The following is a 58,111-nucleotide window of genomic DNA, read 5'->3' on the forward strand; positions in this document are numbered from 1 at the left end:
AGCCTGCAAAGACCCAGGCAAACCGAGATCAGTTGGTCACTGTACTTACTACAAGAATAACCCATAGAAATCTGACCACGTATTCCATAGTATCTCTGAAAATATAGGCAATAATTCATTTGGGTTGTTTTGTTTGTTTGTTTGTTGTGCCGGGAGCCTCATTCAATATATTTAGATTCCCCAGTACATATCCATCAGATTTTTGGCTCACATGCCAATGTTCATCTTCATGCTTACGTAAGAGAGCTACCGGTTCCAGAACTATGACTATGCCAATAGTGCATGTGGAATGCGGTAGTAAGATCTTTATCTGTAGGCCAATTACTGTTTTTAATCCCCTAAAAAGACCTGTGCGCTAAAGACTAATCTTTTCTAACCCCTGTCGGTTTTTAAGGTGAAATGTGAAAATATATTCACTTAATCCTTTATATATGAAAAAGTAATCTCTTGTGTCATTCTCTCTTGTATCATGATAAGCATTGCAAAGTGGTCTTCTTGGATGGTATACGACGGAGATGTGGAAATGTTCTGAATGGCTTGTGAGCACTTGAAATGTGGCTAGTGAGAATAGGGAGTGAATTTTTTTCTTTTTAAAGGTTTCATGGGTATGAATTTAAAATAATACTGAAATAGCCACATGCGTCTATTGGCTACCATGTTGGACAGTGAAGTTACATAAGAACCATTTCATACACTTTTAGTTGGGCTGGAAATATTTTTCAAACATTGATAAATCTGAATCCCAGTTGCTGTAGGCTTCAAATTAGAGCATACTTACTAGTATGACCACAGTTCATTTATGAAAATAAATGTTTAGGGCTGCCTAAAGGAAGCCAAGTAAAGAATTATTTCTGTCTTCGCTAACGTAACCTATCTGTGGTTAGCTTTAAAAGACCCTTCTGAAGCAGTTAAGAAATACACATTTTATTTCCAACTCCAGTTGAAAATAAGACTTCATGATTTAGTCAAATACACAGTATTCATTGATAAAATAATGAATTTTAAGTTTATTGTTTTCAGCTTCATGGTAATGAATCAAGTCAGAGGGCTATGGTCAGAGATGGTTATTTCTTAAGTGTTAATTTAGTCTTTTTTAAACGTTCTGATTTTCCCTGCATCTAAAACTCTTTCTTTTTTTGGTCTCTCAAATCTGCTTTATCCTCACACTTCTTTTGCCTTTTGCCTCACTATTTAAAATTATCAAGTTATTCCTACTTATAATTTTCAGAAATATGTTATGAATTTCGTGAGATAAACACTAGAGAGCACAGGTTTTTTGTTTTTCTTTTCTTTCTTTTCCTCTCGACTGCTCTCCTCTCTTCTTTCTTTTCTCTTCTCTTCCTTTCTTTTCTTTTCTTTTCTTTTCTTAATCAGTAGCTTTTGAATAGTTTACTTTTGTATTTACAGAACAAAAGCTTCCAGGACTATCTCCTTCCATTAAATGGACCAGAGTAATAAATCAAGAATATTATATAATCTAAAACAGCAGTCTAAGGTAATTTAAAGTTTTTTTTTAATGTCAGAATGAGATGGTCTATTTCAGCCTTTATTCCATCCACCCACCTTTCTCTTCTCTCTTCTATAATACCTTCTCTATGGAATTTTAACATAATGTCGTTTTAATCACGCAGTGGTATTGCTTTTTTAGTAAGAGAAACACTATCCTGGAGAAATACCAAAATTTTCACATCATTGTTTCTCAGATATGTTCATATATGGTGAGCACTATTGCTACATTATTATGACATGATGATATATTTAATTCCATCATTCAAACTAATAATTTTTTCCAGTGTATGACAATATTATATGCTTCTAACACAAAGCACGACCACTAACCCTTATTTTCAAAACAAGTAAAAAGTCTCTAAATTAAGCTGTACTTAAAAATCCCCAGTTTTCCATTGTACTTGCCCTATTTATTTGTTCAAATGAGATATGGTAAAGCAAAAATTTAATAAAAATTATTATAGCGAGGTTAAGATTAAGAAGATTCTGTCCATTAGCTTACTTTTTCTTTAAAAATGGTGAAGAAATTATTCCATTTTAATAACAAAATATCTAAATCTACCATGAAAAACACTAGTGTTCTGCCTGAGCATGATTTGAAACTACTGGTTCAGACTATTCTAAGTTAAACTACATTTTCAACTTCTAATTCGACACTGTATCCAGGTGGATGTTCGCTCAGTTCCTGGCTGTGTTAGAGGCTGTTTTGAACAATAAAGCATAAATTGGGAAAACGGGATCAAGGGAGGGAGGGAATCAAAACAATAATACAAAGTCTAGCCCAGATTCAACATAATTGAATGGTAGATATTTTAATTCTCTTTTCCATTCATTAGCTCGGAAATACCATGACTGTCTGACCAGTCGAAATGCCAGAAATATAATCCTCCTTTTGGAAAGTGCCTGGCCAAGTGAGGAAAAGACCCAGTTTTCTTAGAATGAACAATTACTGTATCCAGTTTTCCAAACCTGTATCCAGAAAAACAAATAAAATTATGGATCAAATTTTAAATAGCAATCATCTGATTGCTGATTTCCCTCCTACCAGAACATATTTTAACATGCAGTATGAAAGAGCAGCTCTCCCATTAATTATGCACCACTTTTCTCCTAACTTCAGTATGTCCCCATCCACTTGCCTATTTGCAGTTCCTCAAATAAATTATGCTTTTTTTTTTTCCTTGCCCCAGAGTTTTCACACATATAGTCCCTCTCCTGGATGGTTCCTCTCCTCACTTTTTGTCTGGGTTTAAATACCATCTCTTCAGGGAGGCCCTCATTTTACATCTCATTCTACTATCCTATACTTTTTCCTCATAGCGCTTAACCATAATTTATAATTATGCCTACACAAATATATACATACAGTCTCTTTCCAGACTGTAATCAAAAGCCCTCTGTTTGTTTTATCCAACATCTAGAACAATGCCTGGCACAGTTGGCCCTAACACTCACCTTTTTAAAAATATTTGCATAAATACATAAGTATTTTGTAAATTTGACTTATGTGAACAGGCAAGAAACAACGAGATTCCATAGGACTTTATCATTTTGTGCCAAGCCACTCTATCTCCCTTCTCCCTATTGCAGCTTAACACCCACTTAAATCCTGAGGAATCATTGTGGTATTCCTACAGATGCAAGAATCATTATTCAGTTGAATGACTCATCATGACTCCATCAGGATTCCAGCTTCTACAAAATTTTCAGCTTCCAGCTATGTTTCCTATGGCAGCCTTAGATGTCCCTCCAGAGCACCCAGAATATTCTTTAAAATCACAGATAACTTGTTCAGATAAATTGCAATCATCGTGATATTTTCAGTATTTTTAAACAGTAGGAGGCTACTATCATCCAGAAGCTCACACAAAAACGATGACCTCATTATTTTAGTCACGTGAGACTTGTTTAAAAAAATGGTTTTAACATTTATTTATTTATTTGAAAGACAGGGAGAGACAGAGTGTGAGCAAGGGAGGGGGAGAGAAAGAGGGAGACACAGAATCTGAAGCAGGCTCCAGGCCCTGAGCTGTCAGCACAGAGGCCGATGCGGGACCCGAACCCACAAACCGTGAGATCACGACCTGAGCTGAAGTCGGACGCTTAACCAGCTAAGCCACCCAGGCGTCCCTGTATCATACCATCTTTAAGCATGTCCTGCCTTGCAGTATTGCTGGCAGACTGAGGTTCTCCTTTTGGCTACAGCAGATTTTAAATGAAATAGATATGAGTAGGAAGGGAAAAAATAACGAAACTACCATTTATTGAGCACATATGTGCCAAATATTGTCCAAATATATATATTCTCATTCAGTCCTCACAACAACCCTGTGAGGTAGGTATTATCCCCATTTACACGTGAGGAATCAGTGTTCTGGCAATGTAGATTATCTCTTGAATTTTTCTGTTGACATTAATTTCCATTTATTTACTTTCATGCTCCCTATTATAGAGATTTTGGCAGCTATATACTAGAAAATCCTATTTTTACCCAATAAATATTAATTTAATGAAGTTTCACAGTACATCAGTGAATGATTGAAAATCAGAAACTACCATCCTTCTGTCTCAGATGACATCGTTTTCTAACCCTTTTAAAGACCTTCTGGACTACTAAGCATTCACATTTCCTACTTATTAAATACATAGTACAGGTGACCCTTGAACAACACAGGGATTAAGTGCGCCGACACCTGCACAGTCAAAAATCTGTATATAACTTTGGACTCCAAAACTTAACTAGTAATAGCCTACAGTTGACCAGAAGCCTTACCAAAAACATAAATGGTCAATCAACACATATTTCATATGTTCTATGTATTATACACTGTAATCTTACAATAAATAAACTAGAAAAAAAGAAAATGTTAAAATCATAAGGAAGAGAAAATACATTTACAGTATTGCACTGCATTTATCAAGAAAAAAAATCCATGTATAAGGGAACCCACACATTTCAAACCTATATTGTTCAAGGGTCAACTGTATATTCATTGTCAGCCTAATGGACTCTCTAGGCTCAGTTTCCCTAGTCTTACGGGGACCAGGAAGCTAGTCTGATGAACAATAGATGTTGAATGTGCTTAATCATGAAAGGACCCCTCCAGCTTCTAGTTAAAAGTATTTCCAGCAGAGTTCACTTGTCTCATAAGTAGATAAAAGGAGACCATCTTTCTCCTATCTGTACCCAAAGGGAAGCTCAGAAGTTTTCCTTCCTGGTCCTCCTCCAGTCCTGCAAGGATGGACCAGGATTGAAGAACTTTATCTCCTTCCTCCACCACCTCTTTGAAGGATGACCTTGGTCCACATCTATACTCCTTTTAATTCTCTTTCTCATCAGCTTCTTTGTCAGCTTTCTATTCCCTCAGCTGACTGCAACTTCTCTGGGCCCTGTAATAAGTTAGGTAGAGGCATGCTTCAAGAGGAAACCAGCCTGTGGTGGGAGGGCCAGCTTATGAGTGCAATGCCAGACAAACACTGGAGATTTCCAAGCCCTTCTTTGCAATGCTACTATCCACCACCGTCTACCCTGGATCTTCAGGACTGAGACAACAGAGATGAAACTGTTCTCCTCAGTCTCCATGGTAGACGGTGTGGAGAGCCTCATCTCGCATCACTTCAGGTATCCAGGGAAATGTGTAGGGGAAGGTCCTATTTCTCCCTTTATGCCCCGCTAGAAAGCTGTTTTCTGTCCTTGGAGGAGTTCTTTCCAATAGGCTGTGATCACCCGTCAATGTTTCGTGCCCGAGGATCTTCAAAGGATGCTGTAGCTGTAGGAGAGGCTCTCCAGGCTGATACCTGCGACAGCTGCATACAGCTCAGGCACCACCAGCTCGGGCACTTGCAACACAGCCTTGTCATTGGCAGATCGAGCGGCAGTTTCGAGGCGTGAGTGTAGCTCTTTGAGTGAAGGGCGGCTCTCCTCACTCCAGCGCCAGCAAGACTTCATAAGATTGTACCTGAAAGGGGAGCAAGAGAAACCGACTTCCTTGACAAGGCAAATATTTGAGGAACACATCTCTTCCAGTAAAACTTAACAACAACAACAACCACCCCGCGATTCTTTAATCTACTTCTCATTGTCCTCTCATATTCTTCCCAGGGAATAATATTCCTTTCTTTTCCTAGTACTAAATCTCTTAACATCATCTTCTCATCAGGGCCCTTTTTATAATAGGAATGACTGCGGGCATCTGGGGGGCTCAGTCGGTTAAGCGTCTGACTCTTGGGTTTCCGCTCAGGTGATGATCTTGCAGTTCGTGGGTTGGAGCCCTGCATGGAACGCTGACCATGGGAGCCTGCTTGGGATTCTCTCTCTCTCTCCCTCTCTCTCTGCCCCTCCCCTGCTTGCTCTGTCTCTCAAAATAAATAAGTAAACTCCAAAAAAAAAAAAATTATAGTAGGAATGACTGAGGATTTCTCAAACTAGAATCGGTATGACAAAGCAGTTGTTTTCATTCTATTACCATAAACTCTCACAAGTTAAGTGTTTCTCATCTTTAGATGTTACTAACTTGTAGCATGACAGGCCATGGCTATAGGGTGTCTCCCAGTAAAAGCTACACTAAGCCAGGAAAATAAGAAATAGAAGAAGAAGAATACAATAAGAAGAATAATATGATTCATATTATTTTGAGTAATCTAGTTAATTAAATATTTCCTTTCATTAACCCAGGCCATTTCCCTCTTTTATTATTTAGCTTCTCCAGGAAATTGCCTTAATATAGATAAAAGTACTTACCACCTTAAGCTGTCTTCTCTTCAGCCCAGTTTACAAAGAATGAATAATGTCTGTTATCAGACACTTTTTTCATGTCTCATCCCTCTCAAGAACCTACAGTGGCTTCCATATAAAGCCGACATCCTCCCTGCTAGCTTCTCTGCCTCCGAGACCTTGCCTAACTGAACCCTCTCCTCCAGCTAAGTCAGTGTCTTGCAATGCCTTAGATGTGGTTTTTAACACCCGACTCTGTCTTTGCTGGTGCTATGCCCAATTCCTCAAATACCCTCTATGGTCATCATTTCCTGCAGGTTTGTTTTAGGTCTCAATTCTTCTGTGCAACCTTCCCGTAAAAACCTCAGCCCACACTGCGTCTCCCACACTCCCCACTGTCGTACAGTGTAAAAGATGCCAATTTAATAACACTGATGACATTTAGCAAGAACTTATTTATTTTATAAGGCATGGTAGTGGAACTTAACATGCATTGTTTTATTTTAGCCTCACAATAACATTGAGGTAGGATTATCATTATACCTATTTCAAGAAAAGTCAACAATGTCCAGTAAAGTAGCAGGACTAGGAGTGAACATGTGTCTTTTTGACTCTATGACCTGAGTCTGAACTTTTCATCATTCTTTTATATGGCCTCCCATTTTATGTTGATTTTCATATTGCTTTTAGATATCTCCTCATCCAAATACTAAATTCTTGAAGATCAGATACTTTATTGGTTCAGTGTCTCCCCCCGCCCAATATAAAGGACAGCTTTTTACACATTAAAAAAGCCAACAAGAAAGCTTTCAACAATCATTCCAGTGTATCCAAGCAGTATTATTATACTATATATATGCATGTGTGTGAGTGTGTGTGTGTGTATAGTTATGATATTTAACACTTATAATCTGCTTGATACAGTCACTGTTCATTGATGTGAAACTCAGGTGATGGAAATTTACCCTTTCAACGCTGAAAAATTTATAAATACCAATAATTTTATAAGAAATGTATATTAATATATTCTCCCCTGACTTCTTATAAATATTTTAACCTTTCCTTATATTCTTTAACAAGCCCTTTTTGTACGTCATTGGTTTTGAAACTCTGTGTGTAATTTTTAATTTTTCCATTTTCTGCCTCTGCGTTGGCTCACCAGCTGTCCCTTTCTGCTGACATTATTGGCTATTCCTCCCATCTTTCTAATTTCTTCCTACCCTCCTTCTTCTGGTTGACTTCTAATTTGATCAGAATTGGAAAAAAATAGATAGTCCATAGTTTTTAAAAGTTAAATGGTAATGAGAGCCAGTGAGTAACTCTAGGGGAATGGATTTTATGGCAGCCATATTAGAACTGAGGCTGGTAGTCTCTGACTGATACATTTAGACAGACAAAACACTACTATATTTGTGTTGGATTTGGTCCCCTCCTTACCTATTTTAGAAGGTTCTGAAAGAGCTGAACTTTATCTGCTTAGAACCCTCATATAGTTCTCAGTAGTTGCTTCAACATTGTGTGTGTGTGTACACAGATACACACACACATATACACATATGTAAATATATATGATATATGAGCAGATGTATTTTACCGCATAGGTATGTCTAAGGCTGTATATTAGCACATAAAGGACAGATAGGGATCATCTGAGCCACTTTAGAAGGGCAAGATCGGGGGCGCCTGGGTGGCGCAGTCGGTTAAGCGTCCGACTTCAGCCAGGTCACGATCTCGCGGTCCGGGAGTTCGAGCCCCGCGTCGGGCTCTGGGCTGACGGCTCAGAGCCTGGAGCCTGTTTCTGATTCTGTGTCTCCCTCTCTCTCTGCCCCTCCCCCGTTCATGCTCTGTCTCTCTCTGTCCCAAAAATAAATAAACGTTGAAAAAAAAATTAAAAAAAAAAAAAGAAGGGCAAGATCGATGGGGATCAAAAAGGCATTGTAATGAGAGGAGAGTAGGTCCTAAAAGCCACTTACATGGTATGCGTGCAACTACTTGGTTTCTTCATAATTTTCCTTCTTTGGAGATGCTGCAGGATGCTGGTTGGAGGAACTTCAGGATATGGCGGTGCCCCTGTTGGCATGGAAAAAAAGGAGAGCAGCAAGGGGACCTTAGGTCCTCTAGAATACCAACTATAACATGACTCTTCATGCACCGGGGCTAATTGCCTGCAAAAGGTGGAGCCAAGGGGAAAATACTAGAGACAATATAAGTGTTCCCTGGTGATCAAGTCAGGACATAGCTTAGAGAGTCTGGGGGGTAGAAAAGGTGTTTGGGAGGAAAAAAACCTGAAAATTTAGGATAATGTTGAGCCTTTACAAAAGTAACAAAGCAAAGTGAGAAATGAGACGTGCCCTCTACTCCCCAAGCACGGGAAAATACTGCATTTTCTCAATCAAATGGATTAATACATCTCAGGACAATACATTTATGTTTATACAAAATCACCCTTGGAATTATTCTTTGGACTTTAAAATGTGCTTTGGAATTGGTAAAGTGTTAAGGAAAAGAAAGCAAAAAAAAAAAAAAAACTAAAAGGATGAGGGGGATTTCATGTCAGCCCAGTTCAAACCTGAGATTGTAGGGAAACCTCTCCTCATAGAATATGTCACCCCCCACTCAAATAAACATACTTGGATATTTGCATCCAGGTATATACTACTTTAGGGACCCTCCTTACCTAGAGTCACCATCTCATAAAGCAGGATCCCAAAGGACCAGCTGTGAAAGAAACAAAGCCATTTACTTAGTTTCTATTTCTGCCTTTCCTAAAGAGAGCTCATTTCAACTCTCAGAGGTCTTCAAATAAGAACCCTATAAAGAAGACAATGAAGGGGAAATTAAGGGCGTCTGATAACATAAGCAAAGTAATTAGAAAGCACTGCTGCTCAATCCCCTTCAAGTCTAATCTCTTTGTGGACTGCCTTTATGTCTCCTTTCTTCTACATTTCACATTAATGGATGTTTATTATTATTTGCTACACTGTGTGTGTATTTATGGAAACACACAAACACATCTACGCAAACAAAAAGAAATGACCCTGTGCATCCTTTCATCCTTTCCATTTCTTCCTGCTGAAATTCTAACCTTGATTCTTAGCACAAATCCCAGTGAGGCTTTAATCATTTATCTACTATTTCCTCAATAGCTCTAACTGCCCAAACCTAGGAAACACATTAACAGAGCAAGCGTTACACATGATGGGAATAGATATTTGCCAGAGCAAAATGATTTGAGAGATGTATATTTCACTATTCTATAACATCACCATTAAACAAGCAATATTTCCCAGTTAAACTTATTACTCCCAGACCCCTATTGAAAAGCAGATGTGAGTGAAGCAGCAGTGGAAGTCTTTTGATTGACTCACCATATTAACTGAGGCTCTACATTTTTTCTGCTGCTCACCACATTCAGGCTAGTAAGATATTCTATATTACCTCTCTGTGCTTCTCCAAGCTGCTGAATTATCTGGTTACCAAAAACCAATCATGATTCTTTACAATACTGTTTATGCCATCATATGTATCAATGTAATTATGTAATCAATTAAATATCAATGCAAAAAAAATGCATTAGCTCCTGAAAACTAGGTTGGATGCTTTGAAAGTATTCTATAAAAATAAGCTGCTAAAAAGAAAGTGTTGTCCAATTGTGTGGGAGAGCCAACAGTAGAAAATTGGAAAAAATAATAATCAGTGTCTGCAGTCAAATTGCTTCACAATTTTTTTCAAGTTTCTCACTCAGAGTCATCTCACGCAAAAACTCAAGAACAATGTATTATGCATGTTTTTACACAAGAAATACAATGTATAACTTCATTTAGGAGGTCCATCCTCATAGAAAAAGCCTTGGCCCTCCCCTAAAAGACCAATCAATACACACATATTTATATGTTTTAAGCCAAAATAAATTATTTGAAGTATGTATATATCTTTTTATTTTAATAATTACTAGTTTAACAGATTTTGATTAAGCGGACCTACCACCTTCAGATAAAGGGGACTCTACTAGATTAAATCCTTGGATATTGGTATGAATAATCTTTTCATTTTTCTTTTCTCTTTCCTAATTATGGCTGCTAATCTAATACAGGAGTCATACTTTAAAAGACACTAAAAAGGACTGTAGCCAGATGCCCAATATGAGCTCTGTCACAAAACACACATTTCCCCTTGAGAGTCTGTCTGACTTCTAAATAGAGATTTCACATGTAGACATAACTGACAATAGACACAGTCATGGTCAGGGACTGGAGGACACCTAGGTCAAGAAGGGAAGAAGTCTGGGACACCTGGGTGGCTCTGACTTGATTTCAGCTCCGGTCATGATCTCACGGTTAGAGAGATCAAGCCCTGCATCAGGCTCTGCACTGACAGCAGGGAGACCGCTTGGGATTCTCTCTCCCTCTCTCTCTGCCCCTCACCCCATCACGCTCAATCTCTCTCTCTCTCTATCTCCCCAAAATAAATAGAGAAAAAAGAAGGGAAGAAGTCCAAAGGGCAGGAACAAACCGTACACATCTCCTCTGATGCCAGCTGGTCTCAGCAGAAGCCGTTCTGGGGCGAGCCACTTGAGAGGTATGGGGTAAGTAGCTGGGATGGCCCCTCGGGCATGGACTTCGTAAGCCAGGCCCAATCCACAGAGCTTAGCAGTAAGATCACATTGGATCAGGATATTCCTGGCTGCCACATCCCCATGGAACAGATGCTTATCCTGGAGAAATTCCTGTCAGCATAAGATAAAGACGGATCAGCTGTCTGAGGTCATGGCTCGAGTCACAGACAAGGAGAAACAGTCCTAGGAATCCTCAAAAAGACAAGGACATTTTCAACTCTGAACAAGCCTCACTGATAACGACATATCACTTCCAAGGCACTCTAATGAATCGCACATTTTTGCACTGTGTTTAGGATTACCAAACTGAACAAATAATCCGGATAGCTTTAATAAGGTTTGGAAAGTATGATCACCCGCTCTGAGTCAAGCTCTAACTCCTGCCTGATTTTACATTCCTCTCAGATAGGACCCAGCTAGCTATCAGAAAAGGAAGCCGGTTTCAAGTTTCTAGCAGCAATCACCCAAACAAGGTAATATATACACAGTGAAATTGAGTGCCATAGTAATGAATTTACACAGAGCTTTATATCATCTCATTTTGTCCCTAAAATAACTAAGGTGAGTTAGGGAAATATCTTTGCGATAAATCTAAATGATTACGTAAAGCCACACCGTTTTGAGTGGTAGTAACCAGAACGAGGTATTCTAATTCATACGAAGTACCACAAATTCTACTAATAATTCTCAAGCCAGGCTGCAGATAAGAATTAATTGCCTAAGAGCTTTTGAAAAACATACACTTTCCACACCAGCTGTACTTAACCAAAATCTAGGAAGAGGAACCTGGTAATCTTTATTTTTATGAAGTGTCACAATGATTCTAGCACAGCCAACAAAGCATTTAAAAACCATTGCATCTGGATGATGCTGATTTGCTGCAATCCTTACCCCCCAACATCAGGCTATTCAAGGGATAAGAAGCTGAAAATCTATACATGACCAAAGAGCTAGAGATTGAGGTCTATGACTGCTAAACAAGAATGACATAAAAAAAAAAAAAAAAAGTGAGAGGGTAAGATGGTCATTTCCAGTCCTTGATGATGGAGGAACCAGTGACTGGCAGTTTTCTGTCCCCGTGAGGCGAAGTTTTAAAGCAAAGAAATTATTAAAGAATTAACGAAATGTCGTGACTTTGTGGTTGTTAAAATTAAGAAAAAAGATAGTATGATATTGCCTTGTAACTGGTAATCTTGAACCTGGTAACCTGGTCAACGCATCCCTGTGGGGCACCACCACAGTTGTGGCTCAGAATACAAGGTAGGCTGTATTCTGACACCCAGACTTTATCAAGGGGACATACCAATTAGGCCTTCCAAACGCTGTAGACAATATTCATTTATACATATATACTACTGCTCTTTTGCACCTCACTCCTTCTTTTCTAAGCTTTCCCAGATTCCATTTATATCCCTGGTACATTTCACATCTCAAGGAGGCAAGATATACCAAACACTTAAACTAGTAGCCTCACAGACCCTGATTTTCTATACCAAATGCTAATGTTAAACACTATTATCTAAATAACTTCATAGAAATTGTCATCTAAATTTCCTGGTTAATCCTGACAAAGGTACATTTTTTTTTCTCTTTAATCTTGCTTTATTTCTCTTACCTCTTTATCTAAGTTGGTTTAAAATGAAGGAATGATCTCACTGTTGCCCCTTCTGATATCTTCTCTCCCACTATTCCTTGTTCTTTTTGAAGTTTATATATTTCCTATCACATTTGGTATCAAAACAAGTCTCCAACCAAACGTGTCCTGAACTAGTCTTTCTTGTTTTTCAGGTACAAAATTGTACACTTCCTTGTGGCTCTGCAGCCTTTCACCCATTTGGTTTCTCCTCCTGTGTCTCCTCCCAACTTGCTCATTATTTGCCATTTTATATCTCTTCATGTTAGTATATATGAGAAAGTAAGAGTATAAAGCATCTAACTCTTGGCCCTGAGTTTTGAGCTTTAAGATTGAGAAACCCTATTTTATTTTTGAGACACAGAGACAGAGCATGAGCGGGGGAGGGGCAGAGAGAGAGACACACACACAGAATCCCAAGCAGTCTCCAGGCTCTGAGCTGTCAGCACAGAACCCGATGCGGGGCTCAGACCCACCAACCGCGAGATCACGACCCGAGCCAAAGTAGGACGTTCAACCAACTGAGCTACCCAGGTGCCCCAAGACTGAGAAACCTTTTATTTTTTATTTTATTTTTTTATGAAATTTATTGACAAATTGGTTTCTATACAACACCCAGTGCTCATCCCAAAAGGTGCCCTCCTCAATACCCATCACCCACCCTCCCCTCCCTCCCACCCCCCATCAACCCTCAGTTTGTTCTCAGTTTTTAACAGTCTCTTATGCTTTGGCTCTCTCCCACTCTAACCTCTTTTTTTTTTTTTCCTTCCCCTCCCCCATGGGTTCCTGTTAAGTTTCTCAGGATCCACATAAGAGTGAAACCATATGGTATCTGTCTTTCTCTGTATGGCTTATTTCACTTAGCATTACACTCTCCAGTTCCATCCACGTTGCTACAAAGGGCCATATTTCATTTTTTCTCATTGCCACATAGTATTCCATTGTGTATATAAACCACAATTTCTTATCCATTCATCAGTTGATGGACATTTAGGCTCTTTCCATAATTTGGCTATTGTTGAGAGTGCTGCTATGAACATTGGGGTACAAGTGCCCCTATGCATCAGTACTCCTGTATCCCTTGGATAAATTCCTAGCAGTGCTATTGCTGGGTCATAGGGTAGGTCTATTTTTAATTTTCTGAGGAACCTCCACACTGCTTTCCAGAGCGGCTGCACCAATTTGCATTCCCACCAACAGTGCAAGAGGGTTCCCGTTTCTCCACATCCTCTCCAGCATCTATAGTCTCCTGATTTGTTCATTTTGGCCACTCTGACTGGCGTGAGGTGATACCTGAGTGTGGTTTTGATTTGTATTTCCCTGATAAGGAGCGACGCTGAACATCTTTTCATGTGCCTGTTGGCCATCTGGATGTCTTCTTTAGAGAAGTGTCTATTCATGTTTTCTGCCCATTTCTTCACTGGGTTATTTGTTTTTCAGGTGTGGAGTTTGGTGAGCTCTTTGTAGATTTTAGATACTAGCCCTTTGTCCGATATGTCATTTGCAAATATCTTTTCCCATTCCGTTGGTTGCCTTTTAGTTTTGTTGGTTGTTTCCTTTGCTGTGCAGAAGCTTTTTATCTTCATAAGGTCCCAGTAATTCACTTTTGCTTTTAATTCCCTTGCCTTTGGGGATGTGTCGAGTAAGAGATTGCTACGGCTGAGGTCAGAGAGGTCTTTTCCTGCTTTCTCCTCTAAGGTTTTGATGGTTTCCTGTCTCACATTTAGGTCCTTTATCCATTTTGAGTTTATTTTTGTAAATGGTGTGAGAAAGTGGTCTAGTTTCAACCTTCTGCATGTTGCTGTCCAGTTCTCCCAGCACCATTTGTTAAAGAGGCTGTCTTTTTTCCATTGGATGTTCTTTCCTGCTTTGTCAAAGATGAGTTGGCCATACGTTTGTGGGTCTAGTTCTGGGGTTTCTATTCTATTCCATTGGTCTGTGTGTCTGTTTTTGTGCCAATACCATGCTGTCTTGATGATGACAGCTTTGTAGTAGAGGCTAAAGTCTGGGATTGTGATGCCTCCTGCTTTGGTCTTCTTCTTCAAAATTCCTTTGGCTATTCGGGGCCTTTTGTGGTTCCATATGAATTTTAGGATTGCTTGTTCTAATTTCGAGAAGAATGCTGGTGCAATTTTGATTGGGATTGCATTGAATGTGTAGATAGCTTTGGGTAGTATTGACATTTTGACAATATTTATTTTTCCAATCCATGAGCAGGGAATGTCTTTCCATTTCTTTAAGTCTTCTTCAATTACCTTCATAAGCTTTCTATAGTTTTCAGCATACAGATCCTTTACATCTTTGGTTAGATTTATTCCTAGGTATTTTATGCTTCTTGGTGCAATTGTGAATGGGATCAGTTGCTTTATTTGTCTTTCTGTGGCTTCATTGTTAGTGTATAAGAATGCAACTGATTTCTGGACATTGATTTTGTATCCTGCAACTTTGCTGAATTCATGTATCAGTTCTAGCAGACTTTTGGTGGAGTCTATCGGATTTTCCATGTATAATATCATGTCATCTGCAAAAAGCGAAAGCTTGACTTCATCTTTGCCAATTTTGATGCCTTTGATTTCCTTTTGTTGTCTGATTGCTGATGCTAGAACTTCCAGCACTATGTTAAACAACAGCGGTGAGAGTGGGCATCCCTGTCGTGTTCCTGATCTCAGGGAAAAAGCTCTCAGTTTTTCCCCGTTGAGGATGATGTTAGCTGTGGGCTTTTCATAAATGGCTTTTATGATCTTTAAGTATGTTCCTTCTATCCCGACTTTCTCAAGGGTTTTTATTAAGAAAGGGTGCTGGATTTTGTCAAAGGCCTTTTCTGCATCGATTGACAGGATCATATGGTTCTTCTCTTTTTTTTTGTTAATGTGATGTATCACGTTGATTGATTTGCGAATGTTGAACCAGCCCTGCATCCCAGGAATGAATCCCACTTGATCATGGTGAATAATTCTTTTTATATGTTGTTGAATTCGATTTGCTAGTATCTTATTGAGAATTTTTGCATCCATATTCATCAGGGATATTGGCCTGTAGTTCTCTTTTTTTACTGGGTCTCTTTCTGGTTTAGGAATCAAAGTAATACTGGCCTCATAGAATGAGTCTGGAAGTTTTCCTTCCCTTTCTATTTCTTGGAATAGCTTGAGAAGGATAGGTATTATCTCTGCTTTAAACGTCTGGTAGAACTCCCCTGGGAAGCCATCTGGTCCTGGACTCTTATTTGTTGGGAGATTTTTGATAACCGATTCAATTTCTTCGCTGGTTATGGGTCTGTTCAAGCTTTCTATTTCCTCCTGATTGAGTTTTGGAAGAGTGTGGGTGTTCAGGAATTGTCCATTTCTTCCAGGTTGTCCAATTTGTTGGCATATAATTTTTCATAGTATTCCCTGATAATTGTTTGTATCTCTGAGGGATTGGTTGTAATAATTCCATTTTCATTCATGATTTTATCTATTTGGGTCATTTCCCTTTTCTTTTTGAGAAGCCTGGCTAGAGGTTTGTCAATTTTGTTTATTTTTTCAAAAAACCAACTCTTGGTTTCGTTGATCTGCTCTACAGTTTTTTAGATTCTATATTGTTTATTTCTGCTCTGATCTTTATTATTTCTCTTCTTCTGCTGGGTTTAGGCTGCCTTTGCTGTTCTGCTTCTATTTCCTTTAGGTGTGCTGTTAGATTTTGTATTTGGGATTTTTCTTGTTTCTTGAAATAGGCCTGGATTGCAATGTATTTCCCTCTCAGGACTGCCTTCGCTGCATCCCAAAGCGTTTGGATTGTTGTATTTTCATTTCGTTTGTTTCCATATATTTTTTGATTTCTTCTCTAATTGCCTGGTTGACCCACTCATTCGTTAGTAGGGTGTTCTTTAACCTCCACGCTTTTGGAGGTTTTCCAGACTTTTTCCTGTGGTTGATTTCAAGCTTCATAGCATTGTGGTCTGAAAGTATGCATGGTATAATTTCAATTCTTGTAAACTTATGAAGGGCTGTTTTGTGACCCAGTATATGATCTATCTTGGAGAATGTTCCATGTGCACTCGAGAAGAAAGTATATTCTGTTGCTTTGGGATGCAGAGTTCTAAATATATCTGTCAAGTCCATCTGATCCAATGTCTCATTCAGGGCCCTTGTTTCTTTATTGACTGTGTGTCTAGATGATCTATCCATTTCTGTAAGTGGGGTGTTAAAGTCCCCTGCAATTACCACATTCTTATCAATAAGGTTGCTTCTGTTTATGAGTAATTGTTTTATATACTTGGGGGCTCCGGTATTCGGCGCATAGACATTTATAATTGTTAGCTCTTCCTGATGGATAGACCCTGTAACTATTATATAATGTCCTTCTTCATCTCTTGTTACAGCCTTTAATTTAAAGTCTAGTTTGTCTGATATAAGTATGGCTACTCCAGCTTTCTTTTGGCTTCCAGTAGCATGATAAATAGTTTTCCATCCCCTCACTCTGAATCTAAAGGTGTCCTCAGGTCTAAAATGAGTCTCTTGTAGACAGCAAATAGATGGGTCTTGTTTTTTTATCCATTCTGATACCCTATGTCTTTTGGTTGGCGCATTTAATCCGTTTACATTCAGTGTTATTATAGAAAGATACGGGTTTAGAGTCATTGTGATGTCTGTAGGTTTCATGCTTGTAGCGATGTTTCTGGTACTTTGTCTCACAGGGTCCCCCTTAGGATCTCTTGTAGGGCTGGTTTAGTGGTGACAAATTCCTTCAGTTTTTGTTTGTTTGGGAAGACCTTTATCTCTCCTTCTATTCTAAATGACAGACTTGCTGGATAAAGGATTCTCGGCTGCATATTTTTGCTGTCTAGCACCCTGAAAATCTCGTGCCAATTCTTTCTGGCCTGCCAAGTTTCAAAAGAGAGATCAGTCACGAGTCTTATAGGTCTCCCTTTATATGTGAGGGCACGTTTACCCCTTGCTGCTTTCAGAATTTTCTCTTTATCCTTGTATTTTGCCAGTTTCACTATGATATGTCGTGCAGAAGATCGATTCAAGTTACGTCTGAAGGGAGTTCTCTGTGCCTCTTGGATTTCAATGCCTTTTTCCTTCCCCAGTTCAGGGAAGTTCTCAGCTATTATTTCTTCAAGTACCCCTTCAGCACCTTTCCCTCTCTCTTCCTCCTCTGGAATACCAATTATGCGTATATTATTTCTTTTTAGTGTATCACTTAGTTCTCTAATTTTCCCCTCATACTCCTGGATTTTTTTATCTCTCTTTTTCTCAGCTTCCTCTTTTTCCATAACTTTATCTTCTAGTTCACCTATTCTCTCCTCTGCCTCTTCCATCCGAGCTGTGGTGGTTTGCATTTTGTTTTGCATTTCATTTAAAGCGTTTTTCAGCTCCTCGTGACTGTTCCTTAGTCCCTTGATCTCTGTAGCAAGAGATTCTCTGCTGTCCTGTATACTGTTTTCCAGCCCAGCGATTAATTTTATGACTATTATTCTAAATTCACTTTCTGTTATATTATTTAAATCCTTTTTGATCAGCTCATTAGCTGTTGTTATTTCCTGGAGATTCTTCTGAGGGGAATTCTTCTGCTTGGTCATTTGGATAGTCCCTGGTGTGGTGAGGACCTGCAGGGCACTTCCTCTGTGCTGTGGTGTATAACTGGAGTTGGTGGGCGGGGCCGCAGTCAGTCCTGATGTCTGCCCCCAGCCCACCGCTGGGGCCACAGTCAGACTGGTGTGTGCCTTCTCTTCCCCTCTCCTAGGGGCGGGATTCACTGTGGGGTGGCGTGGCCCGTCTGGGCTACTTGCACACTGCCAGGCTTGTGATGCTGGGGATCTGGCGTATTAGCTGGGGTGGGAAGGCAAGGTGCACGGCGGGAGGGGGGGCAGGCTTAGCTCGCTTCTCCTTAGGTGATCCACTTCAGGAGGGGCCCTGTGGCAGCCGGAGGGAGTCAGATCCGCTGCCGGAGGTTTGGCTCCGCAGAAGCACAGAGTTGGGTGTTTGCGCGGAGCGAGCAATTTCCCTGGCCGGAACCGGTTCCCTTTGGGATTTTGGCTGGGGGATGGGCGGGGGAGATGGCGCTGGCGAGCGCCTTTGTTCCCCGCCAAACTGAGCTCTGTCGTCCGGGGGCTCCGCAGCTCACCCTCCCTTTGTCCTCCAGCCTTCCCGCTTTCCGAGCAGAGCTGTTAACTTATGACCTCCCAGACGCTAAGTCGCGCTTGCTGTCGGAACACAGTCCGTCAGGCCCCTCCGCTTTTGCAAGCCGGACTCGGGGGCTCTGCTTGGCCGGCGAGCCGCCCCTCCGCCCTGGCTCCCTCCCGCCAGTCCGTGGAGCGCGCACCGCCTCGCCGCCCTTCCTACCCTCTTCCGTGGGCCTCTCGTCTGCACTTGGGTCCGGTGACTCCGTTCTGCTAATCCTCTGGCGGTTTTCTGGGTTATTTAGGCAGGTGTAGGTGGAATCTAAGTGATCAGCAGGACGCGCGGTGAGCCCAGCGTCCTCCTACGCCGCCATCTTCCTGCGCCTGAGAAACCTTTTAAAACCTGTCCTGTTCCTTCTACAAACCCTAAGTTGACTACTTTCTTCCCAGAATTACCATCTTGTAGTATATTATCTAAATAATTTCATAAAGAAAGAAGCGAAAACAATTTATCAGTGCTTAGGTTTCTGCCCCCTAACTTCCATTTGATTTTCTCTATAATGTATACCCCATTTGGAAATATAAATATTAGAAATATGATTTCAAATACCAGGCTAACAAGAAACATCCATACTATCTGTGGTCATTTTGCCCAGCCTTACCAAAGCCTGGAGGACCTGCCTTCCGATGTGATATACTTGTTTTTCTGTGAGATCATAGAGAAGGCCATCCATGGTCATCACATCCTAAACAGACAAAGATAAAAGCATTATATCAGAATGACGTGAACAGATTTGGAAAAAAAAAAAAAAAGAGAGAGGCAGAGATATTCTCTTTTTTTAAGTTTTTATTTAAAGTCTAGTTGGTTAACACATAGGGCAATATTGGTTTCAGGTCAGAATTCAGTGATTCATCACCCACATATTACACCAGTGCTCATCACAAGTGCCCTCCTTAATACCCATCAAGCCCATCGTGCCCCCCCACCGCCCACTGCAGCAACCCTCAGTTTGTTCTCTATAGTTAAGAAGCTTTTATGGTTTGCTTCCCTCTCTTTTTTCCCCCTTCCCCTATGTTCATCTGTTTTGTTTCTTAAATTCCACATATGAGTGAAATCATATGGTATTTGTCTTTCTCTGACTGACTTATTTCATTTAGCATAATATGCTCAAGCTCCATCCACATCATTGCAAGTGGCAAGATTTCATTCCTTTTGATGACTGAGTAATATTTCTTTGTACACACCACATCTTCTTTATCCATTCACCAGTCAATGGACATTTGGCCTCTCTCCGTAGTTTGGCTATTGTTGATAGTGCTACTCTAAACATTGGGGTGCATATGCCCCTTTGAATCAGTATTTTTGTATCCTTTGGGTAAATACCTAGTAGTGCAATGGCTGGATTGTAGGGTAGTTCTAGTTTTAACTTTTTGAGGAACCTCCACACTGTTTTCCAGAGTGGCTGCATTAGTTTGCATTCCCACCAACAGTGTAAGAGAGTTCCCCTTTCTCCACATCCTTGCCAACATCTGTTGTTTCCTGTGTTGTTAATTTTAGTCACTCTGACAGGCATGAGGTGGTATCTCATGGGCTTCTTTTATTTGTATTTTCCTGTTGATGAGTGGTGTTGGGCATCTTTTCATGTGTCTGTTAGCCATTACTATGTCTTTGGGAAAATGTCTGTTTGTGTCTTCTGCCCATTTCTTACTGGATTATTTATTTTGGGGGTGTTGAATTTAATAAGCAGAGTTCTTAAATGCAAGTATCAAGGCAAAAGAAAAGATACAAAAACATAGGGACTAAGATTCAAGGAGAGGCTAATATCAGAGATTCTCAGATATGCAGAGAAGTACAATGATTTACTGGCCTGGAAAAACAATACAGAATGTAGATGAATCACAGAATGAAGGAAGAATAGAATAGCAGGTAAGAAGTACAAATATATATAAGACTATCCCCTGGATAAAGCAACAATTTTCCTGGGATAGTTTGTGTGTGTGTGTGTGTGTGTGTGTGTGTGTGTGTGTGTGTGTCAGAGAGAGTGAAAATTAAGCACATTAATCCAACACATCATCATTGAATGCCTAATATGTGCCATGTTCCATCTTAGGACCTCAGAACACAAGAAGGAGCAAAATAAACATATCTGCTGCCTTCCGGATCTTACAATGTGACAAACACGTGTGAATCATAATCAAATAATCATGCATAAATATATGCACCATGAAAGTCATGGAAAATAGCACATGATGGCGACAAGAAAAGATCTGAAGGATGAGTGGACAATGACTATGCAAAAAAGAGAAGGGAGAAGTTTGGTGTAATGAGGAAAGCATGTTCCAATGGTCTAAAATAGAGAAGCATAATTGTTTTGAAAATAGAAACTAGTGAGGTTAGAGCAGAGAACAAGTTACAGATGGATAACCTCTTAAAAAGATTTAAACACCTAAAGACTTGCACATCATCCTGTTTGTACCTCGTTTGGATGAAAACAGGATCCCTTTATCATACACAATTAGTAGTAAAATAATCAGTCTATTGAGGAGGCTTGATTAATATTGAACTTGTCCATTGGTAAGTGAGGAACTAACTAGGAAAATGCAGCACTTCAGAAAGACGAATATATAGAGAAGTAGGAAAATTGTTAGGAAGAGAACTTGCATTTTAGTCTGGAAATTTCTGAACATTTAAATTTTTTTTAATAAGAATTTAAAGTACAAAAACTTTCAAGCTGATTTCGCCTCATCCACCCTGGCATACTAGAACAATGTTACGGAATAGAAGACACACTTAAGACTAACAGCAACAAAATTACAAGCAGTACTAACAAGAGTTTTTACATGCATAATTTCTGTTAATTTTCATAATAATTTATTTTTATCCCCATTTTACAGATTCAGAAAATTCAGGCTCAGAGAGGTGGCCTGCCCAAAGTCACACAGCTAGTACGATGCAAAGCGTAGCGTTCATATTCTAATCTGCACTGCCCAATCTGGTAGCCATTAGCCACATGTGGCTATTTAAAAGTTTATTACTTAAAATTACATAAAATTAGCAATTCAGTTTCTCAGTCACATCAGCCACATTGCAAGTGCTCCATAGCCGCATGTGATTAATGGCTACCATTTTGGACAGAGCAGATATAGAACATTTCTATCATCATAAAAAGTTCTATTGGATGGTGATACTCAGTCATTCTGTTATGTTACTATAATGTCTCTCTGCTTCGTCATTTGCCAAGCTAATTGACATGTGAACAGCTAATCAGCCAAGTCAAGCCTTTCCTTCCTAACACCTCTACGCTACCGCTTACCCGCCGGCAGGTCCAGAGAAAGCTGAGCAGGTCTCCTTGGGCCACATCCTCCAACACCATATAGAGCGGCAGCCCTTCTGTGCAGCAGCCTTCCAGCTGTACCAGGTTCTTGTGCTTCCCCAAGTACTGATAGAATTGGATTCGTCCTAAGAAATCCTGCACCTCATAGAGCCCAACTGGTTCTGTGGAGGACAGGAGAGCAATGGGAAGTAAGCAATCAGAACATTACCAATAAAATGGGAGGTATGAGGGAGGAAGCAACCTCAGATGGCAAAGCTCCAAAGGAGAGTAAGTATAGACAAAAAGTAAATAGAAAGGGAACTAATTAGAAGATAATCCTCAATGTCACTGCTTTTTTGTCAAAGCTAACATAGAATCATAGGTTTTAGAACTGGATAGGCTTTCATTTGCCTAAATAGACAAGTGTTCACATTCAAATATGATCACTGCCTAGGCCTTTTGATTAGTATTCTTGTTTATCCTATCCTTGTTCTGTTGTATCTATCCCCTATTACTGGCCCATATGAAAGAAAAAAAAAAGGGAAAGAGGGAGGGAGGAAGAAAGGAAGGAAGGAAGGAAGGAAGGAAGGAAGGAAGGGAGGAGGAAGGAAAGGAGGGAGGGAGAAGGAAGGAAAGGAGGGAGGGAGGAAGAAGGAAGGGAAGAGAACAGTATTAGGGAAAGTGATAGTGCATAAAAAGAAGGAACAACTTCAAAATCCTCATGCAAGTAATATCCATATGAAAAACTGACTTCTAGCAGCCTCAATAGGCAAGCTTGAGCTAGGGAAGGTCCCTAAAGAAAACATTTTGGCCTCAAGTTTTCACTTTCTATTCCCTTCTTATTCTGCACACAATGGTGATCCCAGCTATCTGTTGATTAGTCTTCATGTCAGCAAGCTTGTCAGCATTCACTGTTGAGGGCTCGCAGTGGAAACGTGAAAAAGGGGAAAGGAAGTCAAACACTTCTCCTTTTACCTTTCAAAGCCTTGATGACAACACTCTTTGGCTTAGCAGGGTCCCCAGTGTACATCTTGGTTCGATAGATGGCTCCATAACTACCACTGTGGATCTGCTCCAGAGAATCACAGAATTGCTCCCGGGGCACTTGCAGCTTAGCCAGAGCATGAGTCATGGTTTGTAGGAGGCTTTCCACCGATGTCTCTTTAAGTGGCACAAACACGCTTCCTCCATGACCTGCTGCCTCCAAGCTTAAGCCCCTAGATGGAGGCACAGGGGCAATGCCTAGAACGAAAAGATGATACCAACCACTGGTTCCCTACCCCAGGGACTCCAGGAGAACAGAACCTGGAACAAACTGGCAAGGAAGTCCCTTTAGCAATTTTCTCTCTGCCCAATGTGAGGATAACTTCTGAGTCTTCTCTGTGAACCAGCATCAATACCAACCTTTCTAGAATATTTATAATAACCCCATTACTTCTAAGATAACTCAAGATGGATCTCTGGAAAGTGGCAATGACATTTCCTTTCTGTCTCTCTCGGGATTATAGTTCAGTATAAGTATAGTATGGAGACAATTAAGGAAGTTCCTGAATAGGTACTCTACCTCCAGGTACTTAAAGGTAGCGGTAGCTACCAGTAGGGGCTATTGATTAAGTCGATCAAATGGCTCTTAAAGGTGGAGAGGATGGTATGGATAACTCCTCAACTCCAAGCCATCGTTATTCTTCCTCCCTTAAGATGTTCCCAAAGTTAATTATTGCATATTTCCTATAGCCTCAGTCAAAAAAAAATCTTCTGGTATTTTCCCCTTTTCTTAGTCAACTTTTCTCCATTGGAAATGAGAAATTCATTCTTCTCATTAAATCTCCATTCATTCATTCCATCTATTTGACAAATATCACATGTCGTGTGCCAGGCATTGTTCTAGGTGTTGCAAATAGGCAAAGTCCAGATTCTTACGATTACCCTCTAATGGTAGGAGAAAGGAAGCAGATAATAACAAACCAGGTGATGAGTGTTATGAAGGAAAATAGCAGAATCAGAAACACCAATGATGCTATTTTACATTTGAAGGTCAGGAAAGGGATTTCTGATAAGATGATATTTGAGAAACGCCTGGAAGCAACTAAAGAGCAAACCATACTTGTATTGGGAAGGATATTCTAGACAGAGGGAACAGTAAGAGCAAAGGCATCAGGAAAGAAGCATGCCTGACATATTTAAGGAAGAGAAATGAAGTTAGTACAGCTGGAACCATATGGGATAACTGGAGAATTATATGAGACAAGGCCAGAGAGTGCCCAAGTCATGGAAGGTTATTGAAAGAATTTTGGCTTTTCTAATTCGAAAAAGAAAAAACATTCTATTTTGTTTCAAGGAGAGAATGGCCAGGACTGACTTAGGCCTTAAAAGAATAATTCTGCTGTCCTGTGGAGAACAGACCATAAAGGGATAGTGGTAGTAGAGAATCCAGTTAGGCATGTATTACAAGGATCTACGAGAGGTGAGAGCTGCCTCGGTTCATTCTGAAGATAGAGTTGACAGGATTTGCTAACAGATTGGACATGGAATGCAAGAGAGAGACGAGTCAAGGAAATCTTCAAGATTTTAGACTGAACACATAGAAGACAGGGCTTGCCATTTACTAGTAGAAAAGACGATTGGGGGAAGACATTTGTGAGGGAATTGCAGGGCCTTTGTTCTGGGCATATTACAAAGATGTGCATTGGATCCAAACTACAAAATTGGTGGTTTAATATAGGAATCTGGAGTTCAAGGGGGACTAGACTCAGATCAGAGAAAGTGTTTGAATCCATAAGACTGAAAATGAGATCGTTTAGGAAGTGACTGTAGATTTAAAAGGAAAAATGAAGTGTTTTGAGAAGGAGGAGGTACAAAACTGTGTCAAATGCTTTTGACAGACCAAGATGAGGACTCAATATAGCTGTCAGTGGTGATCTTGGAAATAATTGTTTTGGCGGAGTGGTGGGGATAAAAGCTTCGGAGAATGTGACAAGTAGAAGTCATCAGAATGAGTTTAGACAACTCCTTTGAGAAGTTTTTCTGTAAGTGAATTCAAAGACAGTGGGGATAAAATGTAGAGAGGGATTGAGGACCAGCCACTATACAGTTTCTGATCACTGTCAGGAATTTTTTTCCTTCTTTTCACCCTTAGTTTCATGTGAGCTAAATCTCTTGCATTATATGCTTCAGGACAGGACATCATCTCCTACTTAACACTTCAGAGACTGCTATGAAGGCTACCCCTCTTCATCACAGAGTCCAGGAGCACAGAGCAGGGCTGGGATGTATTACAGAGTAAAATGTCATCCTTCAAGGCTGGTAACAAGGCCTTGGGCTTTACCTACTAATCTTCCTTCCCAATATGTAGACACTCACATGGCCAAATAGTTGATAGTGCAGTAGGAAAAGAAGACAGAAACAGGCCACATGAAGCTTCTCTTGCCTATTGTAGTTTCAACTACCAAGCACATAATGAGTTGCTACTCATGACTTCCTAGAGAAGAGCTCACCTCCATTCAACTCCACAAGAGGGGCCCCAGACCTCCTCTCCCACAGCAGGGACCTCACCTTATAGACGTGGGCTCACTGACACTTGGGTCTTACTTTCTGTAATCTCCATCTTCCTTGAGCCTCTCCCCAGCCCCACTTTGAGTTTTACCTCGGAGTCCAGGAGACTGTTGTTGAGCTCTTTGCCCTCTGATAAAAAGCCACAGGATGACCGCAAGAAGGATGAGGAAAGTGGCCACCAGAATGGTTGGGATGATGATGATCTCATACTGCTGCTCCCGGACAACTGGGTAGGAAATCAAGCAGGAAAAGAAGAGATTGAAAAAGAACCCCAATCTGATATTCACTCAACTTCCCCTATCCACCCGTTCTCAGCTCCTCATACATGAAACGATCATCTCTTCCTTCTTCCCCTCTACTTGCATACAGTGGAACCACTACAGGGAGCAGCTCTCTAATCAGAGACCCCAGTGTCCCTGCTTCTCAGCCTATCAAGTGTGCTCTGTGCCTCATCTTCCATTTTTCCTGCTGGGGTTAAGGATGCAACATCTGGATCTCTGGCACTTGCCCACCCTCTTCAAAGACAGTGACCTGGGCACCTGGGTGGCTCAATCAGTTAAGTATCCAAATCTTGATTCTGGCTCAGGTCATGATCTCATGATTCATGGGACTGAGCCCTGCATCAGGCTGTGTGCTGACAGTGCAGAGCCTGCTTGGGATTCTCTCTCTCCCTCTCTCTCTGCCCCTCCCCAGCTCAAGCACTCTCTCTCTCTCTCTCTTTCAAAATAAATAAATAAGCATTAAATAAAAAAGAAAATGACCTCCTGTGTGCCCATTCCTTTATCAACACCATCTTCATTTCTACTAGAAGTCATCTCATCCTCCTTCTAGAATCTGTGCAGACCTTAGTCTCTGTCATCCTAGAATCAGAAGATAGGCATCTGTGGTGTTTGTCCTTACCACACAGCTTGTCACTGAGACTGCATTCCAATAGCATTCGTGTCATGACCCTCTCATCTCAGCCACACAGCTGTCCACTTCTATGCTTGGCCCTCAGAGAATGCACAGGGCACCACTGAGAAGAATTCCCAAGGACTGAGTTGTTCTAAAAAACATTAAATGGAGCATAGACAGTTTTAAGACACCTCTATAGATCATTAGGTATTAAGTACATGACTACCTGGAACTTTCTGAGTCATCCATTCATCTTATCCATCTGCCTGATACTCAAGTGTGAAGAACTTTATTTTTTCCTGGCATTTTTCCTTTTTTCTATTATAGAGGAAGTATAGCCCTGATCTGGCTTCATCCTTTCATGCCATTATTTCTCAAATTATTTCAAAGGCTTCCCTTCTACCCAAGACTGCTGCTCCAATGCTTGAGTCCATAGTACCTGTCTGAGCAATTGTGGTCCACAGGCAATATGGGAATGATCTACCTACCCTATGATCCTAAGCAGGTTCGGGGTTCCTGGGTGACTCAGTTGGTTAAGCATCCAGCTCTTGATTTTGGCTCAGGTCATGATCTCACAGTTTGTGGGATGGAGCCCTACGTTAGGCTCTGTGCTGACAGTGCAAAGCCTGCTTGGGATTCTCTTCTCTTCCCTTCCCTTCTCTTCTCTTCTCTTCTCTCTCTCTCTCTCCCCCGCCCCACTCTCTCTTTCTCTCTCTCTCAAAATAAATAAATGAACATTTTTTTTAAAAATCCTAAGCAGGTTTAATTTTTTTCTGGGTATTACTTATTTTTTAATTGGACCTTCCCCTGCCCATTATATATAGACAGACACAGACATTCATTCTAACAAGTAGATAGATTAAAGGGATTATTGCAACCAAGCCATCTTCTTTCCCCACCCCATCATTCTCCATTTATCCCAGTCCCAATTCTCCTCCAAGTAAATGGTAGTTCTTAGTTTCTTGCTTATTGGGCCACAGATGCTTTATGTACATCACTTTTAATTCTATATCATCAGCATATATTTGAAATTACACGTCCAAAAACTTGGTTCTTTCTTTCTGAAGAAAACTGGTGGTTACCACTCTTTCATATCCATCTACAAACCTTATTTTGCCCTTGGTTAACAAGAGTCTTCCCTGGTTCTAGTCAATGCTGACTGACCTGGAAAAAAAAACAGTGGTGTTTTTTTGTTTTGTTTTTTTTTTTTCACTGTCTAGGTGATCCTAAGTTTATGATCTAGTTTTGCAGTGATTTGATAACGAGGTAAAACTTTACGAATCAGAGCTGTAGCTTATATAATATTATACTATATTGTACATATGTGCTATTCAACATATTAGGTGGTCTTTTACTACATTGTCTGTTGTGCTTTATTGTTGGTCCTAATAACCACAATGTGACTTACGGAGGCAGAGTCACTTAGTGCCAGAAACACATACAAAGAGACCTTCCAGTTCCAGCCACACCCCCTTTTCACTCTTCTTTATGGGGAGATGAGAGTTAAACAGTTTTCTTACCACCCAGAAGAAAGACAGGTGTGTGGTTTGTTGACAAAAGCCCGTGCAAACAGAGGAGTAGCCAGGAAGAAAATAGCACAGAGGAGAGGCACCTGCTTATCTGTGGGCTTGTACCTAAAAAGGGATCTATGCAGTCAATGAATTATAAGACAACAACATCCATCTCATTTGGTTATAAGCCAAAAAGGCAAGGTGAAAGGTGGTTGAGAACGTTTCCACAACTCCACAAGACCCCATGGAAGGAAAAGCCCTGGGATGGGGCCAGAATCAGAGAGCCTCGAGAAGGTGGAGAAGGAGATCTTAAATAATAAAACACTGGCTCAGTCAGGTGAATTCAAAAGCCGTTTGAAAATTTCTCACTGCCATTCTCATTCTTGTTTTCCTTTCCTCTTACTTCCCTTTCAGGGCATTATCAGATGTAATTGTGTTCATCCAGGGAGCAGCCAGTTAAACGAGTTTGGCTCTCTGGGGAATGTTCTGTGAACATAATCTCTCTTAACCACAGTACCAGTAAGAAAAAGTCAGTCAGCAGCCAGCCCCGACTTGCGAGCTCTGCCCAGAAGCCAAACCATGCACCCACTAATACATACTGAAGGAAGAAATGTAAAGGCCTGTGTGCACATGTATCCTCACTTAGAACTGCTCATGGTGGGCCAGACTCAACTACAGACACGTGGTCAAACATACCCACACCCAATGACTCAAATCCACGCCTAGACCCTGGCACCTAGGTATCACACTTATTACAGGGCACAGTGTGGTCATTTGGATACAATATGACCTTCTATTACATTTCCTGAACAAGGTTCATTTGTGTGTAATTTTATTTGCGCATGGATACTTTAAAAAAATGTTCTTAACATTTATTTATTTTTGAGACAGAGAGAGACAGAGCATGAACGGGGGAGGGTCGGAGAGAGGGAGACACAGAATCCGAAACAGGATCCAGGCTCTGAGCTGTCCGCACAGAGCCCGACGCGGGGCTCGAACTCACGGACCGTGAGATCATGACCTGATCTCGACCGAAGTCGGCCACTTGACCGACTGAGCCACCCAGGCGCCCCTGTGCATGGATACTTTAAAGAAGCTAGGTTTATTAACAACTAGAAGCCCAATGTGATCAGATGCTGGAGCAAGGAAACAAATGTATAGAGCTATGGTGAGGCCCACTCAGTAGATAGTTTTCCACGTGTTTGTACAATAAGCTCTTTCCAATTATTACAGTTTGGCTAGAGACCTATGGAACATACCACATGAGTCTAGAATTTTTAAGGTATGCACACCCAAGCATACCTACCCACATATGCATGGAAGCCTACACTTACCTTACCACTTAGAGCCCACCAAAGCATTTATATCAGAAGATGCTCATATTTGCCCGTAGCGACAATATTCCTGTCTACATCACTCTCTTCTCTGCAGTTTATATTCAATTACCACACGACTCTGCCTGCCCAGTGTGTCAACGTGAGAAAACACATGCCTTGGTGCCCAAACCTTCTAGGACGACTTTTCCTATTGGTTAGCTTCTAACCTATGTATTAGAAGAATGTTCTTGACCAACATTTCTGTACAATATGACGAATACTCTATCCCCTTCTATTAGATCTAGACCATTTTCTGACTGTGTTAAGAAAAAATATATAGGGGCACCTGGCTGACTCAGTCGGTAGAGTGTGCGACTCCTAATCTTGGGGTTGTGAGTTCAAGCCCCATGCTGGGTGTAGAGATTACTTAAAAATTAAATCTTCAAGGGGCGCCTGGGTGGCTTAATCAGTTAAGTGTCCAACTCTTGGTTTCGGCTCAGGCCATGATCTCACAGTTCGTGAGTTCAAGCCCCGCATTGGGCTCCACGCTGGCAGCATGGAGCCTGCCTCAGATTTCCTCTCTGCCTCTCCCTCTGTCCCTCCCCTACTCACTCTCTCTCTCTCTCAAAATAAATTTTAAAAAATCTTCAAAAAGAAAAAAATAATACTGGCTACTGTTTCTTCTCCTTACCTAGACTGTAAAATCCTCACGCATGTAAAACATTACCCCACAGTTCTCTCCTTGGTACCATGTATCACTAGGTTTTACTATATTCAAGCCACTGGAATCAAGGATCTAGAAAAGTTGTGAAATTGTTTATTCTGATCATTCTATTCGGTGGCTGGAACAGACGTACATAGGCTGCCTATAGCTTTCACATACCTATATCTACAATGCCAAATCCCCTCAGACAGGCCTCTCATTAAAACAATATTATTGCCTCACTTGTGGTTATCATTCTTTACTTTCTCTCTTCTCAGTTGCTTCTTTCTGTCGGCATATTGAAAAGTGTAGCTCCCTTCTTGAACTGAGAACCGAGAGGAGGAAACAGCACGATGAAGAAAGAGATACAAAGGAGTATGAAATGGGGAGTACAGTGCAGCTCAAATCTTCGCACGATTAGAGTCTGGAGTCAAATGACTATAACTGAAATTAAGCTAACTATTTAACGTAAACTCTCCAAACCCTTACGCATAGGCACAATGCAAGCATAATGTCACGTCCCCTCTGTCTGTTTCATTACACACAAAGACAGTTCTATTTCCAAGAATAATGCAACCCCCACGAGCCACACTTCTGTTCAGTGAGCACAAGAGTCTCCCAGATATGATCAGCAATTTACTCATGGGTGTCCAGAAGAAGCTCATCTTACCAAAATACATCTACAAATAGAACTTTATTTTTTTATGATTATTATTTTATTTATTTATTTTTTTAATATGAAACTTATTGGCAGCTTGGTTTCCATACAACACCCAGTGCTCATCCCAACAGGTGCCCTCCTCAATGCCCATCACCCACTTTTCCCTCCCTCCCACCCCCCATCAACCTTCAGTTTATTCTCAGTTTTTAAGAGTCTTTAATGGTTTGGCTCCCTCCCTTTTTTTCCTTGCCCTCCCCCATGGTCTTCTGTTAAGTTTCTCAGGATGCACATATGAGTGAAAATATATGGTATCTGTCTTTCTCTGCCTGACTTATTTCACTTAGCATAACACTCTCCAGTTCCATCCACGTTGCTACAAAAGGCCAGATTTCATTCTTTCTCATTGCCAAGTAGTATTCCATTGTGTGTATAAACCACACTTGCACCCCAATGTCTACAGCAGCACTTTCAACAATAGCCAAACATGGAAAGAACCTAAATGTCCATCGGTTGATGAATGGGTACAAACAGAACTTTCAAAATTAGATCCATTCTCCCGCACTCCAACTGCCTAAGTGTTGTGAGAAATCACTTGACTGATCTCCGTATAACATCTGGTCCCATTCCCATAAAATATGGTTAAACGTTACACCAGCCTCCACCCTCAACCTTACCACCTGTGTATCAACACAAATGGATCTGCCAGCCATGTTGTTTTTATAAAGACAAGTGACCCTCTCACCCAGATGAACGCCACACTGGGTAAGGGAGTTACTAATAGCTATGGACCTTGGGGCAGAGGACCCAAAGGCTTTGGGTGAGGAGAGTAAAACATACAGAGGTAGCAGCCCCCAGACTGAGGCAGTTGCCTTCCAGCTCACTCCCCTCTTCCCCTCCCCCTTCTTCCTCATCCATGAGATGTCCTAGCAAAACAAACAAAACAAAACACCATTTAATGGAATGAACGTGTTAAATTGGAAATGAGATCGAAAAGAATTGCTCAGATCTATCTACAGGATTCCAAAATTAGTCTTTAACATTCTGAACAGCAAGCCGTCCTTCCTATTTTCAGCTCCAATAAACATATGTCGAGCAACTATAATGTGCCAGGTGTGATGCTAGGCACTTTCACACAACAGGGAAACTGAGGTCCGAAAAGGTTAAATTTGGGGGGCACCTGGATGGTCCAGCTGATTAAGTGTCTGACTTTGGCTCAGGCCATAATCTCGCAGTTCACAAATTTGGGCCCCACGTTGGGCTCTGTGCTGACTGACAGCTCAGAGCCTGGAGCCTGCTTCCGATTCTCAGAGCGTGGAGTCACCCTCTCTCTTGGCCCCTTCCCCGCGCACACTCTGTCTCCGTCTCTCTCAAAAATGAATAAACATTAAAACATTCAAAAAGATTCAACTCTGAATAAGCCCAGGTTAAAAAAAAAAAAAAGCAAGCAAATGCCACAGCAAGGTGTCATGCCCCAGTCTTTTAATTACAAACCCAATATTCCTTAAACCACTTTACTGCACATCTGTACTTGTCACTCACATGGAAGAAGAAATTATGTCCGAATCCAAAAGAATCATAGAAACCGTAATGCAGAAACCAAACTTCACCAACAAATGCAACAGAATTTGGAAAGCACAAGGGAGGAGAATCTGCCTGTTAAGTGTGTGCGCACTCCAAGGTCTTAGAGGGCCACAGACAATGACTGCGTGTCTGTCTTCAAACTGTACCCAGAAGATAAAGGTAGAATCAGAAACTTTCCCCCAGTACTCCCCAGATTATGGAATCTTGGATCATTTTCTTTGTCTGTTCATTTTCCTGGATTTGATCTCCATCCTAAATCCCTTTTTGAGGGAAAGGGTCTAGTTTCCAGGACTGGCGATCTCTCACTGTGAGCATGAATGTCCAGAAGGAGCTAGAACTCCCAGGAGACAGGGCACTGGCCTGAGAATTGGGAGCACCATGCATCGCCCAAGGCCCCACCTTTCTCCTGAAGCACACTTGCCAAGGACAAGGAGTACAGGCAAAGGCACACTGGAGAGGTGAGCCTCTTTCGATCCAGAGGATTTGACTAGTGTAGACAACTTGCCTTGTGCCGGGTGATATCTCCTAGGGTGGATGAGGCAGAGAGAAGGGCAGGTCACCCAGAGGGAATCCCTTGTCCTCCTGTTCTCCTCAGATACTGAAGGATTGTGATTGTTCTGATCCTCCCCCTCTCCCTCCCCCACCTTCCTAGAGACCCAGGGCTTGAAATGCACTTTGAAACCATTAGAAGAGAGGCTCCCATGGTGCTTGGGAATCCTGACCTTATTTAAACAAAGGTCTTGTAATAAGGAGACTGAGTGTTATCAGCTTTTCTTCCTTATTTTTTTTAATGTTTTATTTATTTTTGAGAGAGCGCAAGCGGGGGAGGGACTGAAAGAGGGGGACAGAGTATCCGAGGTGGGCTCTGAGCTGACAGCAGTAAGCCCGATGTGGGCCGATGTGAGATCATGACCTGAGCCGAAGTCAGATGCTCACCTGACTGAGCCACCCAGGCGTCCCAGTCTTCCTTCTTATTTTAACGTGTCTGCAGGAATTCGTAAAACACGTGTACAACCCAGTAGAGATGAAGAAGCCTAATTTGTATCCTGGAAGCTCCCAAAAAATTTGCTTTGGAGAGGAGTACTGTGATTGCAAGACAGACAGTCCCCTTAACATCTAAGTAAGAATCGCAGTAATACTACCCACCCCATGAGGTTTTTAATATGATTGCAGAGATTAATTTTAGGTCCTTTGAGGTGTCACCCAAATTCAATACATTTTATTTGTATCATAATTATCATTCTGTTTTTCACCTTCTCGATTCCATAATTCTCCATCTACCACAGGCAAACCTCAAAAACCCAGAAATGATATATCCCAAATTAGACATTATCTCGCTGATTGTTTTCTCTTCCCGAGATTACCAATCAACAATTTCCCCAGCCCAGAATAAGGGTTCTCTTTTTTTTATTTTTTTTCAGTGTTTATTCATTTTTGAGAGAGAGAGGCAGAGAGAGAGAGGCAGGGAGAGGAAGACACAGAATCCGAAGCAGGCTCCAGGCTCTGAGCCGTCAGCATAGAGCCCGATGTGGGGCTCGAACCCACTGACCCGAAGAAGATGACCTGAGTCGAAGTCAGTCGTTTAACTGACTGAGGCACCCAAGCGCCCCGAAAAAAGGTTCTCAACAAGGGAAAAGCCAAGGACACACAACTACCACCCCCCTCTAAACGCAGAATCGCCTCTTTTCTATCTGCGTCTCCTTTCTCCTACCCGTTGGACACGCCAGAGGAGACGCCTCCCTGGGGCTTCTCTCAAACACTTTGCCGCTGCTGTGGTCAGTCACAGTGCATTTCCAAAGGTCAGTCCCCCTCTCTGCTATTCATTCTGCTAGACTTTTCATTCAGGGGCAGTGGGGGGACTTCTGGAACTTGAGAAGTCTTAGCAGTTTCCCCTGTAAGTGAGGCGCTCCACCCTGTTCTACCACTCTTCCCGCCCATTCTAGCACATTGCCCTTTGGCAGACGGGAGAGCCACACTGAAAAGGGACAGAAGGCAGGCATTCTGCGAAAGATGGCGGGAACACACATACGTGCACACGCGCGCACACACACGTACACACGCTGTCTCATACTCTGATAAATGAGTCCCGGACCCGGGCAGGCAGAGAGACAATGGACAGGGGATGTCACAAGCAGGAAATGTGTGAAGTGCTGTGTCACACAGGGCGGGTCCCTGTAAAGATCCTGCACAGAGAAGGTAATCCCAGGTACACAACCACAAACGCCTGGCGAGATGAAAACGATGCCCCCGGGAACCTCATTCTGCGCAGCAAGGAGCAAACAGCAGAGTCCCTCCTTAAGAGTGGCTCCGTGTGCCTCAGAGCTGAGCAGTCTGGAAGCTGGGAAAGATGGAATCAGCACTGAGCTGGTGTTATGATAACAGAGGTGCCAGTTCCGGTTTGATAGGTGATCCATCAAGTGTCCAGAGGCAGGACACCTGACTTTGCCATACCTTCCCTTCCTAGTTCAGGGAGCGGGACACCTGTTTCTCTCCTGAGGGCAGTGAAGAACCACAGACAGCAGCAAGGAATGAGTCACACCAGTAAAGGGGGCAGGGCAATGAGCAAGTCCCCTCAACCAGTGAGACGACCTTGCCTCTCAAATTCTGAAGGTCCTGCAGACCTGCCTCTTTCTACCCATATCCCAGCAGCCCCAGAAGCTCACAAGCTTCCTTCCTATCCCTGCCCTGCCTGTACTTTCCTCCGGGGAAGTGGCAAGAGAAGGAGATTTGGAGTCAGACTTCTATTTGGATCTCAGGTCCAACATTCTTCCAGACTGTGTATAAGTCATTCTAACCTTCTGAGCCTCCGTTTGGCCATCTGTCAGCGGAGACAATGATGTCTCTCTCCCGAGACTATGGAAAGCTCTCCAGGATAATTTATGTATAATACCTAGCATAGTGCTGGGCCCATTACTGACAATCAATATAAAGTAGTGCTTCCCTTCCTCCCCCTTCCCTTCTTCACCTGTCTCCCAGGTTGGGAGGTAGTCACATAGCTGTACCAATCAGGTAAGCGTATATAACTCCAGATAACAAAACAAAACCCCTATTGTCAAGATATTTATAATATTGGTAGATCTGACTCCACGTAGTCCTGTGTGCGAAGAGGAAGTTAATCATAAAGGAACGTGGGTGTTAAAACTTCATACGGCAACTATGTACGATTGGACAGTCTAAGTATTACACCTGCTAAGAGGTCTCTGAATTTGACAATCATGTTGAGGACGGGAGATTTAAACAAGACGGATCAAGAGCACAATGCTGGAAACTAAGGTATAAAACAGATAGAATGCTACATGGTGGTATATTATTAATTAGTTAATTAATTCACCTTCTGTCCCTAAATGTCTCAATGCCTTCTAGCTGCTTCCATTGACACCACCTATCTGCTGGCTACATTTTTACCCAGACTTGGGTAAAATTCCTGAACGAATCTGGATGGAGGCGGTAAGGAGATCAATAGTCTCGGCTCCTTCTCCCTATCCTTCTTGCCGCCCTCCTTAGTTTGAGAAGACAGGTCGCTCATTTCTCGTAAGGTTGTCCAGGTACTCATGCTGAGTATCCAAGTACTCTCAAGTCTGGAGTCCTATCCTGAATGTCTCACAAGTGGATAGGCCCTCACTGTCCTCTCTGCCTAAATCAATCCTCTTTCATGAGATAAGAACTGCACAATATAGTCTGGTTACTGACGTCCTACTACAAACGGAAAGCCACCCCCCTCCTGATAGATACCCTGATGGCCTTGCACCTGAATAATGGCCATCACCCCGTCCATACTCTGCTTCACGCCCACCCACGTGCCCCTGGACCTCTTGCCCCTACTGTTCTGCTCGCCACCCTATAAACCCAAGTTGCTTACTCTCACCTACATGTGAATGTATCACCGAACTCTCGACCTTTACCTAGAATTTACCTCCAAAACCTAGTTAGTTTATCTCAAATCACTCTCTCAGAGAAGTGGCCCAATGGATAGAGGCAGAACGGAGATCACTCATGGTCCTAGAAAGAGTAAACAGTAGCGGATCTAGAGAGGGGGGTAGTTCAGAGAATAAACAGAAAATGAGGATGGGGAGAAAGTTTAGGGAGCTTTTCTAAGATGTGTAAGTAAGTTGAGAAGTTCAATAAGGGCTTGTTACAGTTGTTTTTGTTTTTGTTTTTGTTTTTGTTTTGCAAACTTAGGGCTCCAGCAAGATGAGGATAAGAACTAGTGATATCCCAACATGCATTAATCTCTCATTCCAAAAGCAAAACAAGATTTGAGGCAAGAAGCATATTCTAGGCCTGAATATGTTACAAAGCCTAACACACACACTAACCTACACAGCGACACTCAAAAATAGACAGTAAGCTTAATAGAGCACATAAATATCCCAGAAATAAATGACATATTTAGGGATTTAATATAAAGAAGTCAGCATGAAACAGAACAAGCAGATTCTCAAACCTGGCTACACATTAGCCTCTTGTAGGGAGCTTTCTAAAAAATGCCCATGTGGGGTTCACTCCCTACCTTAGGAGAAATTATGATGTTTATGTATCCCATAAGTATGATTTCACTTATCAGCACTGAAAAAAGGGACTGCTTCCCAGGAGACACTGAATTACAGCCAGGTTGCGAACTATTGAGATTGATTATCATTATGTGGATTATGCATCATATGCATATTATGGTTACTCGTTTGGCAATAATAATTTAGATCCTTGCTTCATTCCTGTGCAAAAATAAATTTTAGTTGGACAAATGATTATATGTTTTAAGAAACAAAAACTAACATTGTACGTTATATGGGATTGGTGAGGACTGGATAAGATTAAAAGAAAAGATTCTTGTACAAATCAAAACCACAATAACATACCAACTCACGCCAGTCAGAATGGCTAAAATTAACAGCTCAGACAACAACAGATGTTGGCGAGGATGTGAAGAAACAGGAACCCTTTTGCACTGCTGGTGGGAATGCAAACTGGTTCAGCCACTCTGGAAGACAGTATGGAGTTTTCTCAAAAAATTAAAAATAGAACTACCCTCTGACCCAGCAATTGCACTACTAGGTATCTACCCAAGGGATACAGGTATGCTGTTTTGAAGTGACACATGCACCCCCATGTTTATAGCAACACTATCAACAATAGCCAAAATATGGAAAGAGCCCAAGTGTCCACTGACAGATGAATGGATAAAGAAGATGTGGTATATATATGCAATGGAATATTACTCAGCAATCAAAAAGAATGAAATCTTGCCATTTGCAACTACGTGGATGGAACTAGAGGGTATTATGCTAAGCGGAATTACAGAAAGACAAATATCATATGACTTCACTTATATGTGGAATTTAAGATACGAAACAGATGAACATAGGGAAAGGGAAGCAAACATAATGTAAAAAGAGGGAGGGGGCAAAACATACAAGACTCTTAAATATCTTAAATATAGAGAGCAAACTGAGGGTTGTTGGAGGGGTTGTGGATGGGAGGATGGCTAAATGAGCAAGGGGCCCATCCCATTGCTGGGATGAGCGCTGGGCGTTACACGTAGGGGATGAATCACTGGAATCTACTCCTGAAATCATTACTGCATTAAATGCTAAGTAACTTAGATGTAAATTTAAAAATAATAATAAATAACAAAAGAGATACAAATGCATAAAGTAAATAAATAAATAAATAAATAAATAAATAGAAGAATCCTTCCAACAGAAAAAGTAAAGCCACAAAGAAAGGATCAATGCATAAAAACAGAAATTCTATATAACTTAGTAACTATAGTAAGAAAGTTAATAAGATGACAATAAATAAATGGTCATGAAAAGTAAAAAACGTGGGGCACCTGGGTAGCTCAGTCGGTTAAGCATCTGACTCTTGATTTTGGCTCAGCTTATGATCCCAGGGTCATGGGATCAAGCTCCGTGTCAACCTCCACACTGTGAAGCCTGCTTGGGATTCTCTCTCTCTCTTCCTCTGCCCCCCTTCCCTGTTCACACAGACTCTCTCTCTCTCTCAAAAAAAAAATTAAAATTAAAATTAAAAAATAAAAATAAAAATTAAAAATTAAAAAAAAACAGTGAAAATCAAAAGAAAACCAATACATCAAATCAAAGTGTTTAACAAATATGGGAGAAGGGTGATGTTAAGATTAAAGATGTTCAATTTAACTGTAATTATATAATATACATTCAAGTAAAACCAAGATGTGACATTTTTGTATTTCCATTTAAGAAAAAAAAAGAAAGAGAATTCTGATGTTATGAAGAACCCTATTTTAAAAAGCCCACTCCATGGGGCACCTGGGTGGCTCAGTCGGTTAAGCATCCGACTTCAGCTCAGGTCACGATCTCGCGGTCCGCGCGTTTGAGCCCCGCGTCGGGCTCTGGGCTGATGGCTTGGCGCCTGGAGCCTGCTTCCGATTCTGTGTCTCCCTTTCTCTCTGCCCCTCCCCTGTTCATGCTCTGTCTCTCTCTGTCTCAAAAATAAATAAACGTTAAAAAAAAATTAAAAAAAAAAAAGCCCACTCTTACACATTAACAGGGAATCTAAATTTCTACATTATGGAAACGAATTTGGCAATGTAAGAAAAGAGTCTGAATGACGTTCATAATTTTGACCCAGTAATTTCTCTCCTAAGACTCAATTATAAAAGGATTTTTTAAGAGATACTATTTTTAAGTAATCTCTACACCCAACATGGGGCTCAAACTCACAACCCTGAGACCAAGAGTTGCAGGCTCCACTGACTGAGCCAACCAGGCACCCCATAAAAGGATTTTTTTAATGGAAGATGTTTCTGAACATGCAAAAAAATTATCATTTTATTTAATAATTATAATAATTGATTGTTATTATTATTATTGGTTAATAATAATTATTAATAAATAATGATTACTATTTTTAAATTACTATTATAATTATACAATTATGCAAATTGTATTAAAATTAAAAGTAGAAATAAAATTAAATTTTCATGAAGAGGTGTGTGATGGGATTTTATGTGTGAACTTGGCTAGGCCATGGTACCCAGATAATTGATCAAACGTTATTCTAGATATTTCTGTGAAGGCATTTTTAAAATGAGATTAACAATTAAGTCAGGGAACTTTGAAGAAAGCACATTACCCTCCATAATGTGCGTATGGCCCATCTAATCAGTTGAAGGTCTTAATAGAAAAGGACTGACCTCCCCAGAAGAGGAAATTATGCCAGCACACTGCCTTTGGACTTAAACTGCATCACTTCACTGGGTCTCCAGCCTGCTGGTCTACCTTGAAGACTTTGGACTTCCCAACTATCCACAGATTCTTAATTTTTGTTAATGCTTATTTATTTATTTTGAAAGAGAGAGAACAGTGGAGGGGCAGAGAGAGAGAGAGAGAGAGAATCCCAAACAGACCCTGCACTGCCGGTGCAGAGCCCAACACAGGGCTCAGTCTCACAAACCGTGAGATCATATCCTGAGCCAAAATCAAGAGTCAGATGCTTAGCCAACTGAGCCATCCAGGCTCAGATCTATTCTTCAAACTAGATGTCAATAGATGATACATAGATACATGTAGGCATACATACATACATATACATACATACATAGACACACAAACATCCTGTTGGCTCTATTTCTCTGGAAAACTCTAATGCAAAGAGGGCTGCCACATTTTTACACAGCTATACAATAGAATAAATATATCAATTTTACGTTCATGAAAGTTTTTAATAAAGGGGTTTTTCTTATGTTCATAGGTAAAGTGATATGAGCAGATTTAAAATTCATCAGGATCTAGTGTAATACAGTTCTACATTGGCAGCCATATCTTAACATTATCTCTGCTTCTCTCTCCCTTTCTGTCTCTATCATTTGGAGCAGGTTTTATCACATCTCTGGGTTTTAATTCCTGATCCATAAAGTAATGGATCATAATCCTTGAACTGCCTAATCAGACACTCTGGCAAGACAAATAAGATAAAACACAGGACAGGACTTTAAAGTCTTAGAATAAAAGAAATTGATGGAATTCAGAAATCCAAGGTCGTATTATCATGTTCTCCCTCTCCCCTGCCCCCACAGGTCCACTGCCCTCTTTTCTGATGTACCTTGCTTCCCACCATTAAAGTATTTCCATAGTAAATGATTTGGAGATCTGTTAAGCTGGTGTTAAGGCTTTGGTATTTCAGAGAATTTCAAGCCAGTTCTACTTACTTATTGCTCTATCATTTGCTAATCATACTCTTTCTCCTCTCATATATCAATACCAGTGATTTTGAGGAAGACAGAGATTAATGCAGATATGAGATGCACTTTGGAGAAAACCCTGTGATCAAATGAACTTTAAATAACACTATTTCTACACTAGCATGGACTCCAGTATAATGAGGCCCCAGCACTGATCTTCACGTTGGCTTCAGCTGCCTCCTGCCCTGGAATTGGTTATATTTTCCTCACCTAGATTATTTCTCAATGGAAAGTTCTAGGAGAAATGTAGAATGAAAAGAAAGAATCCTCTCCTAATACAGGCAAAGGAGACGTGAGATCTCAGTTATGACACTGGGTTAGCACCATCTTGTGTGTGACCTTAAGCAAGCTAATTAACATGTCTTGGTCTGAGGTTTGTATGTAAAACACCATGAAATATATAGAGTGAAAATACAAGGCATTATAATTATTTATTTAGAATCCAAGAAAGGAAAACGATGACGAAACCAAGGATATATAACATATACTCACATAAAGAAGAGAATTCAGAAGTGTAAAACCAGAGGAAAGGTCAACAACAGAGTTTTCTCTATTTGTATCATTCCCTCAAAATGGCTATGTAATATAGTCCTTCTTTGCTGTATGCTGACAGAAAGAGTGAGATCTAAAGAAAAGTCATGAATGGGAAGTGCATCTTACAAAGATGCAGAAAGCAGTTTAAAACAAAGGGATGTGGTCAAAAAGAATGAAATCTTGCCATTTGCAATAACGTGGATGGAGCTAGATGTATTATGCTAAGCGAAATAAATCAGAGAAAGACAAATACCATATGATTTCATTCATATGTAGAGTTTAAGAAACAAAACAGATGAACACATGGGAGGAGGAAAGAGAGAGAGAGAGACACGGTAAGAGACTCTTAAAGATAGGGAACAAACTGAGGGTCAATGGAGGGAGGTGGGAGGGGGATGGGCTAGATGGGTGATGGGTATTAGGGAGGGCTCTTGTTATGATGAACACTGGGTGTTGTATTTAAGTGATGAATCACTGAATTTTACTCCTGAAACCAATATTGCAAATATGTTAACTAACTACAATTAAATAAAACTTTGATTAATTAATTAATTAATTAAAAAAAAACAAAGGAATGTGAATCTTGCTACAAACACCTGCCACTGTCCTAGCTTCTTGATCTGTCCTGGGAATAAAAATGTGGCAGTGACATGAGCTTTAAAGATTTGTTTGATCTTTTTTTGTTGTTGTTAAATGGTTATTTACTTATTTTGAGAGAGAGAGAGTGCATGAGCAGGAGAGGGACAGAGAGAGACAGAGAGAGAACCCCAGGCAGGCTCCATGCTTTCTGCACAGAGCCCAATGTGGGGCTTGAACTCACAAACCATGAGCTCATGACCTGAGCCGAAATCAAGAGTCAGATACTTAACTGACTGAGCCACCCAAGTGCCCCTGTCTGATCTCATTTTGAATTGAAAGATGAAGCAAGGTCCCAGTAGAGACAGGACGAGAGAACAAAATCTTAAGTTTATTGTCTGAAACCAGAGGAAAACCCTCAACATTTCTGTCTATATTTATTTAAACTGAGCAACAAAAAATTTATCCAATACTTTTCATCATCCCTTGCTCTGGTGCCCTCCTCTATGTGTCTCTCCTAACATAGTTTTGGATCTTTTCCAGGGCCAGGAAAGGTTAAATATAGAGATGGTATCTTGGATCCATATTATCTCTTCCTCCTTTTCCACTACACCCAGTGTCTTTCCATGAGTCAGCCTGGAGCAGAGTTCAGACAATAAACCAACGAAGCAATCTGCTTTGGACCCTGCCCTGCTCTGCCCCTCTGTAACCGTCACTTACATGCAGCACAGCTTCCTTCATACTGGTTTTTGCTTCCCATTACAGCCTAGTAGGCATATAGTTACAATGGCACCAATGACTTCTGGGTCACAGAGACGTAAAGTAACTTGCTCTGGACCACTCAGCTAGTAACAGGGATTTGGAACTCCCAGGTTGTATGGCTTTGGAATCTATTTTCTGACATTATATCATCTTCCTAGCAGATTCTTGAAAACCTTTTTTTTCTTTTCTTTTCTTTCCTTTTTCTTTTCTTTTTTTTTTTTTTTCAAAATTAGAATTACCTTCAATATTGCTTTCTTTTTGACTGAGATATAATTCACATACCAGAGAACTCACCCTTTTAAAACATTTGTTTTCACGTTTCATTTTTGAGACACAAAGAGAGACAGAGTGTGAGCAGGGGAGGGGCAGAGAGAGGGGGAGTCACAGAATCCAAAGCAGGCTCCAAGCTCTGAGCTGCCAGCACAGAGCCCGATGTGGGGTTCTAGCTCACGAACCGTGAGATCGTGACCTGAGCTGAAGTCCGACACTTAACCGACTGAGCCACCCAGGGGCCCCAAGAACTCACCCTTTTTAAAGTGTATTATCAGTGGTTTTTATAGTCACAAAATCGTACAACCATCACTGCTATCTAATTTTAGAATATTTTCATCATCCCCTCCAAGAAATCTGTACCAATAGTAGTCACTCCCCAATGCCCACTCTCCCCAGCGCCTGGCAATCACCTATTTTCTGTCTTTGGATTTACCTATTTTGAACATTTCATACGAATTGAATCATACAATCTGTAGCTTTGTGTCTGGTTTCTTTCACTTAGCATGCATTTAAGATCACCCATTGTATTAATCAGAGTTCTCTAGAGAAACTGAACGAATAAGATATAAAGATGTAGATATATAGACAAATATATAGGAGGACATTGATTATGGGAATTAGCTCATGAGATTACAGAGGCCAAGAAGTCCCCCAACCTGCTGTCTGCAAGCTGGAAAATCAGGTAAGCTGGTAGTACAATTCAGTGTGAGGCTGAAGGCCTGAGAGCGGGGGACCATGGGTGTAAGTCCTAGAGCCCAAGGGCTGGAGAACCAGGAGTTCCGATGGTGGAGGGCAGGAGAAGATGGGTGTCCCATCTCAAGAGAGAGAAAATTCACCCTTCCTCCATCTTTTTGCTTTCCTCAAGCCCTCAGCAGGTTGGATGATGTCCACCCACACTGGTGAGGGCAGACCTTCTTTACTCAGTCCACTGATTCAAATGCTAATCTTTTCCAGAAACATCCTTACAGAGACACCCAGAAATCATGTTTCCTCATCATCTGGGCATTCCTCAGCCCAGTCAAACTGACACATAAAATTAACCATCCCGGGGCACCTGGCTGGCTCAGTCAGTTAAGCATCCAGCTTTGGCTCAGGTCATGATCTCACAGCTCATGAGTTCAGGCCCCGCATCAGCTCTGTGCTGACAGCTCGGAGCCTGGAGCCTGCTTCGGATTCTGTGTCTCCCTCTCTCTGCCCCTCCCCTGCTTGCTCTGTCTCTCTCTCTCTCTCTCAAAAATAAAAATAAAGACATTAAATTTTTTTTTTTAAAAATTAACCATCCCATCCATGTTGTAGCATAAATCAGTACTTCATTCATTTTTATGGCTGAATAATGATTTTAGATCTTACATTTAGATCTTTGACCTATTTTGAGTTAATTTCTGCAAATGTTGTGAAGTAGGCAATCAATTTCATTCTTTTGCATGTTAATATCCAGTGCGTCTGCACAATGAATTGTGTTGGCACTGTATAGAAAGTCAAATGGCCGGGGCGGCTGGGTGGCTCAGTTGGTTGAGCGTCCGACTTTGGCTCTGGTCATGATCTCATGGTTCATGAGTTCGGGCCCCGCATCAGGCTCTGTGCTGACAGCTCAGAGCCTGGAACCTGCTTTGGATTCTGTGTCTCCCTCTCTCTCTTCCCGTCCCCCACACACGCTGTGTCTCTCTCTGCCTCTCAAAAATAAAGAAAAATAATTAAAAAAAATTTTTTTTAATAAAAAAGAAAATCAAATGGCCATAGGTATGAGTTTATTTCAGGACCCTCAATTCTGTTCCATTGGTCTATATGTCTATCTTTATGCCAATAGTACACAGTTTTAATTACTTAGTTTTAAAACTTAGTGAGTTTTTAGGGGCACCTGGGTGGCTCAGTCAGTTAAGCATCTGACTAGGGCTCAAGTCATGATCACACGGTTCGCGAACTCGAGCCCCGCGTGGGGCTCTGTGCTGACAGCTCGGAGCCTGGAGCTTGTTTGGGATTCTGTGTCTCCCTCTCTCTCTGCCCCTCCCCTGTTCATGCTCTGTCTCTCAAAAGTAAATAAACATTAAAAATTAAAAAAAAAAAACTTAGTGAGTTTTTAAATCATTAGACATGACTCCTCCATCTTTGATCTCTTTTTGACTGTTTTGGATATTTTAAGACATTTATGTTATGATGTGCATTTTAGAATCAGCTTGGCCATTTCTGTAAAAAAAAAAAAAAATTGGGGTAGAGATTACATTGACCGTACAGATCAATTGAGAGGGTACTACCATCTTAACGATATTAAGTCTTCTTAGATCCTCTTTAATTTTTTCAATGATATTTTGTAGTTTTCAGTGTGCAAGTCTCATTTGTTGTTGATGATGACATACAGTTCCATGGCCTCTAAAGGTTAAACCGGAATTTGTGTATGATTCGGCAATGTCACAGAATGCTCTGTCTCTGAGAAGGTCCATTCTAGAACAGGTTGGACAATACATGCCTCCTAGAGGCTGGCCAGACATGCTATTTACATATGGTACCATAGCTTACTAAAAGGCCACTTCTGATCCTTCTCATGTTTGGATAAAGGCACACACTATAGAGCACATCTTGTAGTTCTTAGCATCAGCACCCAGTTCATTTTCTTTGACGGGCCCAAGTTCATCTGATTCCTCACATTGCCATGAATTTGGTAGGACTCTGGTACCCAGAGTCATATCTCTAAATTCCTATCCATAAATGCTTCTGCACATCAAACCTATGGAGAATACCGTTCCCTGGGCACCCAAAATATTATCGATTGAGCTTAAATGAGAGGCGCAAAGGAGCAGTCCCTAATACCACCATTAAATCCCGTAACTCACATGTAAAACTATAAGGACCTCCATTTAGCACAGAGAGTTCTAGCCCAGCGTTCAACTCCTTTTGGTGAGTGACTTATCTCACATAGTTTTTGAATACCTATAAACCCACAACCTGCAACCTTGCTGATACTATCAAATCTTTATTGCCCATTTGTTTGTAGATAACGTAAGCTCATACTTTGGTTTTGAAGTCAGCTTGCCTCCATTCCGTGGTCAGTGCTAACTCAGTGAATTAAAAATAATCAATTTCAATATCAGCCCAAGGAGAGCAGACTTGGAAAGATAAATGTGATGTGCTGAAGAAGTGATGCTTTACAGATAGTTATAAAGTCACATTTGGCTTATTAATATTTCTTTTTTCCCAATCCTATAGAATTGGTATATTTCTCAAAGTTATCTATCTATCGATATATATATATCTATATATATATATCGATAGATAGATAACTATCTATAGATCGTTATATAGATATAGTTATATAGATAGTTATATAGTTATATAAATATATATCTATATATCGATAGATAGATATAGATATATAGTTATATATAGTTATAGATAGTTATAGATAGTTATATAGATAGTTATATAGTTATATAGATATATATCTATATATATCGATAGATAGATTTTAAAGTTTATTTATTCATTCTGAGAGAGAGAACACACAAGTGGGGGAGGGGAAGAGAGAGAAATGGAGAGCGAATCCCATGCAGGCTCCATTCCGTCTGTGCAGAGCCCGACACGAGGCTCGAACTGACAAACCATGAGCTCATAACCTGAGCCAAAATCAAGAGTCAGACGCCTACCCGACTGAGCCACCTAGGTGCCCCATCTTCATTTTTTTTTTTTGATGATTTTTTTTTTTTTTCCAACGTTTATTTATTTTTGGGACAGAGAGAGACAGAGCATGAACGGGGGAGGGGCAGAGAGAGAGGGAGACACAGAATCGGAAACAGGCTCCAGGCTCTGAGCCATCAGCCCAGAGCCTGACGCGGGGCTCGAACCCACGGACCGCGAGATCGTGACCTGGCTGAAGTCGGACGCTTAACCGACTACGCCACCCAGGCGCCCCGATGATGTTTATTTTTGAGACAGAGAGAGACAGAGCGTGAGCAGGGGAGGGGCAGAGAGAGAGGGAGACACAGAATCTGAAGCAGGCTCCAGGCTCCGAGCTGACAGCACAGAGTCAGACGTGGGGCTCAAACCCACAAACCGCGAGATCATGACCCGAGCTGAAGTCGGACGCTTAACCAAGTGAGTTAAGTGCCAGGTGCCCCATGTTCATTTTTATAATAGAAAACCAGTTCAGAATAATCCATGGCTACCTTAGCAACTCCATTATGTGGAAACTAAGGTCTGAGTGAAAAGGGGACTCGCCTAGGGTCAGAAGATAAATCAGAGACCTAATCGGATATGAAACCCCTTCATCATGAATCCATTATTAACTCATCCTAAGAGTGGAATGTGGGTGAGGACAAGGACAAGGAGTGAAATCAAGGTCACTTGGTGGTAGCATAGATGTCTGGGCTTCAAGAAGGGATGAAGATACAACAATTTCGACTCTCAATATCAAAAAGCCATTTTTTTAATGTTTTTATTTATTTTTGAGACAGAGAGAGACAGAGCATGAGCAGGGGAGGGGCAGAGAGAGGAGGAGACACAGAATCTGAAGCAGGCTCCAGGCTCCAAGTTGTCAGCACAGAGCCCGACGCGGGGCTCGAACTCACGGATTGTGAGATCATGACCTGAGCTGCAGTTGGACGTTTAACCCACTGAGCCACCCAGGCGCCCCCCAAAAGCCATTCTATTCCCATGCTGCAAATTAAGTAACCACTGCTGTTTCCTCTGGGCCATACTCGCTGCTACAGAAACAATGAAAACAGCAACCCTGCCTTCCATTGCTTATTCTGCCTGACAAGCACACTCTGAAATGCAACACGTGCTCCACCAATGCCACAGAATCCTAAACACCAGAAGAGCCCTTTGAACTCAACAACAAAAAAAAAAAAACCCTCACCTCCATAACTTATGGATGAGCAAACTCAGGCACAGATTGAGGTATCTTCCAACAGCCAGTTAACACTCAGGCTAAGACTACTCTTATGTGTCTTGAATCTCCACCTAGTGCTCCTTCCCTACAATTTTCCACCCTTCATAAGGCTGGCTGGATATTTGATCCCCCTTTTTTCCAGTTGGGGTTTGGAGGGATGAGGGTAAGGAAAAAGATCCCAGTTTGTACAGTTCATAATGTGCGTATGCTTTCATAGTTTCTTCTGCCTGCCAGGTCTTTGGGCTCTTTATGTGTCTGGACGAGCCTCTGGAAATCTCTACCCCATGCATGCCCCAGGTTGAAGACTCGAGACTTCACATTCTGGCTGTGTTTTTAATTGTTGGCACTTCCGGGCTTTATGAATATTTCAGGGGATACTCTCCTTCTTTCTTCTTCCTCTGCCAGAATTCATTTTGACTCACACTTAATGATCAGCCCCCAGCAACGCTAAAGGAATTGGGCATGGAGACCTACGAGGAAGGACCACAGAGGTAGGACGCAGGACAGCTTCAGACCAGACTGGCTGGATTTGTGGAATCTGATTATGAATCTGATGGGAAACAAGGTAATGGAGGTAAGTATTTGGCATTCTCTTGCACCTCCTCCTCCTTTCTTGAACCAGAAGCAAACCTGTCACTTCTACTACTCAGATAAATCAAGTCCTTTCCTGCTGCTTTAGTCTCTAACTGGCCAGAAGGAGCACCAGATTGAGGCCTGGACTGAGCACTTAGGCAAGCCAGCCCCATCTGACGTAAGAGGGACTTTGGAGAAGTTGACCCAAAGGACACAAACTGGGGGTGGCTTGGATAGAGAGTTCTGTCAGAAAAGAAGAGCTTTGGATCAATTTCTCCAAACTCCAAATTATCGTCTTTGGCAGATGTTTCTCAACATTGAGTTGATAGCATAATATGAATAGAAAATAAATGGTGTCTCCTAGAGTTGTTCAACACAAAACTCCGCATTTACCCAACAATCCAGTGCATTTGGCTAAATCACTCAAAACTGATGAGACAATGGGGCACCTGGGTGGCTCAGTCGGTTGAGCGTCTGGCTTCAGCTGGGGTCATGATCTCACGGTCTGTGAGTTTGAGCCCTGCGTTGGGCTCTGTGCTGACAACTTGGAGCCTGGAGCCTGCTTCGGATTCTGTGTCTCCTCCTCTCTCTGCCCCTCCCCTGCTCATGCTCTGTCTCTCTCTCTCTGTGTCAAAAATAAATAAACACTAAAAAAACAAACAAAAAAAAACTGATGAGACACAAGCTAATAACTTGGAAGATTTCTCTAGAAAGCTAATTGGCTTAAAATACGAGTATTATTTTGTGTATTGTGTATTTTGTGTAATTGTGTATTGTGTATTTTGTGTAAATGTAATTGTGTATTGCGTATTGTGTATTTTATGTAAACGTGTATTATTGAAATTTACCTATGGCCACAATGTACAGTTTGAAACATACTTTTTTTTCTTACCCTACAGCATCTGCTACAATTTGTTCTTAGTAGATTTCTGACAGAGCCTAGAATTATATACATGTCATAATTTTAATTTAGATCAGTATTCTGGAAATAGCACCATATTTCTATCTATTTTGTTACCTGCCAACATTGAAAACCACTGCTCTACAAATATATACCGATGGGGCAGTTTACTATGGCTGAGGCTATAACAGAAGGAAAATTAAAACAGGTTTCCTTTCTCATTTATAATTCTTGCCAGTAATTTAGTTCATAAAAATCTTAAAAGTGCAGGTTTGAAACATGCAGTCACTGTCTTCAAGTTGATTTGATCATGGCCATTACCGAGAATTAGCTGTATTGACTTGATGGTTGGCTGAGTTGTGGGTGGCGACGATTCTTAGAAGTCGGGCCACAACAGAGACTGATGAGAGTTAAAGGAGGCATGAGCCTAGGGAGATCCTTCTGTTCCCTGAAAACTCACCCTTAGGAAATGGCATTCACAACATGAGGCGGCAGGAATCTGCACCGCCCAATTCAGCTGGCCTTGTAGACAGGAGAAAAGTAGTGAAGGCCACCTGAGCTGAACGGGTAAGAGTACCTTCAGGAAAGGAGGCTGAAGTCAAGGGATGGATAGAAACCCCTGCACCCCATCCCCAGTTTCCTTTCTGGCCCAGAGGTGACCATCTCCCCAGCTGAATTCGAACCTGCCCCCTCATTATTATTCGGCTTCGGAAACTCAGAGAAATTGTGAGAAATTCAAAAATAAAAGACTCATTTTGTTTTAAGCCTGGAAGAATCCCCAGAGGTTTCCCAGTCTACCTCAACCCTTCATTTGTTAAGAGAGGAAATAATAACAATAATAATAACAAAATAATAATAATAATGAAGGACACTGAAGTAAGTCGCTTGTTCTTTGCTCGCAAAAAGGGTGCAAGCACTTGAACCAGATTTCAGGTCCCTGGACTCAGGACAGGACTCATTCCGGTCTACACTGATGTCTGTGCAAGCACTTTTTTTTTTTTTTTTTTTTTTTTGGTATGTGTGCGCTCATTCCCTTCTACTTTCATTTTTCCCAGTTAGAAACCATGTCCAAGAGGTGATACGCTAATATAGAGCATTGAATACCCAACCAGCTGACTCAGTGCTTCATTGGCTTGCTTATTATTATCTGCTTCTTCCCAAACAGTTGGTAGTTTCCTCGAGGGCATGGCAATTTCCTTCCTTAGGTCCTTCGTTAGTACAGCCCAGACATAGGCACAGAGCAGTAGCCACATCTAAAGCCAGGGATGTGGTGGGGAATTGAGACTGGGGGAAGGACGAGAAGGAAGTGAGAGGGACACCTTCACAACAACAAGAATTTAAGGACCCCAGCTCCTTTCTGCCTTGCTATGTCCCTTGTGCCTAAAGCAGCATCTGCCCACATGTCAAAATTCATACGGCTGTTCGATAAATACACAGCTAAATTCACCTATAAAAACAACATTGGATCTGAAAGAAATTATTTTTAAGTTTATTTATTTATTTATTTTGAGAGGCAGAGAGACAGAGCAGGGGAGGCACAGAGAAAAAGGCAGAGAGAGAATCCCAAGCAGGCTCTGCACTGTGAGCGTGGAGCCCAGAGAGGGGCTTGAACCCACGAACTGTGAGATCATAGCCTGAGCTGAAACCAAGAGTCGGACGCTTAACCGCCTGGAGCCACCCATGTGCCCCTAGAAAGACATTTTTATACAAAAATAACCTATGCAAATTAATTGGGTATAAAGAATTAAGCTGTAATGCTAAAAGTACAAGGGATGGGGAGTCGTTTTTAATAGTATTCGATAGGAAGTATCATGCTACCCAGGTTTCTGCTCAATGGGAACACATTTTTAGCTCTATCACTAGACAGGATGCTGGTTTTCTCTTATAAAAGGGATACAAAGTTCCTTGCTACACATAGCAAGCAAAACACTGATCCCTCAGAGTGAAAACAGGACAATAAACCCAATAAAGAAAACCCAGTTATTCAAAGCTCAGTGTGGCTGTCAGTGGTCCCTCAAACACATCTATGTCCAAGTCTCCAGAACTATGAATATATTAGTTTCTTTTTTTTAATTTTTTAATGTTTATTTATTTTTGAGAGAGAGACGAAGAGTGAGTGGGGGAAGGGCAGAGCGAGATAGGGAGACACAGAATCTGAAACAGGCTCTAGGCTCTGAGCTGTCAGCACGGAGCCTGATGTGGGGCTCAAACTCGGGAACGGCAAGATCATGACCTGAGCCAAAGTCGGATGCTTAACCGACTGAGCCACCCAGGTGCCCCGAATATGTTAGTTTTTAATAGTGTTAAAATAGCAAAAGGAAATGAAGATTGCAGGTGGAATTAACCCACTGACCTTAAAATGAGGAGATTATTCTAGATTAGCCCGTGAGTCTGATGTAATCATAAAGACCCTGAATATGGACGAAAGGGCACAGGTGTCACTGCCGGCAAATGAACTGTGAGAAACACTTGACGTGGCTTTGAAGATAGAGGAAGAGAGTCCTGAGCCAAGGAAGGCAAGCAGTCTCTAGAAGCTGAAAAAAAGGCAAGCAAAGGGATTCTCTCCTAGAGCCTCCAGAAGGCATGCAAACCCCTTTTGGACTTCTGACTTCCAGAACTGGAAGAGAAAAACCTGTGTTGGTTTAAGCCACCAAATGTGGGATGATTTGTTACCGCAGCAATAGGAAACTAACACCCTCAGTTTAAAACAGAGCCGTAGTGGGGCGCCTGGGTGGCTCAGTCGGTTGAGCTTCAGACTTCGGCTCAGGTCCTGATCTCACAGTCCGTGAGTTCGAGCCCCGCATCAGGCTCTGTGCTGACAGCTCAGAGCCTGGAGCCTGTTTCAGATTCTGTGTCTCCCTCTCTCTCTGACCCTCCCCCATTCATGCTCTGTCTCTCTCTGTCTCAGAAATAAATAAACATAATTAAAAAAATGAAATAAAACAGAGCCGTAGAATCACAAAACTCCCTATGTGACACTCAACTCACTCTGAGTATGTACATAATGAAAGAACAAGGAACTGTTACAGATCGAAGTGTGCCACCCCAAAGTTCATACACTGAAGTCCTAGCTTCCGGTACCACAGATCGTGACCTTACTTGGAAATAGTCTTTAACAGAGGGAATAGAGACATAAAAGGAGGTCATTAAAGTGGGCGCTAATCCAATGTGACCAATGTCCTTTAAAAAGGGGGAAATTTGGAGACACCTGGGTGGCTGGGTTGAGTGTTGATCTCTTGGTTTTGGCTCAGGTCATGATCTCACGGTTTGTGGGTTCAAGCCCTACCTCGGGCTCTCCACTAACAGCACAGAGCCTGCTTGGGATTGTCTCTCTCCCTCTCTTTGTCTCAAAAGGTGGCTCGGAACCTTCTTGGGACTCTCTTTCTCCCTCTCTCTGCCCCTCCCCCACTTGCAATTACGCACACGTGCTCTCAAAATAAGCATTATAAATACATAAATAAATAAAAAGAAAGAAATTTGAAGACAGACTCATATGCAGGGAGAATGCCATACCAACATAAAGACAGCCATCTACAAGGCAAAGAAAAGGGTCTGGAATAGATCCTTCCCTCCCAGCGCTCAGAGAGAAGCAACATGGCTGTTGATTTTAGACTTTCAGCCTCCAGAACTGTGAGACAATACATTTCTGTTGCTTAAGCCACTCGATTTGTGGCCCTTTGTTAGAGCAGCCCTAGCAAGCTAATAGTGATGAAGGCACTAAAGAAAAAGTGTATGATTTTCACGGAAGCCACACAGGCATGTGGTCCTAAAGCATTTTGTTTTATTGTGCTTCACAGGTATTGCAGGTTGTTTTGTTTTGTTTTGTTACAAATGGCAGGTTTGTAGCAACTTTGCATTTTTTTTTTCAAGAACACTTGCTCATTTCGTGTCTCTGGGTCACATTTTGGCTAATTCTCACAATATTTCAAACTTTTTTATTATTATTGTATTCGTTATAGTGGTCTGCCATCAGCGATTATGACTCTCTGAAAGCTCAGATGACAGCCTTTTTTAGAAAAAAAAAGTATTTGGGGGGCGCCTGGGTGGCTCACTCAGTTAAGCGTCCAACTTCAGCTCAGGTCGTGATTTCGCGGTTTGTTAAGTTCGAGCCCTGCGTCAGGTTCTGTGCTGACAGCTCAGAGCCTGGAGCCTGCTTCAGATTCTGTGTCTCCCTCTCTCTCTGCCCCTCTCCTGCTCACACTCTGTCTCTGTGTCTCAAAAATAAATCAACATTTTTAAAGAAAGAAAGAAAGAAAGAATTTTTAATTAAGGTATACACATGGCTTTTGTAGACATATTACACACTTAACGGGCTACAGTACAGACTAAACATAACTTTTGTTTGCACTGGAAAACCAAAAATTTCATCTGACTCACTTCATTCCAATATTAATTCCACTTTAATGCAGTGGTCTGAAGGCAAACCCACAATATCTCCAAAGTATGCCCATAGAGTTGACCCTTGAACAACACAGGGTTTAGCGACACCGATCCCCTGTGCAGCAGAAAACAGGGGTAAAACTTCTGACTCCCCCAAAACTTAACTACTAATAGCCTACAGTCGACCTTACCAATAACATAAACAATCGAGCAACACTGTATGCATGTGATATTTTGCATATCATACGTATTATACAGTGGATTCTTAGAATGAAGTCAGCTAAAGAAAAGAAAGCACCATTAAGAAAATCGTAAGGAAGAGAAAACACATTTACAGTACTGTGCTGTACTTATTGAAAAAATCCATGCATAAGTGAACCCACCTAACTCAAACCCGGGATGTTCAAGGATCAATGGTATCTCCCCATGTCTTACTGAAAGACCCAGATGGCCCCTCGCTGAGTGTTAGGAGTACTGAGGAGGGTCAATCAGGTCGAAGTCACCATTTCCAGGTGCATTTCACTGTGTGTGTGTGAGCTGCACATTACAGGAGCTCTGGTGCTTGATTTCCACAACCACTGATGGTTCTCGCTAAGTAGCAGGAAGAAAGCTTGGTCTGAAATGTATGAGAAACTCAGATGGCATGGGGATTCCTAACAGAAAGATGCCACAGTCACAGAAACCAAAGGGTCGCCTGGGTGGCTCAGTCAGTTAAGTGAGGGACTTCAGCTCAGATCACAATCTCACGGTTGGTGAGTTCGAGCCCCGCGTTGGGCGCTGTGCTGACAGCTCGGAGTCTGGAGCCTGCTTCGGATTCTGTGTCTCCCCCTTTCTCTACCCCTTCCCTGCTCGTGCTCTGTGTCTCTCTGTCTCTCAATAATAAATAAATGTTAAATTTTTTTTTTTCAAAAAAGAAATGAAAGGGAAAAAGGAGACAAATGGGGATGACATTGCCAGGTAGGTAGAAGGGAAAGAGACACAGAAAAAGAGAAGACAAATTCAGAAGAAAGCAAAAATCCGGTCAACACGGAACAGCATATCACATCGTACAATCATAAAAACATAAAAGTCAAAATCCACAAGATGTTCCTTCCAAAGAAATACAGGTTCGTTCACCTGGTGATCATTGCCCGTTCAGATAAAATTCGAACCGCCTCTCACAACCTTCCCACTCTTGGCCTTCTCCCCCCTTTCCCTCCCAAACGCCCAAGCTATCCACCTCCCACCCCCCCTACCCCTGAACCCCAGTTCACTACCGTGTCCCTCCTCCGGCCACTCTGCTCTCAGATGGAAACGGCCCAGCCAGGGGGGTAGAAAATGATCGGTTTGGATGTGACAAGGTGTGCCAGCCTCAAGGAAATGCTTTTCAGTCCCTCCTTCCCACTGTGGGGCGTGGCTGCGCGCAAAGGATGGAGTTGGGGCGGGCTCCCCACAAGGGGAAGTCTGCGGGCAACTGAGGTTTCCGGCACTCACCGCGCACCAGCCAGCAGGAAACCTCTGCCGAAGCTGTAAAAGCTGCACTTGCTGCTGTTCTGCTTACTGTGTTCTTCCTCTAGAGATCGCTACATGGTCCGTTGTGAAGGAGACGGCAGGCCAGGTAAAAAAAAAAAAAAAAAAAAAAAGTCATGATAAAGCGCAACAGCGCCACCTCATGTCCGACCTCATCGCAGCAGCCTTCGTCGGTGCTCGCAATAGTCCGGATTCGAGGAGAATTTGAGCTTGATGAGTCCTCTCCTGGGATAATCTCCACCTCAAGCCTTTGCTGGGAAATCGCGAAGGAATAAGTGGAAACAAAACTGTCATTAGTAGGTAATCGGTCATTAGCACATACTGTCTAAATACATTCTGGGCTCTCTTCTAGGGACGTAGCATAAACAGAAGTAGTTCTATTACCTGCCCACGTGGCATTTATAATCACAGGAAACACTGAAGAAAATACACAGCTGAAGTCATTCCAAATTGGATACTAACAATACAAGTTCTGGTAAAGAAACGCGGGTCACAGATAACTGAAATAGGGGACCAGTTTGTTGAGGACCGATAGCATATCAAACAGAAAGGGGTACCTGAACAGAAAGAAGGTAGGGGCAATGTAATATGGGTACAATAAATTTACACACTGAGGTTCTTTAGTTCTCTAGAGGCTTCTCTACTGCAGGTGAGCTCTCTGAGGGGCGCCTGGGTGGCTCAGTCGGTTGGGTGTCCGACTTTGGCTCAGGTCATGATCTCACGGTCTGTGGGTTCGAGCCCGGGGTCGGGCTCTGTGAGGACAGCTCAGAGCCTTGGAGCCTGCATCAGATTCTGTGTCTCCCTCTCTCTCTGCCCCTCTCCTTATCACATTCTCTCACTCTGTCTTGCTCTCTCTCTCTCTCTCTCTCTCTCTCATAAATCAATAAACATTAAAAAAAGAAAAAGAAAGAAAATATATTTGAGGGGCACCTTGGTGGCTCAGTAGATTAAGCATCAGACTCTTGATTTTGGCTCAGGTCATGATCTCATGGTTCCTGAGTTCTAGCTGTTGAGCTCTGTGCTGACTGCAGATCCTGCTTGGGATTCTCTGTCTCCCTCTCTCTCTGGCCCTTCCTTGCTCATGCTGTCTCTGTCTCAAAAGAAAGAAAAAGAAAGGGGCGCCTGGGTGGCGCAGTCGGTTAAGCGTCCGACTTCAGCCAGGTCACGATCTCGCGGTCCGTGAGTTCGAGCCCTGCGTCAGGCTCTGGGCTGATGGCTCAGAGCCTGGAGCCTGTTTCCGATTCTGTGTCTCCCTCTCTCTCTACCCCTCCCCCGTTCATGCTCTGTCTCTCTCTGTCCCAAAAATAAATAAACGTTGAAAAAAAAATTTAAAAAAAAAGAAAGAAAAAGAAAAAGAAAGAAAGAAAGAAAGAAAGAAAATACACTTGAAAGTACTCAAAAATCAAGAGCACTATATAAATATTAACTAATATTATCTGAAAGTATTAATAACAATCTAGATTCTTATTAACCTCTACTTGTGCAAGCTCTGATGGGTTGTACATTTGTTGTTGTTGTTGTTGTTTTAAATTTTATGTTATTTCAGTCCCCTTCATGCAAAACATTAAAAATAATCCTGAATCAAATCTCCAACTTACACTTTTCTGGCTGTATTATTGAGACATGGTCAACTACAAGTTGATTAAAAAAAATGAGGGGTGCTTGGGTGGCTCAGTCAGTTAAGCATCTTTGACTCAGATCATGATCCTGTGGTTCATGAGTTCAAGTCCCACACCAGGTGAACACAAGCCCTGCTTCAAGGAAAAAATACATGAGCCCCGCTTCAGGTGAGCTCCACCTCTCTCTCTCTCTCTCTCTCTCTCTCTCTCCCTGCCCCTAGCTCACTTGTGCCCTTTAAATAAATAAATAAATAAATAAATAAATAAATATTTAAAAATTTCTACATACCTCAAGAGCCCCGTGGCTGGCTCAGTCAGTATAATGTGCGACTCTTGATCTTGGAGTTGTGAGTTCAAGCTCTACGTGGGGTGTATAGCCTACTTTAAAAAAAAAAAAAAAATATATATATATATATATACACACATACATATATATACAGTGAGGTATATATATATCATATACATATACATGTATATAATATATATATACATATATCAGTGAGGTACATAGAAATATGTTTATAAATATTTATTTATTGAGCTCTGTGCTGACTGCATATATATTTATTATATATATATATATAATATATATATATATATATATATTTCTATGTACCTCACTGATAACAGTAAAAGAACAGGGTTTTAAAATGTGCCATTAAATAATTCTCTAAAGATTGACCCCAATTAGTTGATAACACTCTCTGGATATGATTTTCCAAAAAGCTACCGGTCTAAGAAGCTTCAAGTTTAGAGTACCAAATCCACTTAACTGTGCAAATTTTAAGCTGGGAAATGCTGCGTTGAGGCTTATCACTCTTTCTACCCCATTCCAGCTCAACAGATGGCACCAAGGACAGTCCTACCTATACATCTCTATCATTCCTCTTTCCCCTTTTCCACTGAGTTCACCCCCTCTTCTCTTGCCTGAATCTCTGTAAGTCTTCTAACGAGTCTCCATCCCTCAGCCTCACCACCCTCTCATCTTTCGTATTGCTGCCAGAATGATTTCTCCAACAAGCAAGTTTTGCCATGGAACACCTCTTCCCATCTGGAATCTTGACACTATTGAAGAATGAAATCTCTTACTGATTACACATCTCCATAAACACCTTCTTTCTTCCTAAGCCTCAATATCCTTCAGTCATACTGTTCACATTTCCTACCATAAGAAAAAATAAATGAGAAGTACTATGTCCTCTGACCCCACAATCATTTGCACGCTCTGGTCCCTATGCCTGCACTGCCCTTCCTCTCCTAACGTTTCTAATAATTCTTCCTGGTTCTTTAGGATTCAGCTCACCTCTGAGAAATGTTCCCAACCTTCACTTCGAATCCTCTCCTACACAGACTGTCCTTCTCCATCTTCTTAGCACCCAGAGTGCTTCTCATTGGTAGAAGTTTCTTTATTTCTTCTATTAGGCTATATTCTCCCTGAGAGCAGACACCACAATTTATCACTATATCTAGACCCTAGCAAAATATCTGGCACAGGTTTATCGAATAGGGGAAGCAGATCAGAAGAAGTAACGGTCTTAAACTCAAGTCTCAACATACTTTGAGATTCATCATCTTCTTCGATCCCTAGAACAGCTTTATGGGGCAGAGAAGATGGATACTGTGAAGAACACGTATTTCTTTTTTTTTTTTTTAGTTTATTTATTTATTTTGAGAGACAGAGAGAGCATGAGTCAGGGAGGAGCAGAGAGAGAGAGAGAGAGAGAATCCCAAGCAGGCTCTGCACTGTCAGCACGAATTCCAATTTGGGGCTCGAA

The 58,111-nt window shown here is 41.5% G+C and overlaps 1 protein-coding gene across 1 annotated transcript; it reads right to left on the reverse strand.

Annotated features, from left to right (window-relative positions):
• Window positions 1-3,906: 3,906 nt before the first annotated feature.
• On the reverse strand, window positions 3,907-54,600 carry STYK1 (serine/threonine/tyrosine kinase 1). Its single transcript, XM_030321704.2, has 10 exons — window positions 54,465-54,600; window positions 26,341-26,485; window positions 25,532-25,666; window positions 22,864-23,130; window positions 21,889-22,070; window positions 19,237-19,320; window positions 10,741-10,949; window positions 8,901-8,941; window positions 8,197-8,293; window positions 3,907-5,468 (listed from the first exon to the last, which is right to left on the reverse strand). The coding sequence occupies exons 2-10, from the start codon at window positions 26,384-26,386 to the stop codon at window positions 5,264-5,266; spliced, it is 1,266 nt and encodes a 421-aa protein (XP_030177564.1). The 5' UTR covers window positions 26,387-26,485; window positions 54,465-54,600; the 3' UTR covers window positions 3,907-5,263.
• Between the last annotated feature and the right edge of the window lie 3,511 nt (window positions 54,601-58,111).

This window comes from Lynx canadensis, chromosome B4, assembly GCF_007474595.2.
Source record: "Lynx canadensis isolate LIC74 chromosome B4, mLynCan4.pri.v2, whole genome shotgun sequence".
In the NCBI taxonomy this organism is placed as follows: Eukaryota; Metazoa; Chordata; class Mammalia; order Carnivora; family Felidae; genus Lynx; species Lynx canadensis.

What these genes read in the sequence shown, in the direction of transcription:
- STYK1 (XM_030321704.2), bottom strand. Translation starts at nt 26,386, where the DNA reads ATGACACGAATGCTATTGGAATGCAGTCTCAGTGACAAGCTGTGTG. An exon ending in TCTCAGTGACAAGCTGTGTG is followed by an intron (nt 25,667 to 26,340) that starts GTAAGGACAAAC and finishes TTTCCTACCCAG; the next exon opens with TTGTCCGGGAGCAGCAGTAT. An exon ending in GGCAGGTCCTCCAGGCTTTG is followed by an intron (nt 10,950 to 19,236) that starts GTAAGGCTGGGC and finishes TTATGCTGACAG; the next exon opens with GAATTTCTCCAGGATAAGCA.